General features: G+C 43.9%; 1 protein-coding gene, 1 non-coding gene and 1 pseudogene across 4 annotated transcripts; all 3 read right to left on the bottom strand.

Moving 5' to 3' along the window:
• Positions 1–2,788: 2,788 nt before the first annotated feature.
• On the bottom strand, positions 2,789–40,466 carry ARPC2 (actin related protein 2/3 complex subunit 2). Of its 3 annotated transcripts, none has more exons than XM_063647944.1 (11): positions 40,414–40,466; positions 39,997–40,172; positions 31,548–31,582; positions 28,659–28,771; positions 23,138–23,183; positions 18,699–18,885; positions 18,068–18,161; positions 11,982–12,108; positions 7,756–7,856; positions 7,303–7,403; positions 2,789–3,249 (listed from the first exon to the last, which is right to left on the bottom strand). In XM_063647944.1, the coding sequence occupies exons 1-11, from the start codon at positions 40,450–40,452 to the stop codon at positions 3,225–3,227; spliced, it is 1,044 nt and encodes a 347-aa protein (XP_063504014.1). In that variant the 5' UTR covers positions 40,453–40,466; the 3' UTR covers positions 2,789–3,224. The 3 variants fall into 3 exon arrangements, with proteins under 3 accessions (XP_063504014.1, XP_054334471.1, XP_063504015.1); XM_054478496.2 differs by having other exon boundaries at positions 39,997–40,078; positions 40,290–40,444; XM_063647945.1 differs by lacking the exon at positions 40,414–40,466 and adding an exon at positions 40,290–40,400.
• On the bottom strand, positions 11,608–11,700 carry TRNAY-AUA (transfer RNA tyrosine (anticodon AUA)). Its single transcript has 2 exons — positions 11,664–11,700; positions 11,608–11,643 (listed from the first exon to the last, which is right to left on the bottom strand). It is a non-coding gene; the product is annotated as a tRNA-Tyr (tRNA).
• A 15,209-nt stretch (positions 40,467–55,675) lies between the features above and the next one.
• Positions 55,676–60,948, bottom strand: part of LOC129031610 (high mobility group protein B1-like) — an 18,237-nt pseudogene continuing 12,964 nt past the window's right edge.

The raw sequence follows: 60,948 nt of genomic DNA, 5'->3' as shown, positions 1-60,948 counted from the left end.
AACTAGATCCCTTTTCCAGCCCACACCCTCAGTGTGCTTGACCCTCATCCTGAGAGGTTCCTCCTGCGGTCCTAAGGCCTCGACTGGTCACAGTGGGCTGCTTCATCTGTGACGAGGGTCTTTGAGGCTAGATCCATACTAACACCAAGTGTGTCCTTGTTAAGCGAAGAGTCAATCTGGATAGGGGTTTACACCAGCATGGATTTTTCTTTTTTCTGGGACAGAGTTTCACTCTGTTGCCCAGGCTGGAGTGGAGTGGCACAACACAGCTCATTGCAGCCTTGACCTTCAGGGCTCAAGCAATCCTCCTGCCTCAGCCTCTTGAGTAGCTGGGACCACAGGCATGCACCACCACATCCAGCCAATTTTTATTTTTTGTAGAGGCAGGGTCTTGCCATGTTGTCCAGGCTGCACTACAGATTTATTTTTGAGACAGTTTCGCTCTTGTTGCCCAGGCTGGAGTGCAATGGCATATCTTGGCTCACTGCAACCTCCGCCTCCTGGGTTCAAGTGATTCTCCTGCCTCCGCCTCCCGAGTAGCTGGGATTACAGGCACCCGCCACCATGCCCAGCTAACTTTTTTTTAGTAGAGATGGGGTTTCACCATGTTGGCCAGGCTGGTCTCAAACTCCTGACCTCAGGTGATCCACCCGCCTTGGCCTCCCAAAGTGCTGGGATTACAGGTGTGAGCCACCGTGCCCAGCCAGATTTATTTTTTTTATAGAGATGGAGAAGGAGTCTCACTGTTACCCAGGCTGGTCTCAAACTCTGGGATCAAGCAATCCTCCTTCCTCATCCTCACAAAGTACTACGATTACAGGTGTGAGCCACAGTGCTCAGCCTGCACTATGGATTTTTAATGCTGACAGTGTCTTGGAACTAGTTACTTCCTTAGGATTTACTGCTGTAGAAAATATTTATGCCTTTTCATTTTTCTCCTAACTCCGTATCTTCTAAGCAACCTTGGTTCTGCCACCTACAGTACTTACCGGAAATCAGATTCCTAGTACTGGCAAAAGAGTACAGTGAGCTCCAACATTAGTTATGTTCTACTAAGAAAGAATGCAAAAACTCAGCTGGACATGGTGGCAAGGTGCCTGTAGTTCCAGCTACTCCGGAGGTCAGGAGCTTGAGTACAGCCTCGGCAACACAGTGAGACCCTGTCTCTAAATACTAAAATTAAAATAAAAAAAGAGCAAAAACTGCTTCTAGTCAAAATTACACTTGAAAACCCCTTAAATAACTCATGGGGTAGAGAATGCATATGTTGCTGTCAATATATCCAATTAATCTAGGTTTTCCAAGTACCAGAAGTAAGTGGTCAGGGGCACCCTGAGCAGCCAATTAGAAATCAGAGTACCTTGAGCTCTCTAGCAGCCCATTTTAGTGAAATAAAATCAAGTCTGATGACTGAACGACCTGTGGTTTTCAAAATTCTCCACTGTGACTCACAGTCAAGAGACATTTCTACAATCCAGTCATGATGTGCATATGTAACTAAAATACGTTTTCAAATCAACACTTACCCTTAACAGATGTGATGCACTCTGATACTATTCAATTGCTTAAAAATGCTGGTGTCACATAAAGCTACACATATGATAAAAATGCACAGATGTACATCACATACAGTGCACGTAAATCCAGCCAAATCTGAAGAAGGTGGGTGGACTATACTAATGACTTTTTCTTGGCTGTGATGCTATACTACAATTATACAAGATGTTAGCATGGTGGGGGAACCAAGTGGAAGGTATACAGGATCTCTCTGTATTGTTTCTTACAACCATATTTAAATCTACAGTTATCTCAAAATCAAAAGTTTAGAAAACAAAAATGCTGGTTGTGATACAGTCACAACCACAATTAATGGGTCCCAAGCCAGTATGAAACACACTGCCACGGAAGGCAGAAACCATTAGAGTGACCATCAGACCGTTGCAGGTGTCCCTAAAATTCTCCTCTTAATTCCTCACACCAACCAAGCAAACTTTCTGAAGCAATTTCATTTCAGGGACCAGAGTCCTGCTGGGGGACAGCTGCTCTACTAGGCTCTGTACTGTTTTTGACAACTGCTCTCCCTGAGAGCAGTCTTTTGGGCTGCCATGTGAGAAAGACAAACTGTGGCCAGTTAGTCTGCATCAGACCCACACATGAATACTCATCAATGTCCTGCAGGACCACACACTAAGGAACACATTTTGGGAAATTCCACACATTATTCACAATAAAAAGATAAACCAGAAAACCCTTTAATTTCTCTGTCATTGTCCAGGGAGCTTCAGGAGCAGCCACAGAGTCTCAGGGACCAAGCTTTATAAGGAAGCATTAAGTTTGTATTAATAGCTCGCTGGGTTCCGTAGCTCACGCCTGTAATCCCAGCACTTTGAGAGTGTGAAGCAAGCAAACTGCCTGAGTCTAGGAGTTTGAGACCAGCCTGGGCAAGATGGCGAAACCTCATCTCTACTAAAAATACAAAAAATTAGCCAGGCATAGTGGTATGCACCTGTAATCCCAGCTACTTGGGAGGCTGAGGTGGGAGGATCACTTGAGCCCAGGAGGTAATGACCCTGTCTCTCAGGGGGAAAAAAAAAAAAAAGTTTAAATATAGCTCACTGGCCAGCCATTCTCTCCTCTAGGGGAGGTGAGGACCTAAACCTGATGGGCTCCTGAAACTAGGGCTTCCCAGCTTAGGTTTGCAGGTTCAAGGGCAGTATAGGTCTATCCTTCTTCCTTCCTTCTCTTCTCACTTTGGACTCGCAGTCCAGAAACCCAGCAAATTCTCATGTAAGATAGAAAGATTTTCTTTATTAATGACCCCAACCGTATTTCTTTAGATACAGGAGTTTTGAACTCAAATACTTAGGAGAAAACAAGTTAAGACTGCATTATCCTGCAACTCATTACCAGTAATATATTGCAAAGCGAAACAGCTTGGAAAAGAGGGCGGGAGAAAAGGGAAGTGAGGGAGGGAAGATAAAGAAAAGGAATTAAGTTGATCAAGTGGAATTCTTTTTTTTTTTTTTTTTTTAATTCTTGGGAACTATGAAGTCTTTGCAAGCACAGCTCGTTTCTGCAGATTATTTTCCAAACGTGTACAAAATGGAACCAAAACGGAGAATCCCTTAAGAACCTGAAGAGGTGCAACATTAAAAGCTACGATTATCCAGTAGCAAGTGTTCCAGCCTTCAGTTGCCAGCCGCTTCCTCCTCTTATTCCCAAGATTAGCGGGATGAAAATGTCTTCCCCCTTCAAAAGGAGAGATAAGTGCGAAGGTCAGTTTCTGGCTGCCCTTTCCTCCCACCCCACACTCCTAGACTAGATGGGATCCCAAAGAAACACCTAACAAGAGGTGGAAAGGGCTAGATTCCTTAAGCAGAGGCACTGGAACCACAGGACATCGGCTAAAATCTGGCTTTCACAGAATGGTTTCACCAGCTCTTCCTTCCTATTGGATACTTTGGATGCCCGGGAATATCAGTGTTAAGCCCATAAGGACATTCAACGTACCAAGTCAGATAGAAGAATCACTTGCCCACAATTTCTGGATGGCCTAGACGTACCTGAATTTCCGACTAGGCTCAACCGTCTTCTTAGTACTACCTCATTTGTCAGCTCCTCCTACACAGCGTATACCTCTCAGGGCTCCCAGATAGCAGTTCCTTCATCTCTCACCATGAAGGCAGGTGGCTGGTTCAGAGCAATCCTCAAAACTTCGAAGGCTAAAGGTATTTCTGCTATCATGTGGTGACTCCTCCTCTGGCTTACACAACACCTGCCTGGTTCGAGGCTCCTGAATTGTGGTGTCCTGTTCTACCCAGTATTTCTCCAGACGGGCTAGGTGGTTCTCAAGGACAGAGCCTCTAACTGGTACCTAACAGTATCTGGGAAAGCAGCCTGGAAGATAGAGCTGAGAACTATGGGAAATCAGGGCAAAAACAAGGGCTCTACATTTTCCCTGCCTTGGATGTATTGCTTATTCCAAAATGAAGCTACTACACCTTATTATCCTTCTCTCCAAATGAAAAGCTCATGAGTGTTCAATTCTGGGCGGCCCATCGAGGGTTCCTGGCTTCTGCCCACAGCTGAGTCACTTAACTCCTACCCACCATTAGTAACATAATCTGGTTTTCAGGGTGGATGCAGCTGTTTGTCTCCTGCTTCTCCTTTCTGGGACCCAACTCTGCCAAAGAGAAGCTGCAGCACAGAAGAAGGCAAAGTTGCTCTTTCTAAGTCCCAGAGAGGAGGCTTATGAACAGTCTGTTCATTTCAAGGATTCATCCTTTCCTGGGTCTCTCACCAGGACAGGGAGCTATCCCTGCCCGCTACACAACTGCACTCACTGGGCAGGGACTCCCAAGACTGCCTGCTGGCTGTGGAATCGGGCAGCAGCTGCCTGACAGGCCTTCCTCCTGGATGCACAAGCAGCTACCAGTGCCAAAGGTGACGCCGGCAGCCCTTAGACTATTATGATGCCCAGCCTTCCAGTCCGGTTATCAAAGGCTGCCAGGTCAGACTTCCCTCTCACTGTACCTGGCTGCCAGTTTACCTTTTGGCCTCTACTGAACTGCCTGTCTACTGGGCCCTGAAAGCAGCATGAAATTCGCTGCCTCACACTCCAGATCACCAAACAGGTACCTGATGAGAAAAGTACTCCTGTGTAGAGCAGGCAGGGAAAGGGGAAAATGTAGACACCAGGATGGAGACCAGGTTCTGGAGGGGCAGCAAGCACATCCTCTCGATCCATCGACCTCTGGGTTATGGGCCCAGCACGCTTCCGCTGCGCCACAAGCACATCCTCTCACCTGCCCACCCACCTTGTTAGCCACTTTGCCCATTTAAAGATCTGCCCAAGAACTGCAGAAAAGAAACGATGCTGCCATTTCATTGCATGGCATTTGGACACTCCTCTCTGAGCTGCTACAGAGACAGGCCTTTGCCTAAAGAAGTTGGGGTGACTTAAACTGCTTTTTTCTTTGAGATGGAGTTTCGCTCTTGTTGCCCAGGCTGGAGTGCAATGGTGCGATCTCAGCTCACCACAACCTCTGCCTCCCAGATTCAAGTGATTCTCCTGCCTCAGCCTACAGAGTAGCTGGGATGACAGGTATGCACTACCATGCCTAGCTAATTTTGTATTTTTAGTAGAGATGGGGTTTCTCCATGTTGGTCAGGCTGGAGGTCTCCAACTCCTGACCTCAGGTGATCCGCCCGCCTCGGCCTCCCAAAGTGCTGGGATTACAAGTGTAAGCCACCGCACCCGGCCTTAAACTGCTTTTTGAGAATGTCTGAAAACCCTCACCTACTGCTCAAGTCCTTGGATCTCTTTCTCATCCTTTCAAATGGCAGCAGAAACTAACTTGGTAGAAGAGCCCTCAAATGCAAGAGAGAGAGTGTAAAGCCCTAGGCGTACCACACCCACTAAAACTTTGCCTCAAGAGTACTGAGTGCTGGGCCAGGTGTGGTGGCTCATGTCTGTTATCCCAACACTTTGGGAGGCTGAGGTGGGAGGATCACTTGAGTCCAGGAGTTCGAGACCAGCCTGGACAACATGGTGAAATCCTGTCTCTACAAAAATTAGCCAGCTGTGATGGTGCATGCCTGTGGTCCCAGCTACTTGGGGGGCTGAGATGGGAGGATTGCTTGAGCCCAGGAGGTTGAGCCTGCAGTGATGCAAGATTGCACCACTGCACTCCAGGCTGGGGATCACAGAGTACCGGGCTGGGCATGGTGGCTCACGCCTGTAATCCCAACACTTTGGGAAGCTGAGGCAGGCGGATCACGAGGTCAGCAGTTCAAGACCAGCCTGGCCAAAATGGTGAAACCCTGTCTCTATTAAAAATACAAATAAATTAGCCGGGCTTAGTGGCGCACGCCTGTAGTCCCAGCTACTTGGGAGGCTGAGGCAAGAGGATTGCTTGAACCCAGGAGGCAGAGGTCGTAGTGAACTAAGATTGTGCCTCTGCACTCCAGCCTGTGCTCCAAGAGCGAAACTCCATCTCAAAAAACAAAAAACAAAAACAAAACAACAACAGTACTGGGGTGCTGGCAAATACACTGGCTGTGAGGGAGGCTTATGACCTCAAGACTTTTAGTTCAACTGGTACAAAAGACAGCAGATGGGAGGCCGAGGTGGGTGGATTGCCTGAGCTCACGAGTTCGAGACCAGCCTGGGCAACACGGTGAAACCCCCATCTCTACTAAAATACAAAAAATTAGCCAGGCGTGGTGGCGTGCACCTGCAGTCTCAGCTAGTTGGGAGGCGGAGGCTGCAGTGAGCTGAGATCGTGCCACTGCACTCCAGCCTGGGCGACAGAGCGAGACTTTGTCTCCCCCAACATCCCCACCAAAAAAAAAAAACAAAAACCCAAAACAAATAAAAAAACAGCAGATGAACACTATTACCTTATCTTAAGGACAGGACTGCCTGAATTTCATCAGAAGAAGAACCAAGGTCTGGCACCTTTCACAAAGATGGAACTCTCCAGGCTCTAGGCCATGCTCGCCTTTTCTGCATGCAGAGCCACACCCCTATTTAGGGCTCTCCTCAAAATTTTTTTTTTTTTTGAGACTAAGTCTTACTCTGTCGCTCAGGCTGGAGTGCAGTGGCACAATCTTGGCTCACTGCAACCTCTGCCTCCTGGGCTCAAGCAATTCTCTGCCTCAGCCTCCCGAGTAGCTGGGACTACAGGCGCCTGCCACCACGACCGGCTAATTTTTTTTGTATTTTTAGTAAAGATGGGGTTTCACCATCTTGGCCAGGCTGGTCCTGAACTCCTGACCCCGTGATCCACCCGTCTCAGCCTCCCAAAGTGCTGGGATTACAGCCGTGAGTCACCGCGCCCGTCAGGGCTCTCCTCAATTCTATCCCTGATAAAGAGAACCTTCCTCTGCATGCAAACTTCCTGCTGAGAGTGGACCAGGAAAAAGAACACTTAGTGGGGTGGTTTCAGGCCTATTTACCCAATTAAAGGTCCCTAAGCAACTTACTCCATCTCTCCAGAAAGACCACCAGAAGCACAAGACTGACCTCATAACTCAGGTCAAAAAAGAACAGTCTCTTGGTAAACTTTATTTCCTAGCTGCCATTCTCACAGCTCACAAAGATACGGAAACAAGGAAACCCATCCTGGCCTATTTGGCAGTGAGAACCTGGAATCCCACCTTTGGTTTATCTACTTAGCCCTGCTGACCTCACATGTAGCCAGTGCCCAGACACATGGAGGACCAGGCCACCAGTGCCCACTGCTTCCTTCTCGGTGACTCAGGAGAGGAAGGTGGTCGCTGGGGTGCTGCCTAACTTACGTGATTGTTTTCATTTCTTTTTTCTCGGCATCTGGGCGTGCGCGGTTCAGCACCTTGAGGAAGTCAGACGTTTTCGCCCGCATACGTGTGTGAATATAGGCCTGGGAACAAACGTAACAGGTACTGAAGCACAGTCATGGTCTAGAAAGACAGCTTTGCTTTCATCAGAGAGGTCATCAGGGGCGTTTGGGAACATACACCCTGGGATTGACCCAGGCCCTGCAGGGAAGCAGGAAGGTGAGCAATTCTGGAAACAAATATTCATCTCTGCTATGGGGAGGGGTGGGGGACAGTGGCTTGATGAAGAAAGACCACGGTTTCTTGAAGCCTCTAGAATTATCTACCTAAGAGTCAATATCCACAGCCTAGACTAATGGAATGACTTTTTGTCACAAGTTCTGGTGAAGGAAAAGACCCAGAGCATAGAGGCTGAGATGTTGGCACCCCCCTCACCTTAGAGCACTTGATGTGGTAGTGCAGGTAGTCCCGGAACGTGTGGATCAGGTTGATGGTGTTGTCTCGAGCACTGGCATTGGTGTGACGAGGGAACAGCACTGAAGGCGGAAGACACAAACAAGGCGTCAGAACACAACACAAATGCCAAAGGGTGGGGAAGAACAACAGCCTAGTGAACGTCACTCCCTCTCTGCTTAAGTACACTCCACTTGTGTCAGTACTACCAGGCTTTGTCAGGGTTTTTTCTTGACATGGAAGTTAAACAGCATGGCCAGGAAAGGTGTCAACGAGTGTGAATGGAGGAGCCCATGATGAAAAACAGGGCTTGACCCTAGGCCTTCATTCTACTCCTGAATTCTGCAGCTGTGCATTTTGAAATCTGTTTCCGGTCTGCCACACATGTACTAGCTCTTGCCTCTGCAGCTGGACACACTCCAGGATCATACTAACTGGCTGTAACAGTTTACCTTAAGGAATCAGGATTAGGAAATGCAGCTGCCTGTCTTAGGTCCTTGGTGCTGAAATAGAGTAAACCTTCCCAGAAAACAGATGCCAGAGAATTTCCCATATTCTCACTGTGAAAACAGACAATAAGGTGTAAGGACCCGAACCCTCATGATAGGCCAGGCAGGAGGAGCTGCTCTGACTGGGCATGACTGAAGTCCACCCTGTGGCACCAGCCACCTAACGACCTGTGTGAGGCTGGGCGCGGTGGCTCACGCCTGTAATCCCAGCACTTTGGGAGGCCGAGGCAGGCTGATCATCTGAGATCAGGAGTTTTGAGACCAGCCTGGCCAACATGGTGAAACCCCATCTCTACTAAAAATATAAAAATTAGCCACATGTGATGGCGTGTGCCTGTAATCTCAGCTACTTAGGAGGCTGAGGCAGGAGAATCGCTTAAACCCGGGAGGTGGAGGTTGCAGTGAGCCAACATGGTGCCACTGCACTCCAGTCTGAGTGACAGAGTGACTCCATCTCAAAAAAAGACTTCAGTGCTCATCACAAACTCCTTTGCACTACAGCAGGCCTGCATGCCCCTCTTGCCCTGTTTTCTGGAATTGTTTTTACCTGCTGTACCTCCTCTACTCACTATCTGCAAAACCCGTCAGTTGTCTGAAGTTTTTGTTGAAATGAAAAGGAATGCCTCCTAAGGAAGTGTGGAATTTCTGTGTCAATGTGCCGTGGCCTGAAAGTAAATGAACACCACAATAGAAGACAACTATATTTCTTCCTTTCTTTTTTTTTTTTCTGAGACGGAGTCTCGCTCAGTCGTCCAGGCTGGAGTGCAGTGGCACGATCTCGATCTCGACTCACAGCAACCTCTGCCTCCCAGATTCAAGCGATTCTCCTGCCTCAGCCTCCAGAGTAACTGGGACTACAGGTGCCCGCCACAATGCCCGGCTAATTTGTTTGTATTTTTTGTAAAGACAGGGTTTCACCGTGTTAGCCAGGATGGTCTCAATCTCCTCACCTCGTGATCCGCCTGCCTCAGCCTCCCAAAGTGCTGGGATTACAGGCTTCAGCCACCACGCCCGGCCTGAAGACAACTATATTTCAAAGAATCTAAGGTGCTTATGACTGTAAGTCTGCCATAATTTTATGTACCACAAGAGAAACATGCTGCCAATTAAACTGTGACGTGCCATAAATTGTAAGATGCATCCCAGCTTCAAAGACAAAAACTTGAAAAAAATGGTATAGCTGGCTGGGTGCGGTGGCACACGCCTGTAATCCCAGCACTTTGGGAGGCTGAAGTGAGTGGATCGCTTGAGGCCAGGAGTTGAGATCAGCCTGGCCAACATGGAAACCTTGTTTCCTTCTTCTTTTTTTTTTTTTTTTTTTTTGAGACGGATTCTTGCTCTGTCGCCCAGGCTGGAGTGCAGTGGCGTGATCTTGGCTCACTGCAAGCTCCGCCTCCCAAGTTCACGCCATTCTCCTTGCCTCAGCCTCCCGAGTAGCTGGGACTACAGGCACCCACCACCATGCCCAGCTAAGTTTTTGTATTTTTAGTAGAGATGGGGTTTCACTGTGTTAGCCAGGATGGTCTCGATCTCCTGACATCGTGATCCGCCCGCCTCGGCCTCCCAAAGTGCTGGGAATACAGGCGTGAGCCACCGCGCCCGGCCGGAAACCCTGTTCCTACTAAAAATACAAAAATTAGCCGGGTGTGGTGGCACACGCCTGTGGTCCCAGCTACTCGGGAAGCTGAGGCACGAGAATTGTTTGAGCCTGGGAAGCAGAGGTTGCAGTGAGCTGAGATCACACCACTGCACTCCAGCCTGGGTGACAGAGAGAAAGAAAAAAGAAAAAAGTGTATAGTTTAGATTTAATGAAATTTGGTAAATCAACAGATTCATCACCAATAAACAGGTTCACCTTTACCACTGAGGTGAATTAAATTACATTTCACAAAGGAGACATTCCAGTGGCATTGGGTACAGTATGAACAAGCTGTTAATTCCAAACTGTAAGTTATCATAATCAGCCAATGCATGAGGCCGGAGCAACTGAAGGAAGACCTGAATTTATTCCGTGAAAAAGCGGAGTAAGTGGATCATGGCTGGAGCTTGGGCTTAATAAGCAAAAAACCAAGAATTGCCAAATGACAGAGAGCCCCCATCTAGCTGTAGGTGGTTCTCTTCTTAACTCCTTTTTCTGGTGAGACAGGGTCTCACTCTGCCACCCAGGCTGGAGTGTAGCAGTGCCATCACAGCTCACTGCAGCCTCGACCTCCTGGGTTCAAGTGATCCTCCCACCTCAGCCTCTCAAGTAGCTATGACTACAGTCATGCACCACCATGCCTAGCTATCTTTTTTTGAGACAGTCTCCCAGGCTGGAGCACAGCAGGACAATCTCGGCTTGCTGCAACCTCCACCTCCCGGGTTTAAGCAATTCCCATGCCTCGCCTGGCCGAGTAGCTGGGACTACAGGCACATGCCACCATGTCCAACTAATTTTTGTATTTTTAGTAGAGATGTGGTTTCACCATGTTGGCCAGGTTGGTCTCGAACTCCTGACCTCAAGTGATCTGCTCGCCTTGGCCTCTTCAAGTGCTGGGATTACAGGTGTGAGCCATTGCGCCTGGCCCCTTGCTTTTTGTAGAGATGAGGTTGCACCATGTTATCCAGGCTGGTCCCAAACTCCTGGACTCAAGTGATCCACAAACCCCGGACTCCCAAAGTGCTGGGATTACAGGCATGAGCCACTGTGCCCGGCCTATCCTTAACTCTTCTCTTTTTTCGAGACAAGGTCTCATTCTGTCATCCGGGCTGGAATGCAATGGTGTGATGATCTCAGCTCACTGCAACCTCTGCCTCCTGGGTTCAAGGGATTCTTGTGCCACAGCCTCCCAAGTAGCTGGGATTACAGGCGCACACCACCACGTCCAGCTAATGTTTTTGTATTTTTTTGGTAGAGATGGAGTGTTTCACCATGTTGGCCAGGCTGGTCTCGAACTCCTGACCTCAGGTGATCTGCCCGTGTTGGCCTCCCACAGTGCTAGGATTACAGGCGTGAGACACCGCACCCAGCCTCAACTCTTTTTTTTGAAGACAGAGTCTTGCTCTGTTGCCCAGGCTGGAGTGCAGTGGCGTGATCTCAGCTCATTACAACCTCCACCTCCCGGGTTCAACCAATTCTCCTGCCTCAGCCTCCGGAGTACCTGGGACTACGGATGCGCGTCACCATGCCCAGCTAATTTTTTTTTGTATTTTAGTAGAGACAGAGTTTCACAACATTGGCCAAGATGGTCTTGATCTCCTGACCTCGTGATCCGCCTGCCTTGACCTCCCAAAGTGCTGGGATTACAGCCATGAACCACCGTGCCCAGCCAAAACTGTACTTGTCTCCTTCAAGCTGGAATCGAACCAGCGACCTAAGGACGTCTCCTACTGAGGAAGTAGCTATAGTCCTCTGCTCTACCAGCTGAACTATCGAAGGGACCTTAACTGGATATTAGAATTCAGTCTTATTTTTAAGATTTAAGAAAAATGGGGAAAAAAATAAAGGAAAGGATTACTGTATAAAAATAGCATATGGCCTGCTCTGTAATTAATACCCTGTGACATCCCTCCTTTAGTCACTGCAATGGCAACAGGAACAACTTGGTATGCCTGCGTTTGCCTACCTTAAAATGTTAACCAAGGTTCTGTGCAGATTTAGGTATTCTGCTGTGTGAACTCATTAAAGCCGCACGAAAGCAGCAAGTGCACCCTGCTCACCAAAGGTAATGTAGCCAATGTTGTCACCCACAGCGGCGTCCGTGTCTTTCAGCTCCAGAGGAGGTTCCCTGTGGCTAAAGAGGACCTGTGGGGCTGTGTGGCTGGCTCTGCGTCCTTCTTTGAACTCCTGCCAAGACAAAGCAAAAGCAACCAGAAGAGAAGTGGGTGTAAGATGAGTGGCAACTTAAGCTATAGGGTTTGTTCTATGTGGTGTGACCTTTGTAGCCCTCCAGACCAGCAGAAGGTTAAAAATAAACTACACCAAACCTGAAATATTACAAGTGCTAGCTGCTACCACTACAGTTCAGATTCAAACGGGAGAGACTGCAAAGTACTTAATAAGTCAGATCTTCGAAATGTGATGAAACGTAGTGATAATCCTTTTCCTTTGCACCAACATAGGTGATAAACTACCATACTTTCTCTGGGCTCTGGGACTTTGCATGAGTCTTTTTTCACTGAGGATCCTGTTGCTATTTAGAATTCATCAATAAAATCTTTAGAGCAAACTTAAGCTCTTCTTGGGGACAGAAGACAATGGAATGAAAGAAGCTGAGTTGTCTTGGTGCTCATAAAGGAAGCCCTTCCTTCTATGTTCCAATCTCCAAACCTGAAGCTTCTACAGTCCATACATTTCTATGTAAACAGACAAGTAATACAAGGCTTCCCTCTCTCAGCCAGATCTGCAAGAACAGAAGTATATTTTCTAGCAATGCCAGTAAAACTGGATGATCCAAATTCATCAAGTAGGCCTTCCAAGATGATAGATAGCAGGAGGATGCAGCCAAGGACTCTCCAAGGTCTCTTGTTTTAGGAGTTCTGATGGCATGGTTACACAGCCATGTGGCCTGCGTGCCCTTCTACTGCTGCTCAAATACCGCCTCCTAATACCATCTCCAACAAACCCAGGCAGGTACTGCTCTCTTGCTGGAGCTGCCATGTCTTTTCTACAAACCTCTACTATGACATTTTACTATTCATTAATGCATCTGGCTCCCCTACCAGGTTATGAGTTCAAATCAAAGATCCTGCTTAATTTATCTTTATAATTTATTCTTCTGTCTTTCAAAGAGGCTATGTAGCACATGCCTTGCTGAGAGAAAGCAAGTGCTTCTACCCTAGCTGGTTTAGTATCATCACACTGTACAGGAATAGGCAAGGGCTGTTTCCAGTTGCAGGCAGGAAGAATACACACTGATTAGCAAGCCCTCTCGTCAATTAATGGCAAAAGAAAGATGATGGCTGAGGAGCCCCAATGCCCAGCCTGGGACCTCACCTATTTCACAAACTGCCTCTCGTGCTAACATTACCAAGCTTTAAGTAGGAAAAGAAATGACCATAAGCTGGGTTAGATTAGTCCCCTTTTGAAAAGATTTTGTTCCCCGAAGGAAAAATATCTGCAAAGGAAGGGAAGGGGTCAAGATTATCCCAAATGGAAATTTCTAGAGCAAAGCTTCTAAAATCGCCCTTCTCTAGAAAACATTTTTTATTCTACAAAGGGGTTAAGAAGCTTTTTAACTTCTACTGGTTTTACTTTTCAGTCCTAAGGAATTAAACAGAACAGATACGTAACTGCTGGCATTTTCTTGTGTTTGTTAAGTGTCTCCAAGGCTCTAATTCACAGGTACATATGGTATTCACAATGAGATGGGGTATTTATAAACCAGTGGTGACTTATTAGCATTCATTAGTTTTGTATATGGAAAATAACATATTTAAGACTCGGTCAACGATATGTTTCTGGCTTGGGCCTATTCTTTCTTTCTTTTTTGAGACAGGGTCTCACTCTGTCACCCAGGCTGGAGTGCAGTGGCGTGATCTTGGCTCACTGCAACCTCCACCTCCTAGGTTCAAGTGATTTTCATGTCTCAGCCTCATGAGTAGCTGAGATTACAGGCGTGTGCCACCATTCCCGGCTAATTTTTGGCCTTTAAAGTAGAAACAGGGTTTTACCATGTTAGCCAGGCTGGTCTCAAACTGGCCTCTAGTGATCCACCTGCCTAGGCCTCCCAAAGTGCTGGGATTACAGGCGTGAGCCACTGTGCCTGACTGGGACTATTCTTTAGATTATCTGATGTTTTTGCTTCTCCTCAGTTCTCTCTCCTAAATAAAGCTTAAACAAACAAACAAACACCACCGAACGGCCCTCCATCTTCATTGGCATCTTTGTTATACGTAATCCAGCAATATTGCCTTTTTACTCTCCTTCTGGCTAGGATGTCTTTTGAGCATCAGACTATTTCTCTCTTCCAAAGTACTACTTATCATAGGAAGTTCGGAATAAATCCAAATATATATAAGGAATTTAGCATATGATAAAGGTAGCATCTTAAATCGGGGTGTAAAAAAGGAAATAACTGCTACTGGGACCACTGGATAGCCATTTAGAAAAAAAGATCATTCTTTCATACCATATACCAAGAGGAGCTCTCAACACTTAAGAAAAATCATGTATAAAATATGTAACTGTAAAAATACTCAGAAAATAACATAGGTAAATTTCTTTATAACCTTCGAGTAGGGAAGGGTTTTCTACCTATAACTCAAAATCTAGAAGCCATAAAAGGCAAGATTGATTAATTTGATTATGTAAAAACAAACTTCCACATGGTGGAAAAAGCCCCACGAAACACGGTCCAATGACAAACTGGAGAAAATATTTCAACTCTTAATCACAGACGAAAGTCTACTCTCCCTAGTATGTAAAGAAATTGAGAAGCTCAATGACCCTACGGAATAATGGGTAAAGGACATAAAGAGACACTTCATAAGAAAATCAAATGGTCTATAACATAAGAAAAGATGTTCTGACCTCAGAACATCTTTTTATGTCATCATAAGCAGACACAGACACCACCTTTAACCTATCAGATCAGGAGAAATCCAAAAGTTTACAACATACTCTGGGAAAACAGGCACTCCTCTCCATCACTGGTAGACAATAAAATGCTACTACCCTGATGGAGAAGAGTTTGGCAATATCTACCAAAATTACTGACTTGGACTCAGTGTTCCCAGTTCAGGAAAATACCCTACAGACATACCCACACATGCAAACAGGCAGAAAGAGCCCTCAAAATACATCTTTACAACTGCCTAAGAGGGAGATGCTTGTGTCTTTGTCCCTGAACATATAAAAACCAGTGGTTTCCACTTAACTTTTCCTGGTGATTTAGTTACTAACTTGACTTTAAAATCTTATAATATGAAAAGAATTCTAGTTCACCATAAGCTAATCTCCAAAAGCGTAATTACTGGTCCTATTGCTTTTCATGGAATAAGCATTGAAATGATGGCTTCTATCAGACATTCTCCAGTACTCAGCTGATATGCCCATACCATTAGCAGTAAGACATCCATGAAAGTGGAGGAATACACTTCCTGTCTTTTTCTGAGAGGCAGAAAGCATCCCTCAGAGCCTGCTTGCCAAATGACAAAAGCAAGACTTGAATTCTGATCAGGCTGGATGTGCATGCTGGAAGGGAAAGGCCACAAAGGCTGGCAACAAGTAGACTAGTGACCATGAGGAACTTCAAACAGTGTTCTCAGGGTACAACTTTCTGTGCCAGGTGTCCCTCATTCTTTTTCCTAGAAATTTACAATTCCAGGCCTAGGAAAAAGTTCTATTTATTTTTTGGGAAAATCCAGCAAAAGTCCGGTTTTTGATTGTCATTTCCAACAAATTACCTCAGCCTCTGAATTTGGAAAGGGTGGCAGGGCAGATGGCTTCCTGAGTCTAGCACTGCACCAGGCCAATTACTATCCAGAGATCCTGTTAGTGCCAAAATGCAAAAGAGGCTTTGTCTTTCCTTTTAGGTAAGTGCCCTACCACAGGTACCCTGAAGGAGGCATTTAAAATTCATATGCCAAAAAAGAATATACAAAATTCTCCTAAGGAACAAATCTCCGGTACACTCTCCAAGATAAGATCTGTTTAAAGTATAAAAATAAGTTGTTTCCTGGAATAAAATGGAATAAGATTGGTAAAAAACCAGCCAAATCTAAATATACACTTCAGAGCTTTTAAAGTTAGTTTTGTTACTCTGGATTTAGCGCAATTTCTGAGCTACTGCATTTAATTCCCCTGCCAATTCTGCATAAAAACACATGAAATGCCTCTCTAGAGGCTTACTTTTAGGACCCAAGAGATACATGTATATTTATATATTCCTTCATCAAGTTCAGCACTAGCAAATGCTGAAGTGTCAATATTCCAATTTTTCTGTATAGTGACTCCCAAACTAGAGTTTCTGATTAATTAGCCAAAATACAAAAGCCACTAGGGATGGAGCAGTTGAGAACATCACTTTTGAAGATTTCCCTAGCCACTTAGAAGGCTATGCAAAGTATCTTTACTGTTAAGCACAGCTGTCTTTCAACTCTATTTGGCAAAAGAGATTCTGCTTCAGAATTTAAAAATCTTTACCACCCTGCCAAGGAACAGAATGAAGGTAGTAACATTTTCAAAAAATTTTACCATTGTACTAGATTTTGAATGCTGAGCCATCTCAGAAGAAACCAGCCTGAATGTCACTTGACCAATGAACTCTCATGTCCATCCTACAGCCAGCAACTAACTAGCCAGCAGACTGGTACACAATGACCTGAATGCAACTACAACAAAAATCCAATTACAAAATGCCCTGCTAACTCTCAGGACTCCCTTTTTTTTTGAGTCGGAGTTTCGCTCTTTTTGCCCAGGCTGGAGTGCAATGGCGCGATCTTGGCTCACTGCAACCTCTACCTCCCGGGTTCAAGCAATTCTCCTGCCTCAGCCTCCCAAGTAGCTGGGATTACAGGTGCCTGCCACCACGCCCGGCTAATTTTTTGTATTTTTTTTAGTAGAGACGGGGTTTCACCATGTTGGCCAGGATGGTCTCGACCTCTTGACCTCGTGACCCGCCCACCTCGGCCTCCCCACAGTGCTGGGATTACAGGCGTCAGCCACCGCACCTGGCCTCTCATGACTCTTCTTAAGACGAGCTTCTTGTGAGGGAAGTACTCTATGGTGACCCATCCAAACTCAGGCTCAGTCTGTCAGTTCAACAACTCTACCTGTTCATGCATTATCTACTACCAAATAATTGGCTATACAGTCCATTCTGAAAAGACCTTAGGACCAAACCAAGAACAGACCTTACTAGAAATCTGAGGAAACACAAGACGTTAGGGTTAGGAAACCTGACAAAGATTTAGGTCAAAGACCCCACAGTAGGAAGGATACATAATATTCACTCATAGTTAGTATGTTTAATTCTCAATTCACCCTTTAGTTCTGTCCTGCAAAACTAGAACCACTGAGAAAAAAAATATCAGGCTGGGTGCAGCGGCTCATGCCTGCAATTCCAGCACTTTGGGAGGCTGAGGCGGGCGGATCATGAGGTCAGGAGATTGAGACCATCCTGGCCAACACGGTGAAACCCCATCTCTACTAAAAATACAAAAATTAGCTGGGTGTGGTGGCACGCGCCTGTAATCCCAGCTACTTGGGAGGCTGAGGCAGAAGAATCGCTTGAACCCAGGAAGCGGAGGTTGCAGTGAGCTGAGATCGTGCCACTACACTCCAGCCTGGCGACAGAGTGAGACTCTACCACAAAGCAACAGCAGCAGCGGCAACAAAAAACATTCACTGAGTTTTGTGGGAGCTGTCTATTAAACCTTCAACAAATTCTGACGTCAAGGCTGGGCGCGGTGGCTCATGCCTGTAATACCAGCACTTTGGGAGGCTGACACGGGCATCACCTGAGGTCGGCAGTTCGAGACCAGCCTGACCAACATGGAGAAACCCCGTCTCTACTAAAAATACAAAATTTGCTGGGTGTGGTGGCGCATGCCTATAATCCTAGCTACTCAGGAGGTTGAGGCAGGAGAATCGCTTGAACCCGGGAGGCAGAGGTTGCGGTGAGCCGAGATCGCTCCATTGTACTCCAGCCTGGGCAACAAGAGCGAAACTCTGTCTTGGAAAAAAAAAAAAAAACTCTAACATCAGTAGAGCTGCTAGATCTCTTTCCTACACTCATGGTATGTTTGGGTGCAAAGATGTAAGTCGCCATGCATGGTTTTCCCCCAAGATGTCTGCTCCATACCTGCATGAACACCTTTCCAATGACCACATCGTCGTCATCCTTAAACACTGTGCTGAAGACTACCGTGACTCTGTCCTTTTTAGACTCAACATACCTGAGGGGAACAAAATCCATGAGGATAAGTACAGAATCAGAATGGGGTTTGTCAATAACTTGATCTACAAGTGCATCCGAAGGCTAAAGTCATAAATCTCTTAAATCATAATATAAAGGTGTGCCAAATGAGATGACATTTATGGTCAACAAAGTGCACAAAATGAATGCCCTAAGAGAGACAGCAGATGGAAATTATCAGAAGTAGATTTTATTGACTTGTAAATATAACATGGAACCTATGGTCACCCTGCCTGCTGATTATCCAGGCTATACTCTTAAACATGACTCAGAACAGTGGTGCCTTAAAGGAAAGCACTGGATTCTCTTTCCACCATCTGTCAGCTCTCAGTATCTGGAGAGTAGGAGGAGTGGCTGATTTCTGCCCTATCATCTACTTCCTGGCTTAAGACATTTTATGAGAAAAATATTTTCACGCAATACAGCTGGAAAGTTTGACCAAGCCATATTTCTTTCAGTAAGTGCCATGGTGGTGTGGCAGCCATATCCAGGCTTCAGGACCAAATTCTATACTCACATGGTCTCATCATCCCTATAATGGATAACTGCTCTGTTCTCTCCTTCCTTGCCCTCTTCTTGGAATTGGAAGTACTTTTCAAAGACAGAGGCAAAACAATTTCGCTTCAACATTCCAGCTTGATGCACAATGGAATCCTTGGATGCCGGAAGATTTTCAAGGTCATATAGCAAAGAGACATTGTATCCTGGAGGGGGGAAAAAAAAACAAGAAACAAAAAACAACCCAGCAGTTACATCAAAAAAAAAAAAAAAAAAAAGCAGCATACTATCTCTACCAAGTAAACAGAGACTAGAGGCAATTAAAAAAAATTTTTTTCAGGTTCTATTGACATTTTACTTTGTCTCATTATCTGTACTTGTAACCTGGGTAGAATATAGTCTATTTTCGTCTACCTCACAGGGCAAAATGAGGTGAAATAAAATCTTAATTTTTATAAGATTCTTGTAAATATATATAATTAATGTTAATCAAAAATTTGAATCAGTATCAAAGATGACTAATTACAAATATGTAATGGGAGAAAGTCAGAACCTGGGAACTCTGATTGGAAATGTACCCTTCCAGACACAGTTGTAAAGGAGCCACATATATTTCTCTGAGAGTTTAATGTGCCAAGTATCAATATGGCCAGCAAATGGGTAGCTTTGTGATAATAAGATAAACCCTTCTACATGCCACTGCAAACTCTTTTTGAGGAGGCAGGGTAGAAAAACCAACTACCTGTTCATATATACACCTCCCCAATAGCTTTTATTGGTATACATTGTAAAATTTTTAAAACATTTTACTTCATTTGATCTCCATAACCATGCTTTGAAGTCTGCAGGCTAGATAAGGTTACTGTTTTACAGAGGGAAAAGGAGATTCAAAGAAGTGACGTGACTTGCCAAATGCAGCATGACACGTAAGTGTAGGTCACTCTATTTTGAGTCGAACAGAACTGGGTCCAAATCCTAGTCTTGTCATTTTGTGACCTTAAAAAAACCGCTGGGTGTGGTGGCTCACACCTGTAATCCCAGCATTTTGGGAGGCCGAGGTGGGCAGATCACCTGAGGTCAGGAGTTTGAGAGCAGTCTGGCCAACATGGCAAAACCGTCTCTACTAAAAACACAAAAATTAGCCAGGCGTGGTGGTGGGCGCCTGTAATCCTAGCTACTCGGGAGGCTGAGGCAGGAGAATCGCTTGAACCCAGGAGGTGGAGGTTGCAGTGAGCTGATATTGCACCACTGCACAACAGAGCGAGACTCCAGTTCCAAAAAAAAAAAAAAAAAAATGCCTGACCTGTTAGTTCCCTCATCTGTTAAAAAAAAAAAAAAAAAAAAGCGGGGCGGGGGGTAGGGTGGGCTGGGCACAGTGGCTCAAGCTTGTATTCCCAGCACTTTGGGAGGCCAAGGTGGGCGGATCACCTGAGGTCAGGAGCTCGAGACCTGCCTGGCCAATACGGCAAAACCCCGTCTCTACTAAAAGTACAAAATTAGCTGGGTGTGGTGGTACACGCCTGTGGTCCCAGGTACTCCGGAGGGTGAGGCAGGAGAATTGCTTGAACCCGGGAGGTAGAGGTACAATGAGCTGAGATCGCGCCACTGCACTCCAGCCTGACCAACAAGAGTGAAATTCTGTCTCAAAATAAAAAAAAAATAAAAAAAAGAAAAAGAAAAAGAAAAAGAAAAAGGAGGGGGCAGGGGGTGTGGAGATAGGGGAGACTGTTGTGAGCATTAAAAGAATGTACAATACTTAAAGTGTGTGGAACAAGACAGGTCATCAATACGGGTGCAGAACATGGACTGAAACCGCTGGATGACCTGCCTCTTTACAGCATGTCCACTATGAATTCCCAGAAGCCGGCTGGAACACTTGATTATAGAATCAAATGATTAGTAAGTGTCAAACAGTCTAGAGATGTTTTTGCAAGAATATTTGTATATCACTGAGGATCATTTTATATTCTAGGCAACTGACGGGAATAACTTCACCAGAACTGTATGGCTTTCACACTTCTAAGTATCTGAAACCTCATTACTATTTCATTTTTTCCCAAAAGCATTCCTGAGATCTGTATTTTTTTTTTTTTTTGAGATGGAGTTTTGCTCTTATTGCCTAGGCTGGAGTGCAATGGCACGATCTCGGCTCACCACAACATCCGCCTCCCAGGTTCAAGCGATTCTCCTGCCTCAGCCTCCTGAGCAGCTGGGATTACAGGCATGCGCCACCACGCCTGGCTAATTTTGTACTTTTAGTAGAGATGGGGTTTCTCCATGTTGGTCAGGCTGGTCTTGAACTCCTGAATGCAGGTGACCCGCCCACCCTGGCCTCCGATAGTGCTGGGATTACAGGCGTTGAGCCACTGCGCCCGGCTGAGGTCTGTATTTTTTGTTGAGCATGGGCTCTTCGGGAGGATGGGCTAAATCTTTGCTTTAGATAATGCTTAGCACATTTTTGGCACTCCAGTATTAAATAATATCAATCATCATTCCATTTTGGGTACTTGAAAACCAAATAAGCACACAGATTACAAGGTTAGATTAAAAAAGAAAAGATTTAGAGCTGAGGTTTGCTAGTTTTAGGAAGCCAAATAAGAGCAAATAAAACTATAGCTAAGGTAAAGTCTGTCTTTAAGTAAGACTTCTAACATGATGAACAGAATATACTGAAGATGAAGTAAAAATCTAGTATAACTTGCTGAGTTTTCCAAACGTGCCTAGATAAACCCATTAAAAAAGAGGAGGAGAGACTCTATCGTCTTTTTTTTTTTCTCGAGACTGAATCTTGCTCTGTCGCCTAGGCTGGAGGGCAGTGGCGCAATCTCAGCTCACTGCAACCTCTGCCTCCTGGGTTCAAGCGATTCTCGTGCTTCAGCCACCCGAGTACCTGGTATTACGGGTGGCTGCCACCATGCCTGGCTAATTTCTGTATTTTTTGTAGAGACAGGTGTCTCATTATGTTGCCCAGGCTGGTCCTGAAGTCCTAGGCTCAAGCAATTCACTCACCTTGGCCTCCCAAAAGTGCTGGGATTACAGGTGTGAGCCACTGCACCCGGTTGAGATACTACTTTCACACACTTTTATATTTTACACTTGTATGAAGACAGGGTCTGCAATCTGGCAATGTCTATGATTTAGTGGGAGGTAGAAGGAGGCCCAGGGACAGAAACATAAACTTTTCATGTCAGGATGTTGGCTGTGACAAGCATGCCCAAGACTTTGGACATGATTTTTCTGTTCTAGATCTGATTGTTTCTTTAATACCTTGATTTCGCCAAAAGCCTACAGTGTTATCTTGGCTTTTATTTCTGTGACACATTCATCCCGCCAATTTGGAGATTTAAGAAAAAAAAAAAGGTGCTGGGTATGGTGGCTCCCAACTCTCTGGGAGGCGCAGGCTGAGGTGGGTAGATTGCTCAAGGCTAGGAGTTTGACACCTCCGCACTCTGTTTTGGCAGTCTGGGCAGCAGACAGTGAGACTCTGTTTCTACAAAATATTAAAAAAATTAGTTGGGTATGGTGGCATGTGCCTGTAATTCCCAGCAACTGGAGAGGCTAAAGCGGGAGGACTGCTTGAGCCCAAGATTTGGAGGAGGCTGCAGTGAGCTATGACTGTACCACTGCATTCCAGCCTAGGCAACAGAATGAGACTGTCTGAAAAAATAGGTGAGGTGATGAAATAAACGAGCACAAGTAACTGCTGTTCAGAGTGACAGAGAACTTCCTTCTTAGAAGACTTTTCTAATCAAGGTACCAAAGTTGTAATAGTTGAGTAAAAAATATTATGTTCCAATGGTCTTACTACCTGGTTCTCACTTTGGGGTCCTGCTAAATGCCTCAGAATTTGAGACATGCCACTGAATCACAGGGTAAAAAGGCTGTTCAGTTTTTCCACTTTAAACCTCCTTTAAAGAAGTATAACATAGCTGTTCTATTCAAGGATGACACGGTGCCTTTCAATTCCTCTGGCCATGAATGTTGAGACAACCTATTAGAAGACTGGATTAAGAAAGGGTCTGATTTTTATTACTTGAAATCACAAGAATAGTGTGGTGAATATTCCTCTTCTTTCTCCAAATATGTAGTGCGCAGAAAAAGGTTACTAAGGGCTGAGGGTGGGAATCAATGTTTGCTCATTCTTTTCAAAGCCATTTTAATCACCATGAACAAACAAATGTGGCCCTCTGGCTGAAAGATTAAGTAAGAATCATGTGGCCCCATCAAGTAAATGTTAAAAATGCCATACATCAATTTTGTACCCCTACTGTGTTCCATATTGGACAAAGCAAAGCCCCTTAAAAGCTATTTTTATGGAGGGAGTTGAAATTAGGAATGGGTTCATGCAGAAATATTTGTAATAATATTTAAACGAAATCCTTTGGGTAAAAAAAGCATAATATAAAAAGGACACCTCTCTTCCCATGTCATTCCATAGTTGCTCACATGACTACATACCTGATTCTGGATTTACCAAGAAACTCCCGTACACCCTCTTTAATAACTAGAAAATAAAAACAAAACAAAACCAAATACGTTAATCCAAAGGCCATGATAATTTCATTATTTTTAAAGTACTGCACTTGCCAAGCTCTTCCTAAGTTGGCATTCTTCCTAACTTTCATTTGGTGGATGGGAAAGTAGAGACAGAGGGGAAGTGGATTTAGTCACCAAACAAGTCACAAAACTGAGATGAGAATCTTTTTATGCCCAGGACAGAGTGCAATGGCGCGATCTTGGCTCACCACAACCTCTGCCTCCCAGGTTCAAGTGATTCTCCCGCCTGAGCCTCCCAAGTAGCTGGGATTACAGGCATGCACCACCATGCCCGGCTAATTTTTTTTTTGTATTTTTAGTTGAGATGGGGTTTCTCCATGTTGGTCAGGCTTGTCTTGAACTCCTGACCTCAGATGATCCACCCACCTCGTCCTCCCAAAGTGCTGGGATTATAGGCATGAGCCACTGTGCCTGGCTGAGAATCTTTAATCAAAGCTCATCCTTTTTTTAGGACTTGACTACACCCTTAATATGCTCTCTGTTCTCCTCCAGATCCTACATTGTACTTAATCATGTTTTGTTTTCAAGAGAGCAAAAGGATGCCAAATGTCAAGTGAGAGAACAGATTGTTAGTTATCAACCTAAGTACAGGCTGAGCCACTAACCCAGGTGAATAAAGAGAAAAAACCAGGACTCTTGGGAACTGATGTTTGTCTGCTGATCTTGTATGCTTTAAAATTACTCAGTGCATAGCCAGCTCTTAAGGCAAAGGACAGTCAATAATGAAATCTTAGCTAGCTATTAATACTGGTGTCCAGAAGGTTGTATACTCTACATGTCTTTCCCCCCAAACCAGAACCTACTGCTGGCTACTTTCCAGGTTTTTGAATTAAATGAAAACAACAACAAAAAACCCCAATAAAACAAGGACCCCTTTTATACCTTCTGTTATGGTTTGAATGTCCTTTCGAAAACTCATGTTAAAAATTATGATTTTTTTTTTTTTTGAGACGGAGTCTTACTCTGTTGTCCAGGCTGGAATGCAGTGGTGCAATCTCAGCTCACTGCAACCTCCATCTCCTGGGTTCAAGTGATTCTCCTGCCTCAGCCTCCTGAGTAGCTAGGACTACAGGCATGTACCACCATGCCTGGCTAATTTTTCCACACCCAGCCAAAATTTACAATTATCATTATTATTGTTTTGGAAGCAGGGTCTTACTCTGTAGTCCAGGCTACAGTGCATTGATACAATAGCTCACTGCAGCCTTGAACTTCTGGGCTTAAGTGATCCTTCTACCTTGGCCTCCCAAAGTACTGGGATTACAGGAGTGAGCCACCATGCCTGGCCACATATTGAAATTTAATTGCCACTGTGACGGTAATAGGTGATTAGGCCATGAGGGCTCTGCCCTCATGAATGGATTCATGTTGTTATAGGTGAAGTTGGTTTGTTATCCACAAGAGGGGTTGTTAAAAAAGTGAGTCTGAGCCAGGTATGGTGGCTCATGCCTGTAACTCAGCACTTTGGGAAGCTGAGGCGGGCGGATCACGAGGTCAGGAGATTGAGACCATCCTGGCTAACCCAGTGAAACCCCATGTCTACTAAAAATACAAAAACAAAAAAATTAGCCGGACATGGTGGCGGGCGCCTGTAGTCCCAGCTACTCGGGAGGCTGAGGCGGGAGAATGATGTGAACCCAGGAGGCAGAGCTTGCAGTGAGGTGAGATTGTGCCACTGCACTCCAGCCTGGGTGACAGAGCAAGACTCCGTCTCAAAAAAAAAAAGTTGAGTCTGGCCCTCTCTTGCCCTTCTGCCTTTTGCTACAGGATGACGGGAAAGGGCACGAAGGCCCTTGTCAGATGCTGGTGCCACGCTCTTGGACTTCCCAGTCCCCAGAATGTGAGTCAAATAAACATATTTTCTTCATAAATTATTCAGTCTGTGGTATTCTGTTATAGCAACAAAAAACAGACTGAGACTCCCTATTTTTTTCTCTGTCACTGTGACTGCTTCACCTGGTGGAAGCTGCTTCCAGAATGACATGGCTTAAGACACACACATTTTATTTTAATTTAATTAATTCATTTTTTTTGAGATGGAGTCTCACTCTGTCACCCAGGCTGAAGTGCAGTGGCGTGATCTCGGCTCATTGCAACCTCCGCCTCCTGGGTTCAAGCAATTCTCCTGCCTCAGCCTCCCTAGTAGCTGGGATTACAGATGTCCACCACCACACCCAGCTAATTTTTATATTTTTTAGTAGAGATGGGGTTTCACCATGTTGCCCAGGCTGGGCTCAAACTCCTGACCTCAAGCAATTCACCTGTCTTGGCCGCCCAAAGTGCTGGGATTATAGGCGTGAGCCACCGCGCCTGGCCTACTTATTTATTTATGTACAAAGACAGGGTCTCACTATGTTGCCCAGGCTGGGCTTGAACTCTTGACCTCAAGCGATGCTCCTGCCTTGGCCTCCTAAAGTGCTGGGATTACAGGTATGAGCCCCCATGCCTGGCTGAACAATAATTTCTTAATATTTCACATATTTATTTAACCATTTTCCTATAGCTGGAAGAAACTTTCAACTGGCAAGACGACATTTTTTTACACAAGGGCAAAAGATAAATAATGCCACATGTAGTTCCTATTTGGTGATCGCACAGCCACCGTGAGGTATCTCTTTTACCGAAGAGGAACTGAGAGGAGGGGCTCAAGGTCACGAGAGTTTGTTGGTGGCACAGACAGACTTGACCTTCAGGTGTCTGATATACCACTTCTTTAAAAAAAGTAACATGCATATCCCAAGAATTTGAAACAGCATGCGACCTCTGAGCTACAAGTCTGTGTTGCACGTACTATTGGTATTTCGAGGAAGGGGAAATCAGATGTGGTGGGGATTTAGTTTAAATCCCTAAGTCCCTAAGATTTAGTTTAATTTCAAGCTTACTAAGTTAATATTCTGAGATCTAAGAGGTACTGAGAGCCAAATTTATATCATGTTCAACTGCTTTGCTCCCTCCCCTTGGTAAAACCAGCCAACACTTCCTTGTTACTTCACTTGCACTTTTAACCACGATTCACTTTTCAGTTTGTACCCCCTCTCCCAATATGACACCAGGAGATGGGTGGAGGCAACCTATCATTCATCACCATTACCTTCCCACTCTAGCAGCAGAGGCATTCCACCTTTAAAAATGGCCTGTGACAAAGTAATAACCTTCCTGTGGTTATCATGGGTTGGTCACTGTTTAACCAACCCAGGGAGCCATTTACTGTGCACTCTGCTCCAACACTATGAATGTTACCTACTCCCCCGACTTGAGTGGGTGGGGTTGGTTCTTTGACCCTTGTGGTAGCTACAAGAATAGCAATGTGTTCTGGAGCTCCATTGTAAGAAAAGCACAGAATGGAAAGGAGATTTAAGAAATCTAGCTTAACTCTGTCTTTCCAGGATTATTATCATTGCATTTAGATCTTTTCCTTTTTTTGAGGTGGAATCTCACTATGTTGTCCAGGCTGGACTTGAACTCCTGGGCTCCAGCAACTCTCCCCACTTGAACCCCTCAAGCAGTTGGCACTACAGGTGTGTGCCACTGTGCAGGCTTGCACCTAGTGAAGACTGTCTAGGGGAGAATGATTACACAATTTAAAAAATGTCTGTTCAAATATTTTTACACTTCTTTTCAGGTAGTTATAGCTAATCCAAAGCAGGGATGCAGCTGGACATGGTGGCTCACATCTATAATCCCAGCACTTTGGGAGGCCCAGGAAGGAGGACTGCTTGAGCCCAGGAGTTTGAAACTAGCCTGGGCAACATAGTGAAACCTCCTCTCTCTAAAAAAAAAACAAACACAAAATAAGCCAGGTGTGGTGGCACGTGCCTGTAGTCCCAGACACTCAGGAGGCTGAGGTGAAAGGACTGCTTGAGCCTGGGAGGTTGAGGGTGCAGTAGCTGTGACTGTGCCACTGCACTCCAGCCTAGGTGACAGAACAAGACCTTGTCAAAAAAAAAAAAAGAAAAGAAAAGAAAAGAAAAGGCTAGGCATGGTGGCTCACACCTGCAATCTTAGCACTGTGGGAGGTCCAGGCAGGCAGATCACCTGAGGTCAGAAGTTTGAGAGCAGTCTGGCCAACATGGTGAAACGCCATCTTTATGAAAAATACAAAAAATTAGCCAGGTGTAGTGGTGCATGCCTGTAATCCCAGCTACTCAGGAGGCTGAGGCAGATGAACTGCTTGAACCCAGGAGTTGGAGGCTGCAGTGAGCTGAGATGGCGCCACTGCAGTCCAGCCTGGGCAACAGAGTGAGACTCCATCTCAAAAAAAAAAAAAAAAAAAAAAAAAAAAAAAAAAAAAAAAAAAAGGCAGGGCTGCTTTTAACAGCCATTTGTTTTCTTTCACTCTTTATCTGGTAAAGAAGTGTCAGCCACTATCTTTTACAAAACAATTCTTCATAAGCTTTATAAAAGCACTGAAGCTCTTCTTCTTTCTGAAGCTTTTCTTTTTCCAGTAAACTAATCTGGATTCCAAATCCTCTAAATATTTCTTCTTTGAACTTATGAGAAAATCAACTGCATTTGAATAACTAAGGGAAGTAACTGATGGCTCTTGGTATTAAGACTAATTTTAGCTTTTACGCTAAAAAATTAAACAAGCTTTTGACCATATTCCTTTACAAATCATCTTTTATTATGTAAGTTTTAAATAATTCAAAAGCTACTACTTTTCAGAAAGAAACAGCTATGGTTATATCTTCATTTAACAGATTAAAGAGAACCTAGTTTGTTAAAACTAAGAAATTTGAAAACTGATTCAGGAACTGAGTCATATTTCCTGCTTTGAGACCCAACCACAACGTGCACAAACTGGTGTAATAGCATTTTCTTTCTTCCATAAATGGCTCTCCCCAGAGCAAATACAGTTCAACAAGAACCAAACCTGCTACTTAACTATTTAAAGAAGCCAGTGAACAAGGCATGGCCACCAAAGTTTCATAATGTCTGGACATCTTTCTTATTTTCCCTATGGTAGTTATAAAGAAGAGATATTTAAAGAGGGTAGCTTTAAAGAGCTTTAATTAAAAATTTCAAAAGACAGCTATTTGTGCCTAAGCCTCCAGAATGAGAACCTGAGACTATAAAATTTAAACAAGCTAGAAGTTATCTATCTGCCTTGATAATATTACAAAAATAGAACAGAACCTAATTCTTGCAACAGCTATTTTTGTACTGATCAAGGAAAAGTATTCTTTGCTATGTTTTTGGAGAACTAAAGCTGTTTTTGTTTCCATTGTTTTAAAGCAAGCAAGCAGAGTCAAAACCTTTTCTAGGAAACACAATTCATTATAGGAATCACGTCAAGAGCCCCTAGTTAGGTGAGCAAGTAGTCATGTGGGGGTGATTCCGTGCCATGGATCTTCCATGAATGGCAAACTGCCAATGAAAGGTGAGGAAACAAGAGTCCTAAGGAAAATGATGTGGATCTTACCTCATCAGCACCATGTGCCTGAAGTTCCTTGTAGAATTTCAAAGAAATACTGACCATCACTTTTGTTTTGTCTCCATTAGGATTTGAAATATGATAGAGGACCCCATCGAAATCTGTGAGGAAAGCAATTAAGATTGCGTAACAATTTGGGAATGGGAAATAATCTCTCCAAGTGCCTACCTTGCCGTAGGCCACAAGGAAGACCCCTTACAAGGAGGCATATAAGTAAAATGGAATTTATTTTAAATCCATGTGACATATCAGCAGAAACACTGGGATAGAATTGCTGAGTACTCGTCTCTTTGCTCTTTCTTAAAATTACAAAGCTATTCTTTCCTTAATCACTGCTTGGTGCTGAAATAATTGGATTTTACATGTATATAAGCAGAACGAACAGTATAATGAACTCTCATCTCCATCATGAGGCTCCAACTTCTTTTTTTTTTTTTTTTTGAGATAGAGTATTACTCTGTCACCCAGGCTGGAGTGCAATGGTATGGTATGGGCTCACTGCAACCTCTGCCTCCCAGGTTCAAGAGATTCTCCTGCCTCAGCCTCCCGAGTAGCTGGGACTGCAGGCATGTGCCACCACACCCAGCTAATTTTTGTATTTTTAGTACAGACGGGGTTTCACTATGTTGGCCAGGCTGGTCTCAAACTCCTGACCTCATGATCTGCCCACCTCAGCCTCCCAAAGTGCTGGGATTACAGGCGTGAACCACCTTACCCAGCCTCAACAATTATTAACACATGGGTAATTCTTGTTTCATTTAGACATCCTCCTTCCCATTGATTTATTTTGAAGCAAATCCCAGATACAACACATAATTTCATCCATAAATACTCAGAATATATCTTTGGAAGATACAGAAGACTACTTGTTAAAAAACATAACCACGATACTAGTGTCATGCCTAAATTTTTAAAAACAATTTCTTAATATCAAATATTCAGTCAAGGCCGGGCACAGTGGCTCAAGCCTGTTAACCCAGCACTTTGGGAGGCCAAGGTGGGTGGATCACCTGAGGTCAGGAGTTCAAAACCAGCCTGGCCAACATGGTGAAACCCTGTCTCTACAAAAACTACAAAAAATTAGCTGGGCGTGGTGGCATACGCCTGTAATCCCAGCTACTTGGGAGGCTGAGACAGGAGAATCGCTTGAACCCGGGGGTAGAGGTTGCAGTGAGCCAAGATCATGCCATTGCACTCCAACCTGGGCGACAGAGCAAGACGCTGTCTGGAAAAAAAAAAATTAGCCAGGTGTGGTGGTGGAGATCTGTAGTCCCAGCTACTTGAGAGGCGGAGGCAGGAGAATCGCTTGAACTCGGGGAGGTGGAGGCTGCAGTGAGCAGATTATCAACGCCACTGCACTCCAGCCTGGGTGACAGAGTGAGACTCAGTCTCAAAAAAACAAAAACAAAGACAAAACAAATATTCAGTCAAGTATTTAAATATTCTCTACTATCTCAAAAAATTTTAAGCATTGTTGTCTTATTTGAATTAAGATGCAAACGATATCCACACATTGCATTTGGTTATCTTTTGAGTTGCTTCTATCTATAGGACTCCCCTCTTTTTCGGTTCTATCTTTCTGCAGTACACAGGACTGACTCAGCCTGTGTAATTCCTGAAACTAGGAATAGGTTCCTGAAACTAGAATTAGGTGCTGAGTGCCATCACTTTAGGGAGCTGTCATGGGAATCACGAAGGGATATCTGGCAATGCTAGTTAGTAGGAGGGTAAAGAGATGGTGCCTGGCCTCCAAGTAACAGCACTTCAGAACTGCAAAAGTCTTCCAAGATCATCTTGTCGAGGACTCTTGTTTTAGAAAGGGTGGTTGTATTCCTCTGAGTTCATTTACCTAACAAGTAAATAGTACCAACACCTAATTCTTTATAGGGAACAGAAAGCAGCAACATCTCTCTCTGACTTGATGAACACGTCTCTAGTTGTTCATGTTTCCCTACTACTCTAGTGCTAGGCAAACTAAGACTGACAGCTACTTGAACATAATGTAACATTTCCAAATTAAAAAAAAAAACAAAAAAACCTTAGTTTTACCACAAAATTAAATCCAAACTTCTAATTTATCAGCAGGTAACTTTATATTGTCAGTCATCAGTGGATTAAATACATGAAATGGTCATCTACTATAAAGAGCTCAAAAAGACCTGATGAGGGACAGTATCCAAAATGTCAAAGCTTTTTTTTTTTTTGAGATGGAGTCTCGCTCCGTCACCCAGGCTGGAGTGCAGTGGCGCGATGTCTGCTCACTGCAAGCTCCGCCTCCTGGGTTCATGCCATTCTCCTGCCTCAGCCTCCTGAGTAGCTGGGATTACAGGCGCCCGCCACCACGCCCAGCTAATTTTTTGTATTTTTAGTACAGACAGGGTTTCATCGTGTAGCCAGGATAGTCTCGATCTCCTGACTTCGTGATCCGCCTGCCCTGGCCTCCCAAAGTGCTGGGATTACACGCATGAGCTACCGCACCCAACCCATGTCAAAGCTTATTTTAGGTACAATTTTCTTTTCTTGTCTCTCTCTTTTCTTTTTTTGAGACAGTCTCACTCTATCGCCCAGGCTGGAGGCAGTGGTGCGATCTCAGCTCACGGCAACCCCTGCCTCCCAGTTCAAGTGATTCTCCTGCCTCACCCTTCTGAGTAGCTGGGATTACAGGCGCCCACCACCATGCCCGGCTAATTTTTGTATTTTTAGTAGAGGGGGTTTCACCATGTTTGCCAGGCTGTTCTTGAATTCCTGACATCAGGTGATCCACCTGCCTCGGACTCCCAAAGTGCTGGGATTACAGGCATGAGCCACTGCACCCAGCCTATTTCCTATTTTTCATATTGTACCTTCTCTTCAGAGGGCTGAGATAAAGATGCTTACCTGCAAATGTTACTTCTACTGCTTCCGGTTTGTTTCTGTAAACAACAAAAAAGGTCCTCAGTTAAGTTGACTGTATTGCTGCTTACCTTCAAAGGGAACTGGAAAGGCGCCTGAGCTTCACTTAAGATCAGACCATTCTGTATAAATTTTAGGTTACTGCCAATCAGAGTACACAATTCATTTTCTCATGGACCTGAACCTTTGGACTTGCTTTAAGTAGAAGATAAAAAAGGAAGGTCAGATAAAAAAGGAAGGTCAGCTATAGCTTTTGTTTTTCACCTGCTGTTGAATCTACTGCTTTGGTTGGTGCTCGCTTTCAATTCTGAATTTCCTAACAGCATGCTATATACCACAAAATGCCATCTTTTGGTCAATGCCTTCCCCACAGGACAGTGGTATTAGGAGTAATACGTTCAGCAGGAAAATGGCTAAGTATAACGTAGAATGGTTTTAATATGCTTAAAGAGAAAGGATGATTTCGGGCCATAAACAAAACAGCAAGTTCTATTCCACTTCAAAACCGGTCTGTAAGCCTTCCTACTCATCTTTCTTTCTTCCTTTACATCACCAAAGTACTTACCACTCACCTTCAAGAAACCCTCTTTAGTTCTACCCTAGTTTTGTCTTGCTTTGTAAATTCCAGCTCGGAACTTAAAATAGACAGTGTAACACAAAATAACACTATGAAATCACTAAGGAGAATAGTCAGGACATCTGCTTTACAACTTTAGCTTTCTCATCATGCTCATGTTTTGGGACAAATACCCTTACACCTTTGCATTCTCCCCTATCATCAATAAAATGGGGGAATAAAAATGAACCTATTTACCTCATGGAACTACTACATATAACACAAGAACAGACCTGAAGTCCAAAGTAGGAAGCAAATGAAGACTACTGCCTTATCAGCTAGCTACCTGTAACTCAATGATTCCACTTTGTTTTAGGGGCTAGCAAACAAGATGCACATGTTTTCACGTTTATTTTTGTCTAACTTGTTCAAGACCTCTTAATCAAGTATGTATCTTTCCACAATCTCTGCTCCATTACCTGCGAAAGAAACCAAGACTAAGTTGCTCTCCAGGGATGCTGGGAAATAATGGAATATATAACATGGTTTATGAGTGTTAAAAAGCTGATATAGAAGCTGTCAGACAATACCTTTCATACCTTTCAAGGAAACTGGCTTCTATGAAGCATGCTAGCCCTGCTGAAAAATCAACCTATACGAATCATACAAAGCTTCACCTTGCTTCTTCAAAGCCCTCTATATGTGACTTAGGAAAAGCACACTAAGTGATCTCTACGAATTGAAGTACCAAGTGGGTTTATGGAGAAGCAGAGAGTTCAGAATAGAAGGAAAAAACTAGATGAAAATTTAAATTGCTTCTGAGCCTTCATTTTGAAACTATAGCCAGGAAACAAAGGCAACGAATCCAATACCATTCCTCACCTCTAGAAAACAAGAGCAAAGAACTAAAATATGGAAATGTTAATCATGGACCAACTGAATGAAATATTAAGAGGATGACCAATGGGAGGAAGCATGGAAGCATACTTTCCTGGGGAAGGATGACTGTGCTGAGAAGTCAGGGAATTTGTAAAAGCCCATTATTACATCACTTAGTAGGTTTTTTTTTTTAACCTTTAGGTTTTAATTCAGCCAAAGAAGGGCTGAGTTCCTCACTCTCCTACTTTATCAAAAGACCTGAGAAAAACCAACTATAAATAAATAACCTTTGGGCTCCAAGTCATAAACGCTTTGAATCTCTAATTTCAAATTTCTCTAGGCATAAAGTATCCTGAGCACAGATCCTTGTGGGAAAAGTTGCTATGATCGATCTTAAGTGGTTTGCTGACTTAGCAATATTTGTCAAATCACATTCATTAATATTTTAGTTTACTATTTATGGCTAGAAGAGAGAGAAAGCCTGCTGAGGAGAGTATTAGGCCAAAGGAGACTTCATGGGAAGTCTTCCAGGAGTTAGAGGTCCGAGAACTCAGTGCCTTAATGAGGAGTTTGCTGAGTGTGAAGTACACCATCACAAGATTGCTTCTCAATTCCAAGACCTGGCGTTTGTTATTTTACTTCTGTGGTTTAAAATTACAAAGGAGCAGGAGTAAGACTGGCCCAGGAAAAGTGTTCCACTAAATAGTCCCCCAAAATTAATAGTTACATTATTTACTGTTCTACCAGCTGCTAAAACTTCAGATGCTGGGGGTGAGAAAAAGCAAGTTATTTAGAATTCAGAATTTATTGGCTACGTGACCACAGGCAATGCTCCTCAAATGTCACCGGGCCTCAGGTTCCTCTTCTACAAAATGGGGACAAAACATCTACCTCCCAGGTTGGTGTGAAGACTGAGATGATATATGTCCAGCAGTACAGCAGTCTCCCCTTATCTGTGGTGAATATGTTCCAAGACACCCAGTGGATAAAACTGTGGATAGCACTGTACTCTAGCAAAGAAACACCAAGGTCACTTTTTTTACTTAAAACAATCACTTTATGGGTTCTCTTTGGCATATACAAATTGCCAGCATCATTACTCCTGTACTTTGGAGCCATTTTTAAGTAAAATAAGGGTAACTTGAACACAAGCACTACAATGCTGTGACAGTCAATCTGATAACCTAGATAGCTATTAAGCGACTAACAGAGGGTAGTGTATACACTGTAGATATGCTAGACAAAAAGATGATTCATGTCCCGGGCAGGACAGCGCAAGATTTCATTATGCTACTCAGAATGGTGCACAATTTAAAATTTGTGGATTGTTTATTTCTGGGATTTTCCATTTAATATTTTCAGACCACGGTTCACTGCTCACTGCAGGTAACTGAACTGCAGAAAGCAAAACCACAGATAAGGGGGGACTACTGTACAGCAAAGTTTCTCAAACAGTCTCTTGTAAGTTATAGATATGCTGAGGTAATGATCCCCATATCCCTTAGGGCAGGCAGCAAGTGGCAGGATCTCTGAGAGGCTAGACCATTTATCCAAATGTGCCATACAAATACAATCATGTTCTGTGTGCCATACGATAAACAAGGTCAAGAATCACAGTGAAGGATGCCTGCACGGTGTTTACTTAATATGTAGTAGTTACTTACTCAATGTCTACCCCCACCTCCAATCCTCAAGAGCCCTGGTTTTCTCAATTGTAAATGAGATCCACTATCTGTCACACAGGGACACTTTGAAATGAAATAAAACCATGTTAAGGCATATAGCACAGTGCCTAGCTCATAGAAGGTAATCAATAAATTAGTTCTTCTCCTAGGTGGAGTCAGAGATCAGACTCCGAAGCTGTGGTTGGGAGAGGTTTTAGGATTGTGGTAATTCCCTGAATCAGGAATTGGTTAGCAGTACAAGGAGAAACAGAACTCCCTACAAGTGTCAGACTGCTGTAATGTCTGGAATCCTAGAACAAGCTGGCTGGGTAAGTCCTCAGAGTTACTGACTGGACAACCCAAGACACTAAAACATAATCAATTCATTCAGATAGGTTTTAAGAGCTATTCTTAAAATCCTTTAGAAAAAATTTTCTTCTATCTTTTCTCTAAGGAAGCTTCTAGAATGTCAATAATCAATCCAGAAAGGGCTCCTGGCAACTGTATTATCTCATCTTCTTTTCTCATTAACAACTTTGGGGTTTTTACTCCTGAATGCACCCTAGGATCCAATTCCCCATTTTTTCTTTTTTCTTTTTTTTTGAGATGGGGTCTTGCTCTGTCACCCAGGCTGGAGTGCAGTGGTGCCACCTCTACTCACTGCAACCTCCGCCTACTGGGTTCAAGTGATTCTCCAGCCTCAGCTTCCCGAGTAGCTGGGATTACAGGCGTGCGCCACCACACCTGGCTAATTTTTGTATTTTTAGTAGAGATGGGGTTTCGTCATGTTGGCCAGGCTGGTCTCAAACTCCTGACCTCAAGTGATCTGCCCTCCTTGGCCTCCCAAAGTGCTGGGATTACAGGCGTGAGCCAGGGTGCCTGGCCCCAATTCCCCATTTGGGCATTTATGTCTCTCTCCTACTTATCCCTTCTTATGTCCTGAATTAGAGGAATTACTGAATTCTGCTCGCTATAAAGGTTTCTGAGCATTCTCCTTTAAATCTTCTATAAGGCTCCCATCATTCTTTTTGAGCAAAGCCTAAAAAAATAGATCATATTAGGTAAGAGGTGGTCCTATTCTCTGCTAAGCCATATCTCAAAATATGGAGAACAGAGACCTAAAAGCTGATTTATTCAATGTCACAAAAACGTCAGCTCCTAAAGAAACAAGGAATCGTTCTATCGGGCTTCATTAATTTCTTCAATAAACCAATTTACTGAGTTGACTATATACACAATGAGGATGCTGGGGAAACAAAGATGATTAAAGTGACAGACCCAGCCCTTAAGGAGTTATCAGTTTGGTCCAGCACAGCTCTGGGGCTTCATGACCAAAGTGGTCCCAAGTAGGCCACAGGACAGGTGGCAGTGTGTAATTAACTACAGTGACCTGTAAAAAGACCAACCAGGTCTTCTTACTGAGTCGGACACAACATTCCATTTCTTCTAAATGCTTAAACAATGTCCTAATTCCAAATCACTCCAAACAGCCTGTTTCTCTGAGGACATATGCAATATATTTGGGAACGAGAACAGAGTATCAGCAAGATTTAATTTATTCCTTTTTCAAATTTCTCTTCCCACCACCCTCGCCCACCCCAACTGGCACTGCTTGCTTACTGAGTTTCACACCCCCTCACGGAACCACAGCTCCCCGCAATATGCACTGGCTGTGGCACGGAGCCAGCACACACTTAAATCCAACAGCAATTTGCATCTGACAGAATTTCCTCAATTTTGGACTCCAGACTCCAGCTAAGTTGACAGGCCTAGCTTCTCAGTATGAAACGGTTCTTGGTGTATACACTAACGAAAGAATTAAATTAATTTGCCTGATTACTTTTGCTTTGAGGGTCTGGGTAAGAATTTCCAAATGAAAAGGCAATGCTGTTGATCAGACCTGTGCATGAGGTTATTTGCAGTGTTGGGCATAGCTTTTAAGTCAGTCGCATTCTCTTAGTTTGTAGGCTGCTGGGAAGACAATTTACCAATAATTATTATTTTGTGACAATCTATGGGTTGTTTCAATAAGCCACTTCCCAGAAGTGTGTAGGAAAAAATTAAAAAGCAATCTGTTTGGAATGAACCTTAGGCTTTGTCGAACTGCCTCCAAATTAAAAGGTTATCATGATCAAATGTATTCTTAAACAGTTTAGATGACAACACTGCTTTACCCAAAAGAAAGCTGATACTTTTAGTAGGAGGCCACTGGTGAGAAGATCCAGCAGGATGATCTGAGAGGAATCATCAAAAAAAAAAAAAAAACAAAAAACTTCAAACAGAAAATTAATGCAACTATATTCTGAAGTATATGCCACAGAACTATTTTTAAGACCATCTCATGCTTTCATTTTCAGAAGCTGGAACAGTGCTAATAGAACTTTGCAATAAGGGAAATGTTCCATGTCTGTGCTAAATACAACTGCTACCAGCCACATGTGGCAAATGAGCACCAGAAATGTGGCTAGTGTGACCGAGGAACTCAATTTTATTTCACCTTAATTTTTACTTAAATTTAGCCAGCCACTTGTATGGCTATCTTATTGGACATCACAGAGATGGAAGATGCACTCTGGAAATGGCTACTCCGAACTGTAATTTCCCCAATCGGTTTATTCCGAGAAGTGCAAAAAGTAGGGTGGAGCTGACCTCTCCTAGCAGGTTCCCACACCAGCAAAGCCTTTCAAATCTCCAGGGTTTCTCCTCCAAATTACTCCCTTTAATGTCTTTCTCTGATCTCCACCCCAACACCTTTCACCCTTTAGCACCTCCCTAACTTGGCTAATAGGCTCTCAGAGAGGCCCCTTTTTTTCTGTTGCTGCCTGGGCTGAGCACTGATAGAACCCATACATGTTTATGATAACCACACTAGGCAAACTCTGCTGGAAGTTCTGGAATAGGCATGCACCTTGACTTACCTTACTGGGATGTCTGATAATTTACACTTGCTTCATTCGGGCTTCTGCTGGGTGATATATCTGTAATCCCAGGAGAGCCTTGCCTACTAGGCACGATATCATGGTCTCTTTTTTTAAAAGATTTTCAAGGTTTCAAATTTTCAGCAGAATGTTTTGAGCCCCCTTACTGAAAACCACATCTCAAAGGGGGAGATGGGCCAGAATAAAAGCCTAAATTTATATACACACACACCCACACATGTGCACAAGCATACACACCAGTGCACCCCCATACAGCTTCCCTACAATGCATATCTTTGTAAAAAATGTCCTGAGGATAGGAGCAGTATTGTAATCCCAGCACTTTGGGAGGCCAAGGCGGGTGGGTCACTTGAGGCCAGGAGTTTGAGACCAGCCTGGCCAACATGGTGAAACCCCATCTCTACTAAAAATACAAAAATTAGCCAGGTGTGGTGGCGCGTGCTTGTAATCCCAGCTGCTTGGGAGGCTGAGACATAAGAATCACTTGAGCCTGGGAGGGCGAGGTTGCAGTGAGCAGAGATCGCGCCACTGCATTCCAGCCAGTGAGAGACTCTGTCTCGGAAAAAAAAAAAAATGTCCTGGAAGTTCTAACTTACGTCTTCCAGACTTGAGGGCCTATTTAATCCCTCCGAAATGGTTAGCTTCTCTTTTTAAGAATAATTTTCTAAAAGAAAAAGAAAGAACTGAAGTTCTGAAGTTCTGAATAATGGGCCACATTTTGGAATCACAAGTCATTAATACAAATAGATGAGAATGTACTCCTATGTTAAAAGACATGCCTCTACTTGAAAATACATAGCCATTCATCTTGTAGATCAGCTTATAACTGCCCAGGTCTCATTCTTTGCTAGTCTGGACCTGAGAATGCATTAAGATCAGTTATGAAAATGCAGAAGTTAATTCAACTTCCTCCTATGTGCTACACTGCTCAGAAAAAAGTATACAGCAATCACCCAAAATAAGACTCTGGGCTGATTCATTTGAATATTTAAAATGCAAAGAAACTGGTAAGAGAGGCTAAGACAAGAAAGAAGCAAGTCAGCCTCAAATATAACCAACTGCAGCCCCTGGCAGGAAACAGTACTGCTCACTACACGTTATTACTTCAAGGAAAGTAGTGCTTTGTTTTACAGATAAAATCTGTGGCCTTATAAAGGAGACAGGACATACTATATATTCAATTTAAATGGCAGTTAATACTTTTTAATGCCTCCTAGCCACAAGTACATTATGACCACTTAAAAATTCCCCTCTACCAATCTTCTCCCATCTGTGGATCTGCAAGCACTTTCCTATTACTAGTTCCCAGTTCACCAGAAACGGTCTGCACTTATTAACTGTGAAACCCAGATGTGAAGCCCCATGCTCATAGATAGGGAAATGAGGCAAAGGGACTGGCCACAGGTCACCAAAAATTAGAACCCAAAACCCTTAGCTCATATTTTAAATATTATACTAGAAAAGCAAAGCAGCTTTGGAGGAGGAGGTTGTCTTCTACTGATTCTTGGGTTTGGCAGAGAGGCTGCCTTGGAAAGATGCCCTAAGCCCATCTTTTAAAAAGTCCAATCGTAAAGACAGGTTATCTAAAAACTTTATAGATTCTGGAGTCTTTGAAGTGTGTAACTGGGCCAGGGCTACCACATAAGAAATCACAGACCAAGGGTCTTGATGTAAGAATTTACAAGATAACCAGATAAAGGCTAGTGGGTGAGGAGAGAGCATTAGAACCTCAAAGGAGAGATAAGGAAGGGGTGTGGAGCGAGGGACAATTGGCTTTGCTTTAAAAATATGTAACAAAACGGCCCAGTGTCTCTCACAGAAGGGTTCAGGAAGGGAAACCAGAGATCGCGTTTTTCCGGCTCTAAGACTGGATCGGCTTTCAGTCTTCTCTTCTGCTCCTTTTAAAGGAGATGGGGGTGGGGAACGAGAATGCTGGTGGCGATGTGGGCCTGCATCTCCTTCCCTCCTCCAGTCCTGGGAATTCCTGAAAACTCCTTCCAACCCAATTCCAAACAGGCTCTCTCTGGGTTCAGAACAATGCCGGGGAATTTCACGCAGGGAAGGGGTCCCCTTCTCGCCCCAGCGGGCAGGGGGCTCCTCCGGCGCGAGTTCCGGCCCCAGCTTCCCCCACGTCCCACAGGTCTCTTGCCCTTTGGCACGCACAGCCTTCACCACTCGCTGCTTCCGCATCCCTCCTCTGAGCCTCTCCCCACGCATCTCTGCCCCTCGCCCGGCCGCGCCCAATCGCCTCCCACGTCTACCCCGCTGGGGCAGCCCCTACACCCTGCCAGGCACCCCATTTCTCTCCTCCAGGTCTGGGGGACTGGACAACATTGGGGATTAGCTGGGGTCAACTCTGCTTCCCCCGCCACCCCCGGCCCCGGGCGCGCGCTCACCCGGCGGCCGCGTTCTCGAACTTGAGCGCGAGCGTCTCCTCGATGATGCGGTTGTTCACCTCCAGCAGGATCATGGCGGCGGCTGCCCCGAGCAGGGGAAGGAGAAACAAGGGCCGGTGAGGGTGGGTAAGGGAGGCAAGGACGGAGGGAGCGGCCCTGCTGCCCCCTGAGTGGGGCTGGGTGGGGTAGGAGGTTAGGGGAGAAGGGGATAGGGGCCGGGGTGGAGAGAAGGGTAAGACGAACGCGCTGGCCCAGGCACGCAGACTGTGGAGACACCCACCAACCCAACCGACCTGGCCCCCGAAGCCTGAACCCGCCTGCCGAGCCGCCGCCGCCGCCGCCACTACCGCTTCACCTACAAGCCCGGTCCCCGCCCAGCCCCCGGCTCCAGCCGGCCACTTCCGCTCTCACACCCACTTCCGCTCGCCGCCTGGACGCGCGGCCCCGCGGCGCCATTTCCGCTTCAACCCCTCGTGAACGCGAGCGCAGGCGCGCCGGAGGAAACGGAGGCAGCGCTTGCGTATGTGTGATTCCACCGCCCCACCGTCTACTTTCCCACAGACCCCCTCACGTCTACCGCCTACCAGTGCGTCCCCCGCGGAGCTGTCATTCCCCAAGGCTTGCCTGACTGTCCAGCTTCTCTCTCCCGCTTGTCCCAGAGATCCAACTCCATTCTTCCGGTCTTGTCATTTCAGAGACCTCGCAAGAGGCTCGCCCTTGTCGTCTCCCAGTGGGCTTCTTAGCTCCCAGCTTGTTTGCTGGGGGTGCCTCTTTTTCTTTCCAGGTATAGCTGTCCAGCGACACCATCACGCATTCATTTCTCCAACAAACATTTTCATGGGCTCTTGCTCTATACTGGGGATGTAGTGGTAAATGAAATGGACGAGGCCCTGCCCTCGTGGAACTTACAGTCTATTAAAGGAAACAGACAATAAAATTCTCAATTGTCTAAGGAGGCAGAGATGCATGGGGAGAGGATCAGAGTAGGGATGCGGAAGCAGCGAGTGGTCAGGAGTGTGCGTACCAAAAGGCAGGAGACCTGTGGGACGTGGGGGCAGCTGGGGCCGGAACTTGCACCGGAGGAACCCCCCTTGCCTGCTGGGGCGAGAAGAGGACCCTTTCCTTGCGTGAAATTCCCCATATTGTTAAAAAGACAATTAAAGAAATGAATGAGAGGTCACCTGGGTGAATAGGCAAGTTAGATGGGCCTCCCTGTGTTCCTGTCATGCCTCCAATTCTGCGTCCAGGTGTCCAGAACACATTTTTTTCTGCCTTTGAAACCTTCCAGTACCTCTGGCAGAGATATACCCTCCTTGTTACCTGCGTGCGGAATCTTAGCTCATCTTTGTGCGACATCTGCATCTTCTGCCTTTGTGCCTTGTTTTGTGTTTTCCCTCCTCCGGGGAGAATATAATAAACTTAGCTGAGTCCGTTGTACATACAAGGAAATAACTTATTTTCTGCTATGTGTTTGGGGGTGGGGATAAAAAAATGAACAAGAAACTAGCTCCTATCATTAAGGCACAGATAGCACTTTGAAACATTACTTAACGGGCTATGGATGAGCTTCAGGATATTGCCGATCCCCCAAAATTATACGCTAACTTAAATTTTTTTTTTTCGAGACAGAGTCTTGCGCTCTTGCCCAGGCTGGAGTGCAATGGCATGATTTCGGCTCACTGCAACCTCTGCCTCCCCGGTTCAAGCGAGTCTCCTGCCTCAGCCTCCCAAGTAGCTGGGATTAAAGGTGCCCGCCACCACGCCCCTTTAATTTTTTGTATTTTTAGTAGAGACGGGGTTTCACTATGTTGGTCAGGCTGGTCTCGAACTCCTGACATCGTGATCCTCCCGCCTCAGCCTCCCAAAGTGCTGAGATTACAGGCGTGAGCCACCACGCCCGGCCTTTTTTTTTTAATTTGAGATGGTGTCTCACTCTTGTCACCCAAGCTGGAGTGACGTTGCTATCTCTGCTCACTGCCCGCCTCCCGGGCTTAGGTGATCCTCCCGCCTCGGCCTGCCGAATAGCTGGGACTATAGACACGCACCACCAAGCTGGGCTAATTTCTGTATATTTTGTAGAGACGGGGTTTGGCCATATTGGGCAGGCTGGTCTCAAACTCCTGGGTTCAAGTGATCCACCTGCCTTGGCCTCCTAAAGTGCTGGGATTACAGGCGTGAGCCACCGTGCCCGACCGATATGCTAACTTTGTAACATTAATGACTATTGACCTAAAATAATGTTTATAAATTGTTTAAAATATGTATGCTTATACTAAAAGGCTTGTAATGAAAAAAGCAGTTCCCTGTCCTACTCTTTGGAGGCAATATGCTCAACTCTTTCACAAATTCATCCTGATATTTACCTTCGTAATTCATTCTTTCTTTCTTTCTCTTTCTTTTTCTTTCTTTCTTTCTTTTCTTTTCTCTTTCTTTCCTTTCTTTCCTTCCTTCCTTCCTTCCTTCCTTTCTTTCTTTCTTTCTTTCTTTCTTTCTTTCTTTCTTTCTTTCTTTCTTTCTTTCTTTCTTTCTTTTCTTTTCTTTTCTTTTCTTTTCTTTTTCTTTCTGACAGGGTTTCACTTTGTTACTTAGGCTGGAGTGCAGTGGCACGCTCTTGGCTCACTGCAGCCCCGATTTCCCCAGGCCCAAGCAATCCTCTGGCCTCAGACCCCACTAGCTGGGACTACAGGTGGTCACCAATATGCTCAGCTAATTTTTGTATTTTTAGTAGAGACAGGGTTTCACCGTGTTGCTTCGGCTGGCCTCGAACCCCTGAACTCAAGCGATCCGCCTGCCTTAGCCTCCTAAAGTGCTGGGATTACAAGTGTGAGTCACCGTGCCCGGCCTACCTTCACATTTCTAAGTAAATGTTTATACCATTATTTTTTGGTTTGTAAATTTTTAGCATTATGTGTTGACTTCCTGACACGGTAGATAAGAACTTGACTCTATCACTTCTGCTTCCCACCATATATAGCTGCATAACAACTTTTGGTAAAACCAATAATCTGCACCTAGCTGTATTAAAATTATTACGTATGCAAATATTGTTTACTGATGAGCCAAGAAATACACTACAATCATGACTTCTAGTTTACATGGCCCTTCATTTTTCTTAGGGTTAATTATTGCCTTTTTTCTCTCATCTGTCTGATTTTCTGTAAACAGTATTTACAGTTGGCTTTTCCCCTCAACTGCTCTAAGACTATCAAAAAGTCTGGCAATAATGTTTTCCATATACTCAATATATAAGTTCCACTTTTTCTTTGGAGTTTTTGTCCCAGAGCCTTCCTTCCTCTTGTTTCAATCTGGACTGGCTGCTCGCTAGACTTGCCGTACAGTCATCATTCTGGAATTTTCCTTCATTGCTGTTCTGGGGTGGTTTTGCCCATTTCGTGGATCCCATGTCTTCCTCTTGGTTTACTTCCTTGTTTTGCTAAAGCATCTCCTCTAGTAACTTCCTAAGAAAGGGAGATGGGGGATATATGTTGTTAGAATCTTTGCATATTTGAAAATATCTTACTTCTATTTAACACTTGATGTGTTGTTGGGCTAGATATTCAAGTTTGAAAATAATTTTCCTTTTTTATTTTGAAGGTATACTGCATTTTCTTATACCTTCTAGGGTTGCTATTAAAAAAGTATAATTCCTATTCATGTTTCTGATCCTTTGTCTGTTACATCTCCCCCATCTGTGGAAGCCTTAGGATTCTCTCTTTAACTTGTTGGTTAGAAATTTTAGAATGATTTGCTTTATTGTACCACTTTCTTAATTTGTTGTACTGAGCACTGATTCAAAATAGAAATTCATAGAGCTGAGCATGGTGGCTCATGCCTGTAATCCCAGTACTTTGGGAGGATGAGCAGGGAAGATTGCTTGAGCCCAGGAGCTTTAGGCTGCAGTGAGCTAGGATCATGACACTGCACTCTAGCCTTTATGACAGAGTCTTAAAGAAAAAACACAAAAAACAAAACCTTCTTTTCATCTTGCAAAACTGAACTCTAAACCAACCCATTGTTTGTTTTTTGTTTTTCTATTTTTGTGGAATATCTTCTTGCATTATCTTCAGCCATTTTAACTTTTTTTTTGTTTTGTTTTGTTTTTGAGACAGGGTCTTGCTCTGTTGCCCAGGCTAGAGTGCAGTGGGCAACCTCAGCTCACTGCAGCTTCAACCTCCTGGGCTCAAGCGAACCTCCCACCTCAGCTTCCCGAGTAGCTGGGACCACAGGCTTGTGCCACCACATCTGGCTAATTTTTTGTAGAGATGAGGTCTTCCTATGTTGCCCAAGGCTGAACTTTCAGTTTTCTTTTCTTTCTTTTTCTTTTTTTTTTTTTTGAGATGGAGTTTCGCTCTTGTTGCCCAGGCTGGAGTGCGATGGCGCGATCTCAGCTCACCGCAACCTCCGCCTCCCAGGTTCAAGCAATTCTCCTGCCTCAGCCTCCCGAGTAGCTGGGATTACAGGCATGCACTACCATGCCTGGCTAATTTTTGTATTTTTAGTAGAGACAGGGTTTCTCCATGTTGAGGCTGGTCTCGAACTCCTGACCTCAGGTGATCCGCCCACCTCGGCCTCCCAGAGTGCTGGGATTACAGGCGTGAGCCACCGCGCCCGGCCTCAGTTTTCTTATTTTTAATTCCCAAGACCTTTTTTTCCTGCTGACTGTCTCTTTTCCATATTATTCTATCCTGGTTTTATGGACAGGCATAAGTTTTCCTGTCTGTGAGGATATTATAATAGTGAATTTGTTTTTAGTTTTCCTTCTCTCCACTTTGTCTCTGTTTCCTTGGGTCCTTTTTAATGCTAATTTATTTTGGTTACTCTCATGCTAATGGCCATCTCAAACTTCTGTCTACTTTAGCAATCTATTCATGTTTAAGGATGAGACACTAAAAAGCTGAGCGGAGACTCTAAGTGTTTGGGCAAGATGAGTTGACTAGCTCCTTGGACCAGCAGCATTGACATCATCTGAGAGCTCATTGGAAATGGAGAACCCCAGGTTCCACTGTAACCTACAGATTTAGAATCTGCATTTAACAATATCACCAGGTGATTCAAGTGCATATTACGTTTTGAGAAGCACTAGGTTGACCGTAAGTTGCACAGATGATGTGCCAGATGTCGAATGTCAATATTGGGAGGTCTTCTCTCCAGGGAAGAATCCTCCAGTTGTGTTTGGAAAGTGGCTGTTCTTAAATAGCCAGAAATTTGCTGCATTCAATCTTGAAGATAGAGGCTAGAGGTAATTTTGGGGTTGGAGTGGCTGTCTGGCCACTCTCCAGTTAGTCCTCCAGATCCACTCTTCATCCTTTTTCACCCCTTTATCAACTGGACTCCCTTATGCCTGGGTGTTTGGTTGGCCAATAAGGAGCTCCAGCAGGAGGAAAGGGAACAGAAGTAGTAGTAGTAGGAGGAGGCAAAAGAGTAATATCACGCTATTTAATCTTGGGCATCCTTCATCTTTTGAGGTCGCCTCAGGCTGGCTGTGTTCATCAACCAAATGTCACTGCCCCTTTCAAGGTGGCCACCTCAGCACAACTCTTTCCTTCCTTCCTGGTCCTGATCCCTCTCCTCAACCCTTTGGGCTTAGGGATAGTATCAGCTTGGCTGCTATTAGTCCTGGGTTAATGTATTCCCTCTTCTGGCTCCCCTACATCCACACTTTTGTAAATAATCCTTCTTAAATACATTCTCCTCAAATTATCCTATCTTGAGGGTGCCTTCTGTTTCCTATGGGATAAAGACTAATGTGGTAGGGTGGGGGAAGAGTGATGTCATGGAAGATGGCAGAGTAGAATTGATCCCTTCACTGAAACCACTATTGAGCTGGCAAAAACTGTCAGAACCATTTGGAGCTCTAGATTCTAGTGAAGCACTTGCAGCATTGAAGGGAGTACTTGATGAAGAAAGAGGCTGGTGAATTTTGGTGAATTCTTCCCAGCAGCATCCAGTTGTGGAGATGGCAGTCTGTATCCCTGATGTGCTTGGCGATGTGAGGGTGGGCTATAGGGACCTTGTCTTCCAAAAATCAGGCTTGTGTGTTTTGATATGCCTTACAGTTTGCTAAGGGGCCACCACCGAGGTTGGCCATTGTTTCAGCCTCCATGGGCTCAGCTGAAATGGTTTTCTCATTGGTGGAGGGGATTAAAGAAGCTCTTTTTTTTCTTTTCTTTCTTTTTTTTTTTTTTTTTAAAGATGAGGTCTTGGCTGGGCGCGGTGGCTTACACCTATAATCCCAGCACTTTGGGAGGCTGAGGCGTTCAGATCGCTTGATGTCAGGGGTTCAAGACCAGCCTGGTCAACATGGTGAAACCCTGTCTCTACTAAAAATGAAAAAAATTAGCCGGGCTTGGTTATGCGCCTGTAATCCCAGCTACTCGGGAGGCTGAGGCTAGGGGAATTGCTTGAACCTGGGAGGTGGAGGCTGCAGTGAGCCAAGATCGTGCCACTGTACTCCAGCCTGGGTGACAGAGCGAGACTCTTATCTCAAAAAAAAAAAAAAAAAAAAAAAAAAAGATGAAGTCTTGCTATGCTGCTCAGGCTAGACTCAAACTCCTGGGCTCAAGCAATCCTCCTGCCTCAGCCTCCTGAGTGATGGAAGGGATTTAAAGAGACAAAACAGTCTTTTCTTTTCTTTTTTGGACCCAGGCATTTAAGGAAATCTCTGTTAGGTCACTGGCTGACTGCAGAAATAATAAGAGTCTTTAGTGACTACACATGCCAAAGAATATAGTCTTTGCAACATAGTTTGGAAAAGGCACTAAATAAACAGATGACTGTAGCTTTCTTCAAGCAACAATAATCCCTGAAACTGGGGCAGAAGAGAAAATCTAATTTCAAGAGTTACAATTTTAATATTCAAAATTTCCAGTTCTCATCACAAAATTATAAAGCGTGCAACATAAAATGAAAGTATGGCTCATTCATAGTAAAAGGAATATAGAAAAAAAATTAATAGAAACTATCCGTGAAGAGCCCAGATGTTAGACTTATATAAAAAGACTTAACTGTCTTAAATATGCTGAAGGAAAAAAGAAAAGAGCTCATGGAAACCATGAAGAATAGCTAAGGAAAATTAGGAGAATGAGGTACATACAAGGATAGAATATCATAAAGAGATAGAAATAATAAAAAGGAACCAAATAAAAATTTTGGATCTGAGAAGTACAATAGCTGAAGTACAAAAATTACTAGAGGGGGTCAACAGCACATTTGAGAAGGCAGAAGAAAGAATCAGTGAACTTGAAGATAGGGCAGTTAAAATTACCCAGTTTGAGGAACAAAAAGAAAACAATTGAACAGAGCCTATTGGACATGTGGGACACAAATTAAGCATATCAAAACACACGTTATGGGAGTTACAGAAAGAGGAGAGAGAGAGAAAGGGGAAGGAAAAATATTTAAACAAGTAATGGCCATAAAATTCCCAGATGTGGTGAAAGATGTGAATCAATACATCTAATAAGCTTGATAAACTTAAAGCAGGATAAACTCAGAGATTCACACTGAGACATATTATAGTCAAACTGTTGAAAGCCAAAAATAAAGAGAAAACCTTTAAAGTGAAAGAGAGAAGTGACTCATCATTTACAAGGCTCCTGCATAAGAACAACAGCTAATTTTTCATCAGAAACCATGAAGGCAGTGGAATGACGATATCTTTAAAGTGGTGAAATAAAAAACCTGTCAACCAGGAATATTATAGTCTGTAAAATGTTCTTTCAAAACTTGAAGGGGCCAGGCATAGTGGCTCACACCTGTAATTCCAGCACTTTGGGAGGCTGAGGTGGGTGGATCACCTGAGGTCAGGAGTTCGAGACTAGCCTGGCCAGTATGATGAAACCCCGTCTCTACTAAAAATACAAAAATTAGCCAGCTGTGGTGTCTTGTGCCTGTAATCCCAGCTACTCTGTTGGAGGTTGCAGTGGGCTGAGATTGGGCCACTGAACTCCAGCCTGGGTGAGAGAGGGAAAGTCCATCTCAAAAAAAGAAAAAAAAAAAAAAGACAACCAAATACCACATGTTCTTACTTGAAAGTGGGAGCTAAACATTGAGTGTATATGGACACAAAGAAGGGAACAAGAGACACTGGGGCCTACTTGAGGGTGAAGGGTGGGAGGAGGGTGAGGATCAAAAAAACTACCTATTGAGTATTATGCTTATTACCTGCACGTGTACCCCGAACCTAAATTAAAAGTAAAAAAAAAAAAAAGAAAAAGAAAATAGCATGATAGTAGAGGTAAGTTCTTTATTATCAATAATCATTTAAAATGTAAATGGATTAAACTCTTAATTAAAAGAGATTGGCAAAATAATTTTTTTTTTTTTTTTTTTTTTTTTTTTTTTTTGAGACAGAGTCTTGCTCTGTCACCCAGGCTGAAGTGCAGTGGTGTGACCTTGGCTCACTGCAACCTCTGCCTCCCGGGTTCAAGCGAGTCTTCTGTCTCAGCCTCATGTGTAGCTCGGACTACAGGCACATGCCCGGCTAATTTTTTTTTTTTTTTTTGTATTTTTAGTAGAAATGGGATTTCACCATGTTGGCCAGGCTGGTCTCAAACTCCTGACCTCAAGTGATCTGCCCGTCTCGGCCTCCTAAAGTGCTGGGATCACAGGCGTAAGCCACTGTACCTGGCCAGCAAAATGAAGTTTTAAAAAATGATCCAACTATATGCTTTTACTAGAGACTAACTTAAGATCCAAAGATGCAAATAGGTTGAAAATCAAAGAATGGAAAAATATATTCTGGGGCTGGGCACAGTGGCTCATACCTGTAATCTCAGCACTTAGTCTTTTGTTTTTTTTGAGACAGAGTCTCGCTCTCTTGCCCAGGCTGGAGTGAAGTGGTATGATCTTGGCTCACTGCAACCTCTGTCTCTGGGGTTCAAGTCATTCTCCTGCCTCAGCCTTCTGAGTAGCTGGGACTGCAGGTGGGTACCACCACACCCCAGCTAATTTTTTTGTATTTTAAGTAGAGATGGGGTTTCACCATGTTGGCCAGGCTAGTCTCGAGCTCCTGACCTCAAGTGATCCACCCACCTCAGCCTCCCAAAGTGCTGGTATTACAGGCATGAGCCACCATGCCTGGCCAGTCCCAGCACTTTGGAAGACCAAGGCAGGAAGATCACCTGAGCGAGGAGTTTGAGACCAGCCTAGGTAACATGGCAAGACCCTGTCTCTACTAAAAATAAAAAAATTAGCCAAGAATGGTGGTGCACACCTGTGGTTCCAGCTACTGGAGAGGTTGAGGTGGAAGGATTGCTTTAGTCCGGGAATACTATGCAGCCATGGCTGCAGTGAGCTGCAGTGAGCTATGTTTGTGCCACTACATTCCAGTCTGGGTGTCAGGGCGAGACTGTGTCTCTGAAAAAAAAAAAGATATTCTAGGCAAACTGTAACCAAAATATAGCTGGAATGGCTATGCTAGTATCAGAAAGAATATATTTTAAGTCAAGAATTGTTATAAGAGACAAAAAATGTTTATATTGATAATAGGATCAATTCATCAGGAAAATATAATAATTATAAACATATACACATCAAACAACAGAGTCCAAAATATATAAAGCAAATATGGACAGAATTAAAGGGAAAAATAGTTCTACAATAATAGTTGGAGACTTCAATGTCCTACTTTCAATAATAGATTGAACACCTAGACAGAAGATTGGCAAGGAAATAGAGGACTTGAAGAACATTATAAACTAACTAGACTGCAGATAACACAGATCACTCCACCTAACAACAGCAGAATATACTTCTCAAGTGTACATGGAGCAGTGTCTAGGATAGAACACATGCCAGGCCAGAAAATGATTCTCAAGGGGTGATGGGGGAGGGATAGCATTGGGAGATATACCTAATGCTAGATGACGAGTTAGTGGCTGCAGTGCACCAGCATGGCACATGTATACATATGTAACTAACCTGCACATTGTGCACATGTACCCTAAAACCTAAAGTATAATAATAATTAATAAATAAAATAAAAAAAGAAAATAATTCTCAATACATTAAAAAAATCAAAATCATACAAAGTGTCCTCTTCAACCACCATGGAATGAAGATAGAAATAAATAGCAGAAGAAAAAAACTGGAAAATTCACAAAGACAAGGAAATTGAACAACACATTTTTAGCCAATTTAAAGAAGAATTAACATCAACTCTACTCAAACTTTTCCAAAAAATGGAAGAGGAACGAACATTTTCTAACACATTCTATGAGGCCAGTATTACTCTGATATCTAGACAAAGATGCCATGAGAGAAGCAAAAGAGATATTCAGGCCAATATCTCTTATGAATATAGACACAGGAATCCCCAACCAAATGTTAGCAAACCAAATCCAATAGCACTTTAGAATAATTGGCTGGGTGTGGTGGCTCACGCCTGTAATCCCACAACTTTGGGAGTTCGAGGCAGGAGGATCACTAGAGGTCAGGAGTTTGAGACCAGCCTGGCCAACATGGGGAACCCTATCTCTACAAAAAAACAAAAATAAGCTGGTGTGATGGCATGTGCCTGTAATTCCAGCTACGGAGGCTGACACATGAGAATCACTTGAACCCTGGAGGCAGAGGTTGCAGTGAGCTGAGATTGCACCACTGTGCTCCAGCCTGGGCAACCAGAGTGAGACCCTGTCTCAAACAAAAAAAATGAAAAAGAATCACATACCATGTCTAAGTGGAATTTATCCCAGAAACCAAGAGTGGTTCAACACAAGGAAATCAATCAATGTGATATACCACAATAATAAAATGACAAGAAAAAACATGGTCATCTCAATAGATGCAGAAAAAGCATTTGATAAAATTCAGCACCTTTTCATGATAAAAACTCAGAACACTAGAAATAGTAGGTGCTATGATTTGAATGTATGTGTCCCTCCAAAATTCATATGTTGAAACTCAACCCCAATGCAATAGAATTAAGATGTGGGGCCTGAAGGAGGTTATTAGTGCCCTCATAAAAGGGCTTGAGAGAACCAACTGGCTCCCCTTTCCCCTTTAATCTCTTCTGCTATGTAAGGACACCATGTTGGTCTCCTTTTGCCCTTCTACCTTTTCCTGCTTATTGTGAGGATGCCTCAAGAAAATGCTATATATGGAACAGGCCCTCACCAAACACCAAATCTTCTGGCATTTTGGTCTTGGACTTCCCAGCCTCCAGAACTGTGAGAAGTAAATTTCTTTCTTCTTTTTGGTGGTGAGGAGACAGGGTCTCGCTGTGTTGCCCAGGCTGGAGTGCAGTGGCAAGATCCTGGCTCACTGTAGCCTCAAACTCCTTGGCTTGAGCAGTCCTCCCACTTTAGCTTCCCAAGTAGCTGGGACTATAGGTTCCTGCCATCATGCCTAGCTAATTTTTAAATGTTTAATAGAGATAAGTCCTCACTATGTTACCTGAGCTGGTCTTGAACTCCTGGTCTCAAACATTCTTCCCACTTTGGCCTCCCAAATTGTTGGTATTACAGGCATGAGCCATTGTGCCTGGCAGAAATACATTTCTATTATTTGTGAATTACTCACTCTAAGGTATTTTGTGATAGCAGCAGAATGGGTTAAGATAAAAGGGAACTTCCTTTACATGATAAAGGGCATTTATGAAGAAAACCCCACAACACATCATTCTCAATGGTGAAAGACTAAAAGCTTAAAGTTTCTAGAATCAGGAGCAAGACAAAGATGTCTGTTGTCATCTGTGCTATTCAACATTATACTGGAAGTCCTAGACAGAGCAATTAGGCAAGAAAAATAAATAAAAGGCCTCCAAATAGCAAAATAAGAAGTAAAACTACCACGATTTGTAGATGACATGGCTCTCTGTATAGAAAATCCCATAGAATCTCAAAAACCTACTATAGCTGGTAAAGGAATTAAGCAAAGTTGGTGCAAGGCCAACACACAAACATGAGCTCTGTTTCTTTACACTAGCAGTGAACAATCTGAAAAGGAAATTAAGAAAACAATTCAATTTACAGTAACATCCAAGAGAATAAATTACCTTGGAATAAATTTAACTGAGAAGGTGAAAGACTTATACACCAAAAACTAAAAACATTGATGGAAGAAACTAAGGAAGACCTAAATGAATGGAAAGACATCCCATGTTCATGGGTTGGGAGTGTTAATATTGTTAAGATGGCAATATTCCCTAAAGCAATCTATAGATTCAATGTAATCCCTATCAAAATTCCAATGGTCTTTTTTTTGGAGAAATTGAAACTTATCCTCAAGTTCCTATAAAACTGCAGGGACTGGCTGGGTGCGGTGGCTCATGCCTGTAATCCCAGCACTTTGGTAGACTGAGGTGGGCAGATCATGGGGTCAGGAGATCAAGACCATCTTGGCCAACATGGTGAAGCACTGTCTTTACTAAAAATACAAAAATTAGTTGAGCATGGTGGTGCATGCCTGTAGTCCCAGCTACTTGGGAGGCTGAGGCAGGAGAATTGCTTGAACCCAGGAGGCAGAGGCTGCAGTGAGCCGAGATCATGCCACTGCGCTCCAGCTTGGGCAACAGAGCGAGACTCCATCTCAAAAAGAAACAAAAAACAAAAAACAATACCCAGAGAACTGCAGGGACCTCTGAATAGCCAAAACTATATTTAAAAAGAAAAAGAAAATTGAAAGACTCACACTTCCTGATTTCCAAACTTACCAGGAAGGTATCTGATTTCCAAACTTCCCAGGAAGGTGTTTTTGAGACAGGTCTTAACTCTGTTGCCTAGGCTGGAGTGCAGTGGCACAATCTTGGCTCACTGCAACCCCTGGGCCCTGGACTCAAGTGATTTTCCCATCTCAGCCTCCCAAGTAGCTGGGACTACAGGTGCACACTACCACATTTGGCTAATTAAAAAAATATATATTTTTTTGGAGAGTTGAGGTCTCACTATGTTGCCCATGCTGAAGTGTGGTACTTGTATAAAGACAGACACATATAGACCAATAAAATAGAATTGAGAGTTTAGCAATAAAACCAAACATCTATGGTCAACTGACTTTTTACAAGGGTGCCATTTAATGGGAGGAAAGAAGAGTCTCTTTAACAGATTGTGGTGGGACAATGGGATAACCACATGCAAAAGAAAAAATGAATTCATACCCTTGCCTCATTCCACATGCAAAAACTAATTCAAACTGGATCAACAACCTAAATGTAAATGATAAAACTATTAGAAGAAAACATGAGGTAAATCTTCATGACCTCAGATTTGGCACTCAAATCTTGAGCAACAGAGAAAGAAAAAGATAACTTGTTCTTTCTTTCTTTTCTTTTTTTTTTTCTTGAGACAGAGTCTCACTCTGTTGCCTAGGCTGGAGTGCAGTGGTGCAATCTCGGCTCACCGAAACCTCTGCCTCCCAAGTTCAAGCGATTCTCCTGCCTGTCTCCCAAGTAGCTGGGACTATAGGTGTGCGCCACCATGCCATGCTAATTTTTGTATTTTTAGTAGAGACAGGGTTTCGCCATGTTGGCCAGGCTGGTCACGAACTCCTGACCTCAGGTGATCCACCTGCCTCAGCCTCCCAAAGTGCTGGGATTACAAGTGTGAGCCTCTGTGCCCAGCCAAATTGTTCTTTCTTAAAATTAAAAACTTGTGATAGACATGTACAAACTGTTCCTCCAAATCTGAGACGAGTCAGCCAAGAACTGCCATTAAGTACATTAAGCTGAAAGTCTGAACCTACATAATACAATAGGTTGTGCTATTTACAGAAAATGAGTGATTAAACAAAAAAATTTTTTTTAATTAATAGAGATGGGGTCTCACTATATTACCCAGGCTGGTCTTGAACTCCTGGGCTTAAGTGATCCTCCCGCCTCAGCCTCCCAAAGTGCTGGGATTACAGGCATGATCCACTGTGCCCAGCCTGTTGTTTAAATTTTAAGTGGTTTAATGGGCCTCCCAAGGAGTTACCTGCTTTGGAAAATCATATATATTGAACCTCTTGTTTTGGTATAAAAAGAGATGTGGCTGGGCGCGGTGGCTCACGCCTGTAATCCCAGCACTTTGGGAGGCTGAGATGGGTGGGTCACGAGGTCAGGAGATAGAGACCATCCTGGCTAACACAGTGAAACCCCATCTCTACTAAAAATACAAAAAATTAGCCGAGTGTGGTGGCATGCGCCTGTAGTCCCAGTTACTTGGGAGGCTGAGGCAGGAGAATCACTTTAACCCAGGAGGTGGAAGTTGCAGGGAGCCTAGATCAGGCCATTGCACTCCAGCCTGGGTGACAGAGCGAAACTCCATCTCAAAAAAAAAAAAGAGAGATGCATCACTTTTATTAGTAGACAATTTCTCTTCGTCTCTACTGAAAAAATGTTGAATTGAAGGAACGTGAAATTATTAACTTGCCTAGGGTGTTCTCATGACTTGATCCAGTTAAGTTAGGAGGAGCAAATGTGACAGTGGAGACTAAGGAGATATTTTTTAAAAATTATTTATTTATTTATTTATTTATTTTTGAGACAGGGTCTTGCCCTGTCACCCAGGCTGGACTGCAGTGGTGCAATCATAGCTCACTGCAGGCTTGATCTCTCAGGCTTAAGCAATCCTCCACCCTTAGCCTGCCAAGCAGCTGGGACCACAGGTCCACACCACAATGCCTGACTAATTTTTTTGGTTTTTAATACAGACAGGGTCTTGCCATGTTTCCCAGGCTATCTCAAACTCCTGGGCTCATGCAGTCCTCCTGCCTCAGCCTCCCAAAGTGCTGGGAGGTGTGAGTCACTGTGCCAGGCCGAAAGATACTCTATTTGGATAGGAGATGATGGCAGTTTACTCTGGGTGGAGTAGTGGTGATGGAGAAAAGTGGAGTTTTTGAGAATTATTTCAGTGAAAAAAATCAAAAAGTTCTGGTGATGGACAGGTGCTCCATTAGTTTTCTATGCTGAGTAACAAATTACCACAAACTTAGCAGCCCCAAATAACACCCATTTATTATCTTACAGTTTCCATGGGTCAAGAGTCTAGGCACAACTTAACCAGGTCCTCTGCTCAGGGACTCACCAGACTTCAGACCAAGTATTGACATGGGCTGTAATTTCATCAGAGGCTCAACCGGGAAAAGGTCAATTTGCAAGCTTCCTCAGGTTGTTGGCAAATTCATCTCCTTGCAATTGTAGCACTGAGGTCCCCATTTTCTTTCTGGCTCTCAGAGGCCACACACAGTTCCTAGATAAACATGATAGCTTCTTTTTTTTTTCTAATAGAAGAATTGTGCTTACTTAGAAGCATTCAGAATGTCAACAAAACAGCTGCAACTTTTTATTTTTTGCAATTACAAAGTGGTATTCAGTTAACAGAACAATTATTTCATATAAGCTGCATCAGAGACAACTGAAGATGAAAAAACTACCATCCCTGTATATAACTAATTTGTGCTGTGCACCAACAAGAACCTGCTTTAAATTTCCATGCCAATTTACAGCCCCCATACTGTACCAGGCAAGGTTAGTGGCTACTGAAAATACCACCAGGATAGGGCTATCTAAAGACACATTTGGTAGTGTGTTAGCTATACAAAAAAAAGACACTGTGCAGTTTAAAATCAAACCTTACACAGCCTTACATTTCAATTTTTTTCTTTAAAAGGAGTGAGTTGTGTGCAGGGGGGTTAAATGCTTTATAGACAAGAAAAAAAAACTGTGCTAGAACCAATCATCTTCTTCATCTTCATCTTCTTCATCTTTCTCCTCCTCCTCCTTATCCTCTTCATCTTCCTCCTCTTCCTCCTTTTTCTTGCCTTTTCAGCCTTGACAATTCCCTTTTTTGCTGCATCAGGCTTTCCTTTAGCTTGATATGCAGCAATATCCTTTTCATATTTTTCCTTCAGCTTTGCAGTCTTCTTTTCATAAAGGTGCCTGTCGTCTGCAGCAGTGTCATTCCACATCTCTCCCAGTTTCTTTCCAACATCACCAATGGACAGGCCAGGATGTTCTCCTTTAATTTTTGGGCAATACTCAGAACAGAACAGGAAAAAGGCTGAAGGAGGCCTCTTGGGTGCATTGGGATCCTTGAACTTCTTTTTTTTTTTTTTTTTGAGACGGAGTCTCACTCTGTCACCCAGGCTGGAGTGCAGTGGTATGATCTCTGCTCACTGCAACCTCTGCCACCCGGGTTCAAGCAGTTCTCCTGCCTCAGCCTCCTGAGTAGCTGGGATTATAGGCACCTGCTACTGTGCCCGGCCAATTTTTGTAGTTTTAGTAGAAATGCGGTTTCACCATCTTGGCCAGGTAGTCTTGGATTCCTGACCTCGTGATCCACCTGTCTTGGCTCCCAAAGTGCTGGGATTACAGGCATGAGCCACCGCCCCCGGCCTGAACTTCTTTTTTGTCTCCCGTTTAGGAGGGATATAGGTTTTCATTTCTCTTTCATAATGGGCCTTGTCTGCCTTTGGCATATCTTCACATTTTCCTTTCTGTTTAGCAGTCGTGGTCTTCCACCTCTCTGGGCACTTCTGAGAAAACTCTGAGAAGTTGACTGAAGCATCTGGGTGCTGCTCTTATGCTCCTCCCAACAAGTTTGCACAAAAAATGCACATGATGACATTTTGCCTCTCGGCTTCTTAGGATCTCCTTTGTCTATGTTTAGTTATTTTTTCTCAGTGAGGCACAGAGTCGCCCAGTGCCCCTCCGGCTCTCACTTGCCCCGGCGCGGTCTCTATGGAGCTCAATGTACTGCAATGACTGTGAGAGCAGGAACCAGACGCAGCCTCCTCACGCTCTCTGCTCTGTAACATTACTCTTCGACAGCTTACTTCTTTAAAGCCAGCAAGAGAGTCTCTCTTGAGCCAGCTAAGATGGAGTATTATATAACATAATGTAATCACAGGAATGCCATCCAGTGACTATCACCATATAACATATCCTAAACAAGATTCTAACATCTATCATCTTGGCTATATATATATGTATGTATTTTTTTTTTGAGACAGGGTCTTGTTCTGTCACTCAGGCTGGAGTGCAGTGGCACAATCTCAGCTGATTGCAACCTCCACCTCCCAGGTTCAAGTGATTCTCATGCCTCAGCCTCCCAAGTAGCTGGGATTACAGGTGTGTGCCATGACACCTGGCTAATTTTTGTATTTTTGGTAGAGATGGGGTTTCACCATGTTGGTCAGGCTGGTCTAGAACTCCTGACCTCAAGTGATCCACCCACCTTGGCCTCCCAAAGTGCTGGGATTATAGGCGTGAGCCACCACTCCCAGCCCACCTTGGCTGTCTTCTTTTGATTAGAAGCAGGTCACAGGTTCTGCCTCAAGGGGAGAGGATTCTACAAAGGCATGCCTCATAGTGTGTAGGGGGATGCTATTTAGAGTGTGTCTCCCCCAGGTAGAATAAGGGAAACTGAAGTATCACCCATAACATTCAAGTTTCTGGCTTGAGCAGGTGGAGGAAAGTTGTGCCATTTATTGAGACACAGAACATGGAGGAGCATGTTGGTTGAGGAAAGCTCTTGAGTTCAGTTGTTGACATTTGAGTTAAGCTGCTCAGGGGCATGAACCATGCCTGTTTTGTTTTTCATTCTGTATCCAGTGCCTGGTGTAGTTCCTGACACATAGTAGGTACTTGACAGAATGAATGAATGAAATCTGTGAGATACCCAAGCAGAGATATTGATGAAGCCAACATCTCCTGGATGCCAGTTGTGAGGTGTTGACTGACCATGCATTTTCAGAATCAGTGGTGTTTGTGCACCATTGGTGCATAATGGTGATGAACATGCTGGCTTGGATGAAATGGCCTAAGAAAGAGGGTACAGGGAAGAAAGCAAAGGTCTCGGGACTGAGCACTGGGAGAAAGAGGGTACGGGGAAGAAAGCAAAGGTCTTGGGACTGAGCACTGGGAGCCCCAAGACTGAGAAGTGAGGCTGGAGAGGAAATACTGGCAAAGAATACAAAGAGAGGACAGACACAAGACTGGTGCCGAATGCTGCTGAGAAGTTGAGACAAGACTGAGACGTGTGCCTGGGGGGAACTGGTTTTGGTAGAGTGGTGGGGCTCAGCAGCCAACTTAGTGGTGGAGAAGTGGAGGAGGTAAGGACATGGAAGGCAAGTAGACAACTCTTTCTAGAAGTCTGGCTGAAGGGGAGGAGGGACTGCGTGATAGCTGGAGAGAAATGGGCCATCCACAATTGAGATCATCCAGGTCCTGACTCCAACAGAGTGTATCCTGAGGCAGGAGCTGGAGTGCTCTGGACTGGGTCCACCCTCTGGGTCAGAGAGAGCACCTTCTCTGCCTAGCTCAAAGTCTTGCTTTTATATTGCTGTCTCTGTCATGTTCTTTTGTTTTGCTTTTGTTTTTTTTTTGAGATGAGGTCTTACTCTGTTGCCCAGGCTGGAGTGCAGTAGCGCAATCTCTGCTCACTGTAACCTCCACCTCCCAGGTTCAAGTGATCCTCCTTCTTCAGCCTCCCGAGTAGCTGGGACTACAGGTCTGTGCCACCACGCCCAGCTAATTTTTGTATTTTTAGTAGAGACGGGGTTTCACTATGTTGGCCAGGCTGGTCTTGAACTCCTGACCTTAGGTGATCCACCCCCACTCCCCAAGTGCTGGGATCACAAGTGTGAGCCACCAGACTAGGTGTTATGTTCTTATAATAGTCAGGCTAACATATATCTTTAAGAAGGTTTAAAAGTCACAAATTTGGAGAATATGCTTGGATATCTCTTTCCTCTCCCCTTCCTCCTCCCCCTTCTCTCCCCAATAATTCTGTCCAGAATGTCCTTCCTTCCCTCCCTTCTTTTTATTTAGAATGAAAGAGACTTAAGAGGTTTTCATTGCTGACTAGGTGGATGCAAGAGAAAGGGAAAAGTTGGAAAGAAAGAAAGAGAGAAAGAAAGAGAAAGAAAGGAAAGAAAGAAAGAAAATGAATAGTGTGAGGCTTCTGAGAAAATGATGGGGAGATAGACTCTAGGATGCAGGTGTTGGGATTGGGTTTGGAGTGGCCAAGGGACACCAACTTATTTGTGGCAGGAGGAAGGCACGTATGTATGTATGTATGTGTGTGTGTGTGTGTCTGTGTGTCTGCGTGTCAGGTGGGGGCAGTGATAATATTGGTTTGGTTTCAGGAAGCAGAGAGAGGCTTGGGTCCGATTGTCTTTTGTTTCTACCTCAGTCCTGGAGGCACTACCTTCTATGTAATAAACTGTTCATATTTGTTGAACAAAAGAAAGGGTAAATAAATCCTTAAAGGACAGCATAAATAGTATATCTCTTCCTTAGATTTTCAAAATGAAATCTTTATTCACTTTTGTTATCATACAAATAACACATGCTGTTTGTAAAAAGTTTCAGTAATATAGAAAATTTCTGGTTGGGTGTGGTGGCTCACGCCTGTAATCCCAGAACTTTGGGAGGCCAAGGCGGGTGGAGCATCTGAGATCAGGAGTTTGAGACCAGCCTGGCCAACATGGAGAAACCCTGTCTCTACTAAAAATACAAAATTAACTGGGCATGGTGGAACATGCCTGTAATCCCAGCTACTCGGGAGGCTGAGGCAGGAGAACCTCTTGAACCCAGGAGGCGGAGGTTGCGGTGAGCCGAGATCCTGCCATTGCACTCCAGCCTGGGCAACAAGAGTGAAACTTCATCTAAAAAAAAAAAAAAAAAGAAAAAAGATAAAAGAAAATTTCCCTCAAATTCTAACCTACAGGGATAACAACTGTTAAGTGTCAGCCTTACCAGTAGGTTATATATTAAACAAAAGAGGATCACTTGATATGTGGAATTGTGTGAGCTGTTTTTCTCATGTGAACATTTATGTGCTTTGTGTCAATATGTAAAGATGTTCTTTATCTTTTATAACACCTGCCTGGTCTCCATAACACCTCCGAGTCTCATAAATTTATTTAACCAAAACCCTATTGGTGGGCATTCAGGCTGTTCCTAACTTTTCAGTTCAATAACCCTTCTTGTTCACACAATTTTGCACTATGCACCATTCTTTTCTTACATTCCTAGAAGAGGGCAACATGCCTGCGCATTTCAACTTTTGATACTTATCTTCCAAGTTTGCCTGCTGAAGCCAGTTTAGGCTTCCATCAACAGAATGGAAGTACACTTGTTTTTGCCCCGCCCTTGCCAACAACTGGCTACTAGAAATCTTTTTAATCGTCTCCATCTAAGTGAAAAATGATATCTCATTTTATTATTTATTTTTAATTTTTTTTTTTGAGACAGAGTTTTGCTCTTGTTGCCCAAGCTGGAGTGCAATGGTGCGATCTAGGCTCACTGCAACCTCTGCATCCTGGGTTCAAGAGATTCTCCTGCCCCAGCCTCCCAGGTAGCTGGGATTACAGGCACCTACCACCACACCCGGATAATTTTTTGTATTTTTAGTAGAGATGGGGTTTCACCATGTTGGCCAGACTGGTCTCGAACTCCTGACCTCAGGTGATCCACTCATCTCAGCCTCCCAAAGTGTTGGGATTACAGGCATGAGCTACTGTGCCTGGCTAATATCTCATTTTAATTTGCTTTTCTGTAATTATTAGTGAAGTCGAACATCTTGAGTGTGAATTTTGGACATTTTTGTGTCTTCTTTTAAAATAGAGTGCTTCTTTATGCCTTTTACTCATTTTCCTACCGGGTTTGTAATTTTCTTATTATTTCCAAACAATTCACAGTTTAATAATATTACTCTTTCTCCATCATGTTGTGAATGTTTTTTTTCCATTTTATTGTCTTTTGCTTTGCCATATATTTTAGTTTCATATTTGTCAATCTTTTTCTTTTCTTATGGCTTTGTCTTTGACATATTGCTAAGAGAGCTGATTACCACATTAAAATTATAAAACATTCTTTCATGTTTTCTCTATTACTTTGTAGTTCAGCTTTTTTCATTAAGTTTTGTTCTTTTCTGCTTTTTAAAATTAGATGGGCCATATGTGGCAATATATGATTATATCTTAATGACATCCTTGAATGTAATCACTTTGTCTCCTCATAATGCCCTC

The sequence above is a fragment of the Pongo pygmaeus genome, chromosome 11 (genome assembly GCF_028885625.2).
Source record: "Pongo pygmaeus isolate AG05252 chromosome 11, NHGRI_mPonPyg2-v2.0_pri, whole genome shotgun sequence".
Classification (NCBI taxonomy): Eukaryota; Metazoa; Chordata; class Mammalia; order Primates; family Hominidae; genus Pongo; species Pongo pygmaeus.
Note: the sequence above shows the minus strand (reverse complement) of the source record. Positions and strands in the feature narration are given on the sequence as shown.

Bases quoted from the DNA above. Each gene is read 5' to 3' on its own strand.
- ARPC2 (XM_063647944.1), bottom strand. From the start codon at position 40,452: ATGGCGCCGCGGGGCCGCGCGTCCAGGCGGCGAGCGGAA. The intron at 40,173-40,413 runs GTGGGTGTGAGA...TACCCCACCCAG, and splicing joins CGTCCAGGCGGCGAGCGGAA to CCCCACTCAGGGGGCAGCAG. The intron at 28,772-31,547 runs GTAAGCATCTTT...CTTTCCTCACAG, and splicing joins AGTAGAAGTAACATTTGCAG to ATTTCGATGGGGTCCTCTAT.